Below are 72089 nucleotides of genomic sequence, written 5' to 3'. Positions count from 1 at the left end.
AGGCTCGGGAGAAATGTGCGAGGAAGTGCGACCATCGTAGTTAGAATGACCGATTTTAAAATCAACAGTACTTACTTGGATCCTAAGTTTTTTTCGGGAAGTTTTGAATAACCATGAACCCTTATCTATTTAAACACCTCGTTTGACTCGCAATTTGCAAGTGATACCCATTATTTCTTTTTTTCCTATATCGAGTCATGACTCACTTGGCGCGAAATTTGTGTTTGCCCTTATAACTTTGGACCTCTTGCTTGAGTAGTATTCTTCAAATTCATAAGAACGATATTTGGTTTTGTGAGCTTCCGTTATTAAACTTCATTCCTAAAGTTGTCTGTAGTTATGACCTTCAGTGTGACCAAATCTCCAGACCTGCTTTTCTTCAAAGGATGGAATATTCTTCTTGGAACTTTGGTTCACCCCTTTATCTTACAACCATGTTTGTTACAAGCTCTCTTTGGTAGAAGTGAAATTCTTTTAGCTCGGTTTCACTACATATATTGTTTCACCCTCAATGACTTTTCTTTCTTTAGCACCAAGTTAAGGCTATCATGTTCTCTTCTTCCTTAATGGATCTGAAAAGTTCCAATCACTTCGAGTTGCCCTCAACAAAACCGTTGAACCATTATCAGTGCTACTTCATGACATTTGTCTATATTTCTAAATTTTGACGCGACGGATCGTTTTAGGCCTTGACATGTTTCGATCAAAAACCGCTGTCCGAAATTTTTGCAAATTTTATCGGGCAGTTTGGTATGGGATTTAAGATTTCTAAAACTTTTATTCACCATAACTTTTTACTTTCGCATTTGCGTTACTCCTTTCCGTTCGTGGTACTGAGACCCCTTTGAGACCACATTATTGAGATTTATGGGAATTCGCACCTTCTTACCTTGCAATGAGCTCTTCCCACTCTTTTCTACCTTGTTGCGTGAATGTGGAAATTCGCAACTTCTTAATATCTTATCTTACAATGAGTCTTATCTACCTCGTTGCGCGAAATTGAAATTCGCACTTTTCTACTACCTTAACTTGCAATGAGTGGTTTCCACTCTTTACTACCTTATTTCGTGAATGTACTTGCCCATTTTGTTTTTCTCCAAGAACCTTGCATCTTGTTGTGCAACTGTCCCATGTCCTTTCTTGCGCAACTGCCTTCTTTCAATGCTACTGTGTGATCATTCCCTGAACCCTGCTTATAGGAAGAATCATAATTTTACAAGTACATCAGAATGGGTTTCACCCTGTTTTCATCACCCATCCCATGTTCTTTCGAGCTCTCATCAGAATTAAATTCTCAAGCTCTATGGGTTTTTCCTTGATACCCCTAAACTATTTAATTCTCTGAATGGACGAGTTAAGTTTAATAGGAACTTAGTCCTTGCTTTGTTTCGAACCAATTGTTAATGATGAGATTTGAAAATGTCGAGCCAGAAATGTTATTCTTGTTTCCTTGATAAAGTTGGAGCCTTCCCGATGAAAGACACTTTGTGGTGCTTCTTCGAATTGAAATCGGTCCATATCCAAGTTAAGACTGTTTGATTAAAATTTAAGTTCTTAATACATACCCTGAGTTCTTGATGCGACACGGCAAGGGAAGGCGAAAGCTTAAATCTTTTAAGATACACGTGGGAAATAAGTTCTACAGACAGACACGCGCTGAAATGATGCACCAACAAGAGGTGTAGGCATGACCAATAGAAAGAGACGAGAAATACGAACTGCTTATATCGAGCTGCTAGGAAATCGAATGTCGTGTTATAGAATTTCCCGAGTTTGTTCGAACGTAGAAATCGTACTAGGAGAACTTAAGTTAGTCGCTTACGATCTGCGAGTTATGGCGATGAGAGATGTCGACGTAATCCTAGGAATGGACGGGTTGACCGCTAACTTTGCGACGAATCGTTGTGACGAGAGGCGAATATCCCTACACGCCCCGAATATGGAACCCATCGTATACCACAGAATCTCGATGAACCGGCAAACCGCTATAATCTCTGCGCTACAAGCCACCGCGATGATAAAGAAAGGACGCCCCGCCTACCTTGTCTATCTCAACGGAGAGGAGAAGGAGGAAAGAAGGATTGAAGACGTTGCTGCCGTACGAGATTCTTCCCGACGTTTTCCCCGAAGCGTTACCAGGACCACCGCCAGATCGACAACTAGAATTCACGACCGATCTCGAACCAGGAGCCGCACCTGTGTCCTTAGGCACCATTGAACAAATTGACCCTAAAAAAAAAAAAAAAAAAAAAAAAAAACAACTACCCACTGCCGAAGAAAGACGACCTGTTGATCAACTCCGAGGAGCCGGCGTGTTTTCAAAGGTGGACTTAAAATCCGGATACCACCAGCTGAAGGTTCGCAAGGAGGATATACCAAAGACCGCTATTTGCACGAGATATGGTCACTATAAGTTCGTCGTGATGCTGTTCGGTCTAGCCAACGCCCCAACCGTATCTATGGACCTGATGAACCGAGTTTTTCCACCCGTACCTAGATATGTCCGTTTTAGTGTTCATAGATGATATCTTAGTCTACACGAAGGAGCACGCGGAGCACCTACGAATCGCACTGGAGACGCTAAGGAAGAAAAAGCTGACCACCGCACCAGTGTTAGTTGTACCAAAGCTTAGAGTGAACTACGTAGCTTACACCGACGCCTCGAAGGTCGGATTAGGATGCGTATTGATGCAGAACGACAAGGTGACCGCCTACGTGTCACGATAATTAAAACCGCACGAGTCGAACTACCCCACCCACGATTTAGAGTTAGCCACGGTAGTGCATGTCCTAAAGATTTGGAGGCACAGTCTCTACGAAGTTAGGTGTGAAATCTTTACGGACCATAAGAATTTGAAGTACTTTTCCGAGCAGAAGAACCTGAACATGCGACAACGGAGATGACTCGAGCTAGTGAAGGACTACGATTGTGGCATCGACTACCACCCCGGCAAGACAAACGTAGTAGCAAATGCTTTAAGCCGTAGAGACCATTCGCAACTCGCTGTTTTTCTAACCGAAGAGGAAGGCTTAGTACGAGAGTTGAGTAAGTTGCGGATAGAAGTAGTTAGAACACCCGAAACCGTAGAAGGCCGAATCGCCGCGTTAGTAATAGAACCTTATCTAAGGACGAGGATCATTGCAGCACAACGGCTAGACGTGAGATTGGAGGAGATTCGATGTCAAAGTAAGAAACGGTGAATCTGGAGGTTTTAGCGAGGCTTCCGACAACGCTCTCACCTTTGAAGGGAGACTGTGCGTGCCCAACGACGTGGAACTTAGGAACGAGATCATGAGCGAAACCCACAAAACCCCATACACTGCTCACCCCGGGAGCACAAAGATGTACCAGGGTCTGAAGAAGTCCTTTTGGTGGAACGGCATGAAGAGAGATGTCGCAACTTTCGTGGAGCGCTGCTTAGCCTGCCAACAGGTGAAAGCCTTACACCAACGACCGTACGGGAAACTACAACCGCTTGAGATACCCGAGTGGAAATGGGAGCACATCGCTATGGACTTCGTGACTGCATTACCAAAGACCCTTAAAGGGAACACCGCGATCTGGGTGATCATCGATCGACTTACCAATAGTGCGCATTTCATACCCATCCCCGTAACCCATGGATCGGATAGGTTAGCTCGGATCTACATCCACGAGATCGTGCGATTACATGGAGTCCCAGTGACAATTACGTCTGATCGTGACCCGAAGTTTACCTCAAAATTTTGGGTTAGTCTACAACGCGAGCTTGGAACACGCTTAAACTTTAGCACCGCTTTTCACCCACAGTCCGATGGACAATCCGAGAGGACGATACTAACTCTCAAGGATATGTTAGGAGCCGTGGTGCTCGACAGAGGCGGAAGTTGGGAGACCGCACTCCCTTTGATCGAGTTCGCCTACAACAACTTTCAAGCAACGATCGGCATGGCGCCATACGAAGCACTTTATGGTAGAAAGTGTAGATCTCCGCTCTACTGGGATGAAGTTGGCGAACGAAGAGCGCTTGGACTCGATGCAGTCGAAGAAATAGTCGAAATCGTTCGACAAATCCGCGCGAGAATGAAGGAAGCCAGGGACAGACAAAAGTCATACGACAACGTCCGACGGACCGACTTACAATTTCAAACCGATGATAAAGTTTTTCTCAAGGTATCCCTGTCGAAAGGGATAATACGTTTCGGTGTTAAGGGAAAGTTGAAGCCACGATTTATCGAACCTTAAGAAATCTTAGAAAGAGTAGGACCCGTTGCGTACCGATTGGCGCTACCCCAAGCCTTGGGAGCGTGCACAACGTTTTCCATGTGTCGCAGTTGCGGAAGTACGTGTTGATCCGAAGCATGTGTTTCGTTACGAGGATATTGCTGTAAGCCCGGATCTGAGCTACGAGGAGCAACCCCGGATAATCTTAGATCGAAAGGTCCAAACCTCGAGAAATAAAACCACTGCCTTCGTAAAAATACAATGGAGAAACCACGGGCCCGAGGAAGTCACGTGGGAGCTTGAGGATAAGATGATGGAACTATACCCGGAACTCTTTCCGTAAAGGTACCAAATTTCGGGACGAAATTTCTTTTAAGTGTGGTAGGATGTAACACCCCGAATTTTCGAACCCTAATTTTAGAGCCCTAGAATTTATTTTTGATGCCGTGGAAGATGTGAATTATTTGATAAGTGAATTTATTACATGAGTTTATTTGATTGAGAAGTTTGAAAAGTCAAATTTGTTGACTATTATGATGTGGCATATGTGATTAATTAATTTATGAGATGAATTATTTGATTAAGGGTGAGTGAGAATATTAGAGAAAATTTCCAAAAATACTAGCCACTATTATTTTGTGATTTTCGAAAATCACATGTAGAAGGAAAGGAGTTATTTTATTTGACTTCTTATTTGATTTCTTTCCATACCTAGAATTTAAATATTCTACCAAATCTTTCCATAGCTCAAAAGATTATGCCATATATTATTTTAGTTAATAAAGAAATCCAATTCCTTATATATCAAGCAAAGTACACGCCTCTTTTTAATTCCAAGATTTGGGAGAATTCTTTTATTTTATTTATTTTGCTCCGTGATATTTTATTCTACTCCGGAAAAATACCAAACGAAATCTTGGCTAATTAGAAGCCATAATTTTCGAAAATCCCATGCTTTGTGCCCTATTCTATTTTTGTTAATTCTTCTTCCCTACTCCATAATATTTATTTATTTAATTGTGGAGAATAGAATCTTACCAAATATTCTAAAGATCTTATTGGACTCTATAAATAAGAGCCAAGACCCCAACCCTAGTTCATTATTTTCGCCCCCCTCATATTTTCGTCCCCCTCTCTTCTTCTTCATACTCTCTCAATTTTCTTCCACTTTACTCCATAAATCCTTCATCTTTTGAGAAGAAATCGAAGTTTAATCCGAGGATATTGAAGAACCAAGTCTCTACCTTATTTCTACCGATTGATTTTCTCTAAAAAGGTATTTTTGCTTAAGAGTTATGTTGTTCTTCTTCTACCCCATCTTTTCTTTTTCTTCCAACCGATTTAATCGGTGTTCTTGAACCTTCATGCATATTAATTGAGTGAAAAGGGGATAAGAAGGGATATGGGAACATGTGTGTGTGTGCGTGTGTGTGCCGAGAGTGTGTGAGGTGTGTGTGCCGTGTGTGTGTGTTATGCGTGTGAGTGTGTGTTGTGTAGTGTGTGCTTGATGGCTAAATACTTTTGTATGACATATGATGATAGATCTAGGGTTGAGATGCTAAGAAATATATGTAAGCTAAGCGTGACTTGAAATTAGTAATTTATGATGAGTGTGACTTAGAATTATAAGTTATGAAGATTAAGGTGAATCGATGGGAAAGAGGGAAGTAACGAGACATGCATAAGTTAAGAGTCATAATTGAACCTAATTTGTGAATATGTGCCTATGTGAATTTAAAGGTGAAACCTCGGTTGCGAAGCCAGATAACGGAAAAAGCGAAACTACTTGAAATCTAAGCAGTCGAGGTGGGCTTTACTCTCAAAAACTCTCTTTTATTTAGTCAAAGATAATTATCGGAGCTATAAGGGTGGTTTAACTGTTATGCCATGCCTATGTCTGTTTTATTGTGAGATTGTGTGCCTGATGCCTAGTTTGTGAGTTCGTTCCATTGGGCTATAGGGCTATGGATATGATATACGAATTCGGGTCTGAGTATGGGCCGCAAACCCTACCAGGCTGTGTACACGAGGGGATCGGGAGCCGTCCTAGCTAGTCGGCCGGTCTCGTGGGCGAAAAGCGTGGCCACGCTTTCGTCGCACCATGGAAAGATTGCGATATGTGGATGTGGAATTTGATGAGGAAATGGGGAGTTATTTTGATTGGCCAATCTATGAAAATATTTGGTGATACTCGATGATATTTTATTTTGATAAATTGTAAAACTCGAGTTCACTTGGTAAGGGTGGCATAACTTGTAAAATGTTTTGGCAACGAGTTCACTGAGTATTTCAAAATACTCAGCCCTGCATGTGTTTTCCTTATGTGCAGGTTGAACGATGACGAGCGGTGGCGGGTGTTGAGCATGATAATTAATTAAGATGGATATCTGAAACATCAAGCGTAGTTGTGTCTTCATACATAGCTATTCTTTCTCTTGGTCGTTTTCCGCTGAGTTTGATACACTTATGCTTATTTCGGATAGGTTGCACTCTTCTTTCGAGTCAGAGGCTTTAGACTATCTTGTGGTTTTATCTTGGAAAACTATGTCATACTCTTGACATTGTTGAACGTCATTTATTACACCTTCCTTTTTATTCGAGTTTCGAGGTTAAGTTATTGCTTTAAACACTCTGATAGTTCTTTCAAATCTTTTGGTCAACACTCTTTAATTGAAACCCTAGCCTTCATTCATTTCTGTGAGTCCGTTTTGGTAGCAGTCGCCGCATTTATTGTACCCTAGGAAAGCGGGTTGTTACACTATTGCTTTCAGTTTTCAAAAGTTTTCAAAATCTTTCGGTTCTTCAGATAGTAATTGAGTTTTAGTAGAAGATAGACATTTTGTGTTTGTTTTCCCTGTGTTCGATATCCGGTACTAACCTTTAGCTATACTGTTGCTACTCTGTATACTTGCAGGTATTAATAGTGCTAAAAAATAGTGCATCAATAAAACTATTAGGAGTATATATAAGTGAGATCCATATTCAACTCTTTTTTTTAGTTTTTGGCGTTTTAAACCAAAACCTTTCCCCGAATTCTGGTTTTTCCCATGAACTATGAGATTTGTTTTTAAAACCACGAACTTTCATTTCATTAGGATTTTCCCCTGGCGAGTCAACGGCGAAACCCGGGTTGTCTACGTGTCAATTTAAATCCTATTTGTCATTAACGGCCAGGTCGCCCACTGCCGGGACATCCGCAGTCGGCACGCCCAAATCGAGGACGCCCAAAAGCAACCTCCTCACCTACCTGAGATAGAACGAAGACGCCTGATTTCGAAGTGAGCGGATGAACGAAGATGTCGGAATTCGATTTTAATTTAGGGTTTAATTGGCTATCCGAATTCGATTTTAGGTGAGTTGGGTAATGTTTAAATGTGATTGAGTCGTAAAACGACGTCGTTTTAGGGTCCTATATCCGACGTCCATGTCATTTTTTCGACAACTTCTCTACCAGAAATGTGTTATTCGGGTCGGATTGGGAAAATCCTAACGAAATGAAAGTTCGTAGTTTTAAAAATAAATTTCATAGTTCATGGGAAAAACCAGAATTCGGAAAAAGATTTTGGTTTAAAAAGTCAAAAACTTTTTTTTTTACATTTCTTAAAATTCATATCATAATTAAATAGGACTTCTATTCCTGAACGAAAGTGGTAACAAAAATCTATTCAAATTTTGGTATGCCAAAGCTCGACCATTTTGAATAATAACAAAAATCTATTCGAATTGTACATTTCCCCTTTGGATTTAATATTACCCTCGGGAAAAGGCATAAGCACATGTTATAAACGTTTTCCATGTGTTTTATATTATCTTTATCCAAATTGGAGTAGTTTTTTTCATGTCTAATTTAATACTACTACCCTTGGGAAAAGGCATAAGCACATGCTATAAACGTTTTCCATGTCGTACATTTGTGTAGGTAAACAGTACTCCTTCCTCCCAAGGCAAATGCCTAAACCCTGATGTCGCTTGATTTTAAAATATGTTAGTTTTATATGTTAATTGAAGAGAAAATATATATTTGTGAGAGAGAACTTTAAAAGAAAAATAAAAAAGAAATGTGGTATCTTTTTTGGGACAAAAAAAAAGAAGAAAATGTGACATCTACTTTGAGACAGAGAGAGTAATATTTTTAGCTCATTTACTAATATATTCTTATTCAACTTTTTGATTAATTCATTAGATTAATTCATCGTCAAAATAGATATAAAATAATTATAACTTTTTATTAGACATAAACTAAGAAATTACTAAAAAAAAAGCTTAATTTATACGCTGTCAGAAAATTTAAAAAATTATAAATTGAAAAAAAAAATCCAAAGGTAATGTGTAACTTGTCATAGTAATTAAGTGCACACATTCAAACTACTCATGTAGAGAGGTTTGACGAAGAATAATCCAATACTAAAAATCTATCTATAATGTTGTAAAGATTTTCAATTAAAAATTTATGAAAGTAATCTTATGTACTAATACATGCTTACTAATGAATTTATACCCCTTATAGGCACGAGCCACGTGGCAATGCGTTGCTCCTTTACGAGTTGGTTCTTTCATATTCAACTTTCAAACTTCTTGCTTATTCTTAACTTAATGCTTTGAATGTTCCATGGACAACTACTAATGACATATCCAACAATTTTGATTTAGGGTGCCTTGAATGTTGCATGGATAACTACTAATGACATATCCAACAATTTTGATTGGGGGTACGACTCATGTGACAAATAGTTCTATAACACGGAAAAAACTAACATTAGCACTCTAGAAGTATTCCCTCCCGTTCCATAAAATTATAGGCAATGAATATAATACGAGAATTAAGATAAAAATGTTAAAGTAAGACACGAGGAGAATGATATTAGCAAGTAAGAGAAAAGGGGAGAATGGTAGTTAAAATGTTGTTATTGGATCAATGACCTACATTATTAAATTGATATTTTCCAAAAATGAAATGCACATATTTTTATGGGACGGACGAAAATAGAAAATGCACATATTTTTATGGTACATAGGGAGTATTATATTTTGAAACATTGTTCGTTTTTAACGTTATACATTTAAACGTATAAAAAGAAAGATGCATAACTAAATTACTCCATTCGTCCCATAATAATTGTCATTCTTATTGTGGGCACAGGTTTTAAGAAATGTAAAGAAAACTTGGTTAGAAAAGTTAGTGGAATGTGAGACTCACTTTTTATATTGGTTTTATAATAAAGTGTGACTGATGTGAGTTAGTGGAATGTCAAACCTACTTACCACTTATAGTAAAAATGAAGTGTGACAATTATTATGGGATGGACCGAAATGGAGAACAATGACAATTATTGTGGGACGGAGGGAGCATCTTTTAATGTGCTAGTAATTTGATGAGGCTCGTTTCATGCATGTGTTCCATAGTAAAACTGCACCCAAATCCGTGAATTAATGACCCTTTTGAGCCAGGTGTGTGTAAATTTCGCCATAAACCAGAAGTTGCACAAATCAAGAGGGCGAAGGCAAAAGTCAAAGAAAGGAGGAGAAAAAGGCGGCAACAAGTTGATCAAGTTGATATTCCACCGGAGCTGGCCAGACTCTATAGTGGAAAGAAGATTAGAGACCCACTTAAAGGTTTGAAGGGCGGCAATGTCATTTCGGGGAGGTGGTACCCTAGGTATCAGAGCCCTACGCCTCCTTATATAAAGGGCCAACACACCAAGAGAAAGAGTTCCCCCATTTTCAATTTCTGCATCGTAGTTTAAAGGGGGTTTTCAACCATCTTCTTAGATTAGGTTAGGATCTCAACTCTCTTCCAAAGCTAAAACCAGAGTTCATTTCTTTTCCTTGTTCTTGATTTCTGCACACACACACTTGGTTCCATTTTGAATTAGCTGGCAGTTCTCGATTCGGTGTTGTTTCTCGCACAATTTTCATTTCATGTTCTGTATTCCATCCCGAGAAGGGGTGATGAAACAATTTACTGCTTTCTTACCTACTTTCCTAGCTTAGTTTCTTTGTAATAGACTCTGTTATGTTTTAATTCCAGTTTCTATTTTTGTTTTCCAGCTCTATGTCTTGTTTTATGTTTTATGCTTTAGATCTGTTTTCGCTTTCGTGTTTTATGTTGAGTCTTAGCTTAGATTCGATATTTTATGTTTGAGTCATCTTCGTATGCTTAGATCTAGGAGTGTATGTTTCGTCTCTGTATGAAAATGTCGTAGTTCTTGTTTTTACGTAGTCGTAGCTTAGATCTTAGGAATAATTTAAGTTTTATGTGTTTTCTGATATTTTGTCGTCTTTAACTTTCCAAATCTGTTCATTGTTCTATTTTCTAGGTTGATTTATTGAAGAAGATGAAGTTGTTAGAACGTTTTTACTTTACAGTGCTTTTTGCAGAGGACTGACAGTCCCCGTTTATTCTATTTGTCTATTTTTAGTAATGTCAGTCCAGTTGATCAGGTAGTTTAGCTTAGTTGTTCGGTTCAACCTTTTGTTCCAAGTCCAGTAGTTAAAACTTAACCCACCCTCTAGAAAGCGAGGCAGCAGTCAAGCCCCAAGCCGTGTCGCACAAACAAATGTCCCAATGCCTCATCTCTGTGGGATCGATCCTTACTTCCCTATACTAGTTAATAGTATTAGTGAGTTAAGGTTTTTGATCGTACTCCTTTCAGTTCCTCGTTTCTTCTCACTCGAGTCGGAGTCACTCAGCTTGATCAGCCTGAGCTTTTACCGGATCCACTCACTTGCATTTCCGCAGGTAATAGACAGAAATAGGCTGGCCATATCAGGTCGACGGTTCTACTTGAGCAGCTCACAACGATACACACATACGCTTTAAAGAGAAAGAAAAGAGAGCGCATCAAAAGGGGCGAGCATCATAATTGAAGTATTTAAATTGAATAATAGAATGGTGGGACCCTTGAGCAAGCTCTTGCGGAAAAGCATGGATGTGGGTATTGTGCTCTTGCGGAAGAGCAAGGAGTAAAAAATTAATAAAATTGGGTTTGGGCCCACATCCATGCTCTTTGGCAAGAGCATAGATGTGGTTACTCTTAGAGTAAGCTTATATTCAATTGGGGTTCAATTTAATTAGTAAAAAGCTAATTGGAGGAGCCCATATCCAAAACCTTCTATAGATCCCTGACTGGGCCCAATATGAACTTAATATAAATAGGAGAATAAAGGAAAGACAGAAACACAATTATTAGTACAGGAAATTTTCGCCCCCCTCTCTAATTAGTAGAGGAGTTCGAAAATTCTTCAGCTCTTCTCCGTGAGGAATTTTCTGTCTTCTTTATTCGGGTCCTAGTATTTTGATAAGATCAGCCCACCCTGATATCGAGATACAGTTCGGGAACCAGTCAGAAGATCCGTGGTCTAGTATTGAAGATCATCACGTGGAGAAGGCGCGAGCAATCGACGATTCTTTGGAGAATCAAATCGGTAACTCTAAACCATAGAATTCATGTTTAGGATTTACTTTCTTTAAGCATGAATTATTTGCGTTCTAGCAGTCAATTGTCTGTTTAACATGTGAATTGATTAATCGCATAATCAGTCAAATAGATCTGTATCTGATTTATTTGTTTTGTACAAGTCTTCCGCTGTGCAAGGGGCACCAAACCCTATCAATTGGTATCAGAGCCAATTTTTGGCTCTGATTATGTGGATTAATTTCATGTTATGTGAGTTGCTTGAATGCATGTTTTGACCATTGTATGGTCGGAGGAATTGTGTCGTCTTTTTGCGTGATTGTTGGAGACGTGCCATGAGGAATCTAATTCCTAATATTTGTAATCAAAATATAATAATTATGTGGTAATGATTACTTTGACTCCTAAGTTTATGAATACATGCATGAACGAAAACAAACCCCCTTTTTCTTTGCGTGATTTATGAATCCATACTTCGTCGGTTCGATCCGGAATTGAAGACACCGCAGCTGCGGCGGGAACGCCTCGGCGGCGACCGGAGTTCAGGCTGACCACGCCCTCGGGCTGGGCTATCTGGACTGGGCGCTGGCAGGAACGGCAGCGGCGATCAGCGGTGATCCGGTACAGGGGGCGATGACGCAGCAGCGTCGGAGATTGCCCCACAGCAGCCGCTGCGAAGCCGACGTCGCAGTAGCGACGACGACGCAGCAGCCATGGACGAAGAGGGTGTCCCGGGCTCGAACGTCGACGGAGATGGCTGGGTTGGGCACGATTGTGTGACAGCAGCGACGTCTCCGAGCAACGACAATTTTTTTGTTCGAGTGGGAGCCCGAAGGTGGGGTGCGTGCAGCGGTGACGAGAACGACGCAGCAGCGGCGTCGTCACGCAGGCAGCAGCGGCGAATTTCGAGTGGGAGAATGATGGCGCTAGATTAGGGTTTTCCCTATGTGCAACGAAAAATCGTCTCATCTCGTGACTTCGCTTTTCAAATTTAAATTAGGGATTCCTAACCCTTAGAATTATTTTTGGAAAGTATTCAAGATTAATTTGGAAATAAGATTTGAATATATCTTTTGTGAATTTTATATATTATATAAGATTTGATTTTGTATTAAATCATGGATTAATTATAGATTTTATCCTTATTTTATGGATTTGTATGGATTTAATTTCTAGATGAATCCTAGTTAAATTTGGATAATGACAATCTAATTTTTATCTATATTCTATGGATTTGTATGGATTTATTCCTAGACAAATCTTAGTTGGATTTAGATAATAAAAATATTTTTTTATTCTTATCCTATGAGTTTATATGAATTTATTCATAGATAAATTACAGATGGATTTGGATAGTGATAATATAATATTTTATTCTTATCTTATAGATTTGTATGGATTTGTTCCTAGATAAATCTTGGATAGATTTGAACAATTATAATATAATATTATCGTATTCTATGGATTTATATGGATTTAATCAAGATAAATCTTAGATGAATTAGGATAAACATTTATATTAATTTATTTTATCCTATGGATTTGAATAGATTTAATTCTATTAAGACAAATCTTAGATGGATTAAAATAAGTATTAATCCAAGTTATCCTTATCTTTTGGATTTATGCCCTAGATAGATTAGGATGTTAATGATATATAAGAAAATCCTTATTTAATTGGATTTAGATAAATTCATTTATCTAAGAAATCCTAAGTAATATTTGATATATTTTAGATGTCTATTCTAAATAGAATTAAGATTTGTATAAATCTTGGTTGATAGGATTTTATTTTTATCTTATGGATTATGATGGATTTATTTTTATCTAGTAATATCCTAGTACGATTTAAATAATGATAATCCTAGATCAACGTTATCTTGAATTGTAGGATTTGATTTTATCGAAATAAAATCTAGAATAATCCTAAGTGGATTTAAATAGTTGACTCTATCTTGATAAATCCTAAATGAATTTGGATAATTATTATCCAAGATAAAACTTAATTATTTAATTGATTCTCCCTTGACTAGATTAAATAATTTTCGATAATTATCATGTGCGTTTAAATGTCATGCATTAAATGGATTTATCTGTTTATTTGGTGTTTATCTATTTTAAGTGGATTATCTGCTTTATCTGCTTATGTGATAATTATGCAAAAACCATATAAAAATATCTAAGTGATGATTACAACAAGTGCGTTGTATACGGTCTCCATCGGTTGGTTTGCAAATTTATGAACCTAGTTTCTAATGTTATCACCACCCATGCTATAGGGACAATAATCCTAAGAAATAGCAAGTTCATAAGGGCAGACTTCTCAAATATAAATAGTATGAACTAGAAAGTAGTTTCTAATATTATCGCCACTCATGTTGTGGGGACAATAATCCTAAGAAATTACAAGTTTCAGAAGATCAGCCCACCCTGATATCGAGATATAGTTCGGGAACCAGTCAGAAGATCCGTGGTCTAGTATTGAAGATCATCACGTGGAGAAGGCGCGAGCAATCGACGATTCTTTGGAGAATCAAATCGGTAACCCTAAACCGTAGAAAACATGTTTAGGATTTATATTTTCTAAGCATGAATTATTTGCGTTCTAGCATGCAATTATCTGTTTAACACGTGAATTGATTAATCGCATAATTTGTCAAATAGATCCGTATCTGATTTATTTGTTTTTTACAAGTCTTCCGTTGTGCAAGGGGCACCAAACCCCAACATAATTGAGTTTATAAAAGAAAATGGTGATGTAAGAAAAAAATGAAAAAAATTAAAAGGGGAATAGAAACGTCTAAAATGCCCCAAAAATGATATAAAAAATTTTAGGAACTATTGATGCATTTTTTGACAAGATCAGAGACTATTAATGTAGTTCACTCTATTCATAAATATCATTTCAAGAAACACACCATCTTCACTTGCAATAGCAATTGAAGAATCAAAATCAACCTGGTAGGAAAAAACACGTTCTCTATGTATCTCTCTTCGTTTAAATAAAGTTCATCGATCAGAGAAAAAACTCTCTAAGCTAGGCAAAGTAGCAATCTTACTTGATATGTCCCATCAATTATCTTTTGACGTGTGGAATTGTATAAAAATCACCTTCCAACATGATATCCACGCAAAGTTTGGTAAATATGGTAAAATGCAATAAATATCATGAGTAATTTGGAATGAATCTCGTACTTCTAGGTAATTATATTATACTTTATCTGTCCCATAAAAAATGTCACATTTTCCTTTTTAGTTTGTCCCACAAAAGATGTCACATTTCCCTTTTCGGAAAAGGTTCTCTCTCACATGAATATAAAAATTATATTTTCTCTCTCCACTTAACACACAAAACAACCTAAAATCTCGTGTCATCTCACAAGTGTGACATCTTTTATGGGACGGAGGGAGTAATCTAATTTGGGCATAATATACACTAGTACATAGTAGGGGAGTGTTATATTGTTAATTCATAACTTAATTGTTAACTACACTTAAATAATAGTCATTAGATATTCAAATTAAGGGCTTAGATAATCAATCCCTAAATGTCATTACGATCAAGGAAAAATCTCAATAAGGCCATAAGATTAATTTCAAAAAATATCAATAGGGGTATTAATGTCAATTAACTACATGTTTAGTTATAACTAACTTTTAAAAGAAATCCCAAAACTTTAAATTCATATAACATATATCAAATTAAAGATAATTTCATATGGATTCCAACGATATCATACATATATATGTTCCGACGTCAAAATTTAAAAAAACATTGAAAATTTTTAATTTTTTCGTACAGCAGAAATGTCAACATACTATATAAAATATATCAATATAATACATGTAGAATGTCAATATAAGCAATGGGTTAACATTCTTAAAGCATTGTGTTGACATTCTCAAAGCATTGTGTTGATATTTTCGAAACACTATATTGACATTTTCATCCAAAACCCTAATTTGGAGTTTTTTTTTTATCTTTTTTTATTTTATTAATAAAAATAAAAATTACACGTGGCAAATTGTAGACCACGCGTTTTCTAAAATCCTATAGCCTTAAATTAGTTATAGTTACTAATTAAATGATGAGTTAGCAATTGATCACTCCCCGTACGTGGTATTACCTAAAAATATGAGATTTTCACGTTGATACTGAAACAAATTTACTACTCCCTCCGTCTCGCACAAGATGACACGTTTTCTTTTTTAGTTTGTCCCAACTAAGATGGCACATTTCCTTTTTTGGTAACTTTCTCTCTCCAATTAATACACTAAACCACTTTTTCACACTCCTATTAATATATCCATCTTTCTTTATCTCTCTACTTTAATACTCACACTCACCTTCTCTCTCTCCAATTAAACACTTCCAATAACTCCTAAAATCTCGTGCCGGCTAAGCAATGTGTCATCTTAGCCGGGACGGAGGGAGTATCATATTACATTTTCAATTTATTTATATGATGAGACTCAAATTTACTATCATATTACATTTTCAATTTATTTATATGATGAGACTGCTTTCCCTTTGTACTGATAGCTATATTGCACATAAATAAATAATTACTACAGTATATACTAATATAATTCTTGTTTAATTTTAATATACACATTAAGTGTATAATAATTATTAATTATGTAAAAATACAAAGATACTAGTTAATACTAACAAGATGATTTGAAAATTAGAAAATGATGATTAAATTTAAATAAAAATAAAACTACTAAAAATGGAAATTATTAGAAAGCAAAATACAGTAAATGATAAAAAAACATAAAAACTAGTACTAAAACTCTCTTGATACAAAACACGGTAGATAAAATTAGAAAATGACAATTAAATTAAAAAACATAAAACTACTATAATCAAAGAGATCACCAATCAAAAACTTAATCCTATAAAAAAAGTACTTCTCAATAAATTTTACATAGAAGATAGAGCTTCTCATTGCAAATATATACTTACATTTATTGTGTGTATATATATGGTTGAAAATTATTGTAAATAGGATGTAAAAAATTTTCCATAAATATCATATTATGTGTGTCCATCTAGCTGGAAGAGAATTTTTTATAAAATTCCACACGTCAAAATATGAATGATATGACATACTAAGTAAGATTGACATTTGGTATACCTAATTCATGGAATTTTTTCTCAATCAAAAGAGAACTAATAGTATCTTGCAAATTTTGGAAGTGATTACCTCTTTTAATATCTCGTACGAATATATTAAATTGACAATCAATGGCCATCAATTTTTTAAAATCCAGAAAGACAAAAGTGACAAATTTAAATACATTTTCCTTGAAAAAAAAAGAGAAGTTTATAGAAAGATTGAAGCAAATTATGCACCTAATCATCTCCATATTGGTTATCAAGTTCTTGAAGTATCAAATCAATTACTTCTTTAAGTACATTAATCTTAAATAATAGAGATGAACAGTACACTTGATCTCTCTTGAACTTCCATATTTAGAACAATAATGTCATGATTATTGAAAATTGAGATTACCATGTTTAGTTAAACATCATATCTGTCATCCCTCATTTCCCGTCATTGATTCTGGTCAAAATGACAAGACTCGTATCAATGATAATTTCTTAATTCATTTTTTTTCAAAACAAGACACAATTATATAATCTTTTCGTCTCATAAGAATATGCATTCATTCCTTTTTAATCCGTCTCACATTTTTTGATTTTGAAAACTCTTTTTTCTCATTACTCTAATGAGATGGGGCGAATTCCTACAAATAATACTTTAATTACTTTTTCTTTCTACATCTCGAGAAAAACTTCCCTAATCAAGGAATACCAAGTTGACAATCCTATTTGGTATGTCCAATCAATAAAATTGAGACAAATGGCAATATACATCTTCCTAATTCCAACTAGATATATAAACTATGTAAACAATATAAATATAACCACACACACTTAAATTATATGGAAATTTTATGTACACTCCGTGTATAATAAAACAATATATTTAATATTCGTATATTTTGATTTGTATCATCTTTTACAATTATTGTCTATCATCTACACGTAAATATAGAAAAATTATCAATCATTTTAAGATTTTAGGAATTTATTAGTTTCCTCAAATATATATAAATATATATATGATCAAGGTCTAACTAATTTTAAGTGTATAACTAGAGAATAAATCTCAGCCACATATCTTAATACTCCAAATTAATCCTATGGTTTAAACAAACTTTCAAATTTTTATGAGAAAATACTTGTCTAAGGGCATTTTTGGAATTCAATATTTCAACATGAATTAATCAAATTTATAATCATCCATCGTGAGTTTATCGTCAAAATCTTCCCAAATCATTCTCCAATCTGAACCAAATTTAGCTTAGGATTTATTCCAAAAATATGAAATTCCCGATCTGAATCAAATTCAAGCGCGATTTCTCAGATCTGAACCAAATTCAGCTTCGTTCTGATTGAATACTTCACTCTAGCCATGTTTTACTTCACTGAAATGGAAAAACAAAGCACTTTAAGCATGGATGACAGAGACTTCACTCTAACACTAGAATACTTCACTTTAACCATGTTTTACTTCACTGCAATCGAAAATCAAAGCACTACAAGCATAGATGATAAACACTTCACTCTAACCCTTGAATACTTCACTCTACTCATGTTTTACTTCACAATAAGCATTTTATAAATTCTTACAATATCCGGATCATAAACTACTAATTCGGCTGTAGGATTTTGTTCAGCTTCTTTCAATTCTGACTGAATGCATTCATCATCACCACCTATCCCCATTAACGCTTCTAATGCAGACGCAATTTGGGCATCCACATTGTCATCCTATTTTCATAACAAGAAAAGAATATCAAATATAAATACCACAATACAAATGTACTAGATATCTGTATTACCTTCAATTGTGTGTTTTGTAATCCTCCTTTAGTTAGATCAGCACAAAATTCTTTTGTCACCTGCATATAGTGATATGTATTTAATCATAAATACAAAAACTTAAAAGGTAGATATAAACAAGAAGTAAAAAAGTATTATAAATTAAAATACAGCATCATAGAAATTTTTTTAGTTCACCCTGAATCATATGTCAAGTTTTAAAACACAACAGACCAAAATCAAAATCTAATTGTTTGCATCATTACAACACTTCAACTTACATCTTTCTTTTCCAAGTTAATATCAGGAAAAATTGATGTGCCTTCAGCCACTAGTTTGCTCTTTTCATCATAGATTTCCATCATCTTTTCCATGAGATCAATCCACTCTGGATTATCCTCTTGATCGACTTCCATAGCATGTGTCATATTATCAATTGGATTTGACACAGCTTGTTCGACTCGAGCAACCTCGACACCCACCATTCTAAGGGCAGTTACTGCTACAACCTTGAAGCAATTGATGTCTTTGCTAGTTGCCGGAGCATTCTTTATACAGTTCATCATTTTTTTAATAGAAGCTGTAGCTTCCCTTATTGAACTTTTTATTTCATCATTTGAAGAAGCTTCCTCAGTTGTTGGCAAAGTATTCTCAGGAGCTTCATTAGTTGAAGGAGCTTCGGTTGTTGGAAGAGTTTTCACAGGAGCTTCATCATTTGGTGGGAGAGTATTCTCAGTGGTAGAAGGGACAGGGGCAGTGACAATGGTTGAATCATTATTGACATATAAAGCTTCAATGGAGACCGGGTCAATAATGCTTTCTATGCTTCCTCGGCCTATAACACCACCATTTTTGAATTCCAACTGACCTCTTTCCCTAAGAAGGGTGGTTGTCCAGTTCCGGACAGTGGGAAATCTTCGAACCACCATCCTCGTCCTGTAGACAACCCTATCAACATAGCATGCCTGCAAAAAGGTTCAAACATGGATTATAAGCTGGGACGACAAATACTTCACTCTAACACTGGAATACTTCACTCTAACCATGTTTTATTCACTGAAATGGAAAAACAAAGCACTACAATCATAGATGACAGACACTTCACTCTAACACTGGAATACTTCACTCTAACCATGTTTTGCTTCACTATAAGTTGTGCTTAAATTAGAAAACTCACCAATAAGAAAGTGATGGGTCCAGTGAATGGAGTGGATTTGTTCTTTTTTTTCCAGCTATCATGTGCTGTGATTAGCACATTCAAAACATAGTTGCACCAGTTGTACTTTCTCACATTGGAAATGTTGTCTATATAGTCCAATATTCTTCCATCACAAATCCCATTTGCAGATGGTGAGATCAGCACAGAGTCCAACAGTACAAGAAAAACTTTTTTAAACAACTCACCACCATCTACATCAGTATCAAGCTGGTCTTGCAAATCAGTTGCGTAGATTGAATTTCTGTCCTTCTTCAAAGCTTTTGCAATGTTCTGCATATCATCGTTTATGTAATACTTCTTTTCAATATTTATCTTCCACTCCCCTCTTGGCAATCCTAAGGTCGCATGCACATCCTCCTCAGTGATATGCAACGGCTCATCATCAATTAACTTGATTCTTGTGCAGTTGTCTAGATTAAAATTCTCCAGGAGTGAAAATGCCATTTCCGCAGGAATACTTCTGATCTTTAGATGGACAAGCTGCCCGAATCCCATCTCTTCCAGCGCAGCTAGTTGTCTTTTGTTCATCTTCTCTATGGCATCAACTAGATTTTTAATTCCTACCTTGACAACAAGTTTCGGTCTCCTGATTTTAATATTTTCAAAATCATCCGACACCATTTTTTTCTTTCCTTTAGCCTTATTCTGCTTCTTTGCAGCAGACTCTTCATTGTCATCATTTAAACCTTTTCTCTTTGAGCCTAGAAGAAATAATACAAAAAAAATTACTTCACTGTACTGTATCACAAACACTTCACTCTAATACTGGAATACTTCACTGAAATGGAATTACAGAGCACTACAATCATAGTTTACAGACACTTCACTCTAACACTGGAATACTTCACTCTAACCATGTTTTACTTCACTGAAATGTAATTACAGAGCACTACAATCATAGATGACAGACACTTCACTCTAACACTGGAATACTTCACTACAAGCATGTTTTACATCACTGAACTGGAAAAACAAAGCAATACAAGCATGCACAATACACTTCACTGTAAGCAAATATTGTAGTTCACTCTAACACTGGGATACTTCACTCTAGCCTTGTTTTACTTCACTCTAACCATGTTTTACTTTACTGAATGGAAAAACAGAGCAGTACAATCATAGATGACAGACACTTCACTATAACACTAGAATACTTCACTCTAACACTGGAATACTTCACTGAAATGGAAAAACAAAGAACTGCAAGCATAGATGACAGACACTTAACTCTAATTTGTGCCATATACATAATATATTTCATTAAGATACTAAATAATTAAATAACTCACATTGAGGTCTATCATGAATATACTTCGACCTCTTTTCAGAATAATCAGTAGTATTTTGTTTGGAAGGTTTATCCTCCCTATTCTTCATCCTTTTCTCTGCAACATTTGCAACATTTGCAACATCTGCTTCATTTGTAGTAGAAGCTGTAGTTTTTTGTTTGGAAGGTCTATCCTCCCGATTTTTCATCCTTCTCTCGGCATTAAGTGTTTCATCCTCCCGATTCTTCATTCTTTTCTCGACAACAATTGCTTCATTTGCTGAATCTTTATGACCTTTCATTTGTTCTATAGAAATACATAAAATTAGAATATTATTTCTTTTCATATGCATATAGAATCAAAAGACTGAAATTATTTCATGAAACCTTTAAGTATGTCGATTGGTACAATCTCAGCCGCAATTTCTGCCAACCTTTTTTCCACTGAAATATCAAGCATAATACAAAAAATTTTGCTTCATTGTAGATAACAAACACTTCACTCTAATCATGGACTACTTCACTCTAACCACGTTTTACTTCACTGAAATGGAAAAACAAAGCACTAGAAGCATAGATGACAGAAACTTCACTATAACACTAAAATACTTCACTATAACCATGTTTTACTTCACTGAATTGATAAAACAGAGCACTACAAGCATAGATGACATACACTTCACTCTAACACTGGACTACTTCACTCTAACCATGTTTTACTTCACTCTAACCATGTTTTACTTCACTGAAATGGAAAAACAAAGCACTACAAGAATAGATGACAACCACTTCACTATAGCACTAGAATAGTGTAATACTTTACAAACACTTCACTCTAATAATGTAATACTTCACTAAATGAAAAACAGAGTATGTATTTTTTAATGTAATACTTCACTAATAATGTAATACTAACGATCGGAGTCAACGGTTGTTGTTTTTCTTTTTTTCTCTCGATCAAAACCTACACAAAAAAAATAGAAGTAGTTAACTGTAGTGATTAACTGTAAGCAGATGTTCATATGTTTGAATTTGCAGAATTCTCAAAACTAACTTTTATTCTAAAACTAAATCTAAATTAGAATGAGAAATCTAAATCATAAACTAGTAGAACAACTTGCATGTTGAAAAATCTTTCTGATTTGGATTCATTGTTCGACTATGGATGAAGGCGACGGCGATTGCAGACGCGATGGATGAAAACGGCGGCGATTGCAGGAACGAGAAGACGGCGGCGATTGCAGGAACGAGAAGACGGCGGCGATTGCAGTTACGAGAAGACGGCGGCGATTGCAGGAACGAGAAGACGGCGGCGATGGATGGAGACGACGGGAAGAACAGTGAAGGCGGGATCGATTGATTTGCGTAATTAAAATTGTTAACCTAATTTTATTAGTGAAATGTCCATTATACCCCCGCCTGGTATGGTGAAGTAAATTTGTGTTAGAGTGAACTGATTTCTCCTTTAAATTCGAAAATCACATGTGTTAAAACTAGCCCTTGATTTTCTTAATCTTGTGGCTGTGATTTGTTCTCTAGTTATATACTTAAGGGGCATTTGCCACATATCACTACTCTATATATATATATATATATATAAATAATATAGATAAATAAAACTGTGACTATAACTTCAGTTTTGTTAGCTAAAACTATAAATTAAAATAACAATATGAATGATTATGTATGTATGCATTAAACTAACTATATTAATAATTATATAGTGTAGCTCTAATTTTATTTTATCATTGCATTGAAATTGTATGAATTATATTATAAAAAGAGTTAATAATAATAAGATGATCCAAAAATTAATTTTATTATTAATAATTCTCAATGTAGCATGAAAAACTTCATAAACAAAAATACAACAGATGATTATTGAATGATAAAGCATTAAATTAAAAAATTTAAAAACTAAAACTACTCTCAAATTATATATTAGTATATGCGTATATTCATCAATTATAGTATATAAAATGTGCATAAACTTTCCATATAAGTGAATAGTTAGTGGCTATATTTAAATTGTTTCCATAATTTATGTATCTAGTTGGAAATGGAGATATGTAGTATTTCCATTTGTCATAATTTTATTGATAGGACATACCAAATAGGATTGCCAACTTGGTATTCTTTGACTAGGGAATTTTTTCTCCTATATCTCTCTTGTTTTAATAATTTTGTACTAAAATATGTGTTGAACCCAAAGTGTATATTTTATGACAACATAGGGAGTACCAGCTTACTCAAATTAATTGTCAATAGTTGTTCCATAAAATAAAATCAAATTAGTCTATTAAGTGCGGGCAAAATACCTTGAGCTTTTTCCTTACATAGTCATTTTCTCTATCCCCATAAGACCTTAATATAAAAATATAATTCCATGACATTCAAACACCATAAATATAGAAAATTTCCATGACATTCAAAAGATTTATGAAGTGAGAATCCAAATAAGTGTGTTCGGGTGGGCCAACTGGGTTTTTTTTGTCACGTGTTATATTCTTCCCAAAAAAAATTTATGATCAATATATGTATATTTGTAATAATGACAGCATAAAATAACCGTCGAAGCTCATGAGCATAAAAGCATAATAAATAATAATATAAAAATATATATATTTATAATATTACTACTACTAGTCTATCATGAGCTGACCTAGGTAGTTTTGCATGTGGCGTTGCGTTTACTATTTGGTTATTTACTTTTATAAACGGTTACTCGCTTATTCATTTACTCACCATAATGGTGCTTTTAAAATAATGAACGAATGCAACTGTTTAGTGCCTAAATTATTTTTTGTGGTAATGCACCTCATTATTTGTCACGATTGTTTAAATATCGAGATGCAAACTTTTGAAGCTAATTATAACCTTGGAGTACAATGATTAATGAGAGGATCTCGATGTGACCAGCTACAAGGAATTATTTTTGTCATATAGTTATAATTTATCAATATGAATCCTAAGATAGTAGACTTCATAATAAATTATATCCATAATCATGTATAGTACTACAATGTTAGATTTCTAATCTGTGAGATTAGCATTAAATATGAAATAATTAATTGGGCATTGTGCACTCTCTTGAGCGTCACATTGTTTAGGATAAAATATTTTCTGTGTTTTTCCTAAATTTCTGAAAAATCACATGATTAGACTCTCAAAATCCATTTTTCACTTATATATGTCCTTTGTCCATGAATAGGAATCTCATTTTTTTTTGTTTCGATTCATCTGCGAATAGGAGTTTCGGTTCACTTTTACTATGAATGATATATGCCTCAAATTTCACTAATCCATTCCACTCACATTTCATTTAAAACTAAGGAGTATATATACGTGGAGCTCATATTTTATTAACTTCTTTTAACTCACCTTTCTTACCATTTCTTAAAATCTGCGTCAGATAGAAATGAGACTCCATTGTAATGAAGCATCTCCTAACTTACATAATAAGAAAACCACTACAACCAAAAAACTCGTTCATGATATTTTTTAATACAATTAAGTTGATTTGTGTTTCTAAATATACTACTCATGTTTCAAAATGTGTCTTTATTATTGGTATCTCAACTAAAATTAGACAACACAAATGGAAGCGTCCTAAAATAGCAAAAGATTAAGTTAAATTATCTTTAATTTAGAAATATTTTCTTTTATATCTTAAATTATTGTTATTTTTTAAAAAAATCAACACAAGTAATTGCATATCAATTTTTATTTCATAATTTACATAATAAGAAAACCGTTGGAGGGATTAAGATGGTCAACAAGTTGATTAAAACGGCAGTCGAATAAATTTTCTTGTTTAGGAATTAGGAATTACTCCTTCCGTCCGCCATTAGGAGTCTCATTCATGGGCGGCACGAATTTTAAGGAATGTTAAGAAAAGTGGGTGAAAAAAAGTTAGTGGAATAGAGGTCCCACTTGTATATATTAGTTTAAATGAAATGTGAGTGGAATGAGTTAGTGGAACGTGAGGACCCTATTATCATTTATGGTAAAAGTGAATCGGAACTCTTATTCGCGGACTGACTAAAATGAGAAAATGAGACTCTTATTCGCGGACGGAGGGAGTAGGATGATAGTTGATTATATAAATTAAATGAATAAAATAATAAGTTGCACCTAATGAACTGCGACCCACAGATGGATGCTGCTTTAGTTGAAGCACGTGCTGCAGCTGTAAGTCAATGCAGAGACTCACTAATATAATTAGGTGAAAAATGCTTCTGTGTTTTTATGGAAACTTCCACATTAAATTGGAGGAGTAGTTAACGAGTGGACTACAAAATATTCTAATATTTGAAATTTAATTTTAAAATTTCGATGGCGCAATAATTCTATTACTTGTACCAGATTTTTAATTTGTGTTTTGCCATTTCAAGATATCAATTTTGTTGAGATTAATTATAGTATACTTTAAGCAATCTTCCATTTTTTTGTGTATTGAACAAAAATGGTGAATGGAACTAATTAATAGCATGATGTAGTTAGTGCTTTCGGCGAATAACCCACAAATTCTTTTAGGTTTTGTCTGTATTAAATTTCAAACATAATGTTATGTAGTGGTGCTTGTAGTAGTAGGTGTCCGATTTTAATTATTTAGTTACTGCAATAATTTTTGTAATAACGTGGAAGTTAAGGATAACTTGCATTGTATAATGACATTTACACGATCTCGAGTAAAACAATAAATTCGCATTATTTAATGAATGGGCAGTGATAATAGTATATAATTGTACTAGTATCTTTAATTTTTAGATTTAATTAAATTTAATTAAATTTTTTTATTTGTTATTATTATGCAGTAATAAGAAAGAAATGATACAGAAATTTTATGTTAAGTTATAACATGATTTCAGGCTTGATTAGAATTAATTATACAAATTTAGTAAAAAATATTTTTTTCTAAATATATGCAAATATAATATTAAAATTTCATTTTTTTTATATAAAATTGTTGCAACATGACTAGTAGTATGTAGGAGTAATTTATTTTAAATTAATTTTAATGTAAAATGTTAAAAAAAAGTTCAATTATGCAAGTATAATTATATACATTTGTCATTGCTCTTAATTCTTATTTAATTTAGTTGGTATATAGTATCTAATATCAAATATAAAGATTTTATTTGATAATTTCCAATGTAAAATTCTTCAGTTACGCATATACATTGATATTATCCAAGCGTAGGAGTAATTTATAGATTCAACGTATAATTCTAATCGGTATTATTCATTTTGTGTAACACATGATAATCATATATAAGCCATCGTTGCGCATGTTATTTTTCAATTATTTTCCTAATTAAAAGTAGATCTGGTGATTTTCATTCCGTGATTTACGAAGTGTAATCTATTTTTAATTATTTTATTTTAGTTTCCATGAACTACATTTAGTTTTATTTTATTTTCTTCTCTTTTTAAATATTTGTATTTCTCCCACCCTTTCGCAACTGAACTTAGTCGCGTTCCACTAATTTTAAGTTTTTGATGCAATATTCTAACTTCTACGAATCCAATAATATCGTATAGTTTTAGTAAAAATATGCAAGCCGATAAAAAAAATATAACAAAATATAGATTAATATCGTAAATTAAATGAAAACACATTTTTGTTAAAGACAATTGGATGTGATCAAATTGAGAACCAGTTACGAGTTTAAATTACACACTAGTATTTTTTTAGTCTATCCTTGCAAAAAAGTAATTTACCTAAAATACTGATTTGCCGATTACAAAACACAATTTTTCTAGTAAAAATAATAATAGTAGCAATTTGAAAAAGATGAGCCAGCCAGACTCTGTCACGCCACCAGCTGTTCGTAGTTTGTAAAACATGTGATATTCTTGGGATTCATAGCAATTTATAAAATTTTAATTTTTCACCTAAATCATACACGTATTTAGTTATTATTTGTGAAGTACGTGCACGATCATTTTGAGGACTTTTATTAATTAGTTGAGATCTATATTAAATAAAATTTAAATATTTATATTGATCTCTAACTTAGTACTACATTGTAAATTGAACAGATTTGTGGCGAGTGGTAATATTTGTATCAATTTAAGAATGTCATATATCTATATATTTATTTTTATTATAAATGTTCGTATAGATATCTAATTCCATAAAACATAAACGTACGATTTAGGAGTGCTTTTACATTTATTTTTATTATAAATGTTCGTATAGATATCAAATTACATAATACATAAACGTACGATGTAGGAGTGCTTTAATTTTACTACTCAACCCTACTAATATAATGTCATTCATTCATAAACGTTAAGATTAGTAGGTTGGACCAATAATCTTAATACTACTTTATTTAGGGTGTACTTAATAATTTGTCCACAAAACAATTTATTCGTTTTTAATTTACATAACAATCTATACCCTAAAAGTGGCCCCAGTTATAATCATTTACTATTTTATCATACATTATGTGACAATGTGGCGTATCTTAATTTATTACGGAGCCGCCCCTAAAAATTTCGCAACCTTTACACACGCAAACAGAGTTGGAAATTTTATTCTTTTACAATAAAATATTAGTATTAATTAAAAATCATGTTTGTTTATGAATTTCGTTTGTGTTTCCTAATTCGTCCCTAACTAATATAGTAAACGTGGCTGCATACGCGCTACTCAAAAGTGTGTGAATTTCTTTTGTCGTATTAAAATTATTTTTACTAGGAAGTTTCTTACCTTTTCTTTTTCTATTTAATTAGTTTCGAAATGTGTACTAAATAGTTGCGTGGGCAACACTTTTGTATTATTCACAATATATTTTCGTCATTTAATTTGGGTTTGATCTACTTGACCAAAAACTGATTCTAGTCATGGCACTTATTTCCACCTACCATTCTCCCATAAACATAATATTCCACACACAACAATTTCAAAACAGCTGACATTGTTCACAATTTCATTATGAAGCCATAAATTGCAACCTACTTTTAAATCTAAAAAAGGCAATATTTTATTTATCAAGGTGATCCTAAACATGCCACTTTTGAGAAAATAGCCATGCAACTTGGATTTCCATACTCATGTTAAATTCATTTATTAATATGAATGAGATTAAAGAGTTAAAACAAGTTAATAAAAAGGGAATTACATAAATATTGTGTGTGAAATGCTTGACTGAATTATAAAAATAATATAATAATTAAAGTATGAACGCGAAAAATTTGAGGAAAGACCACGTGTTTAGTATTAGTATTTTGGAGGCATTTTCATGCAAATTGTGGAGAAGAAGAACACCGTCTCTCTCTCTCTCCTTTAAATTGTGAACCCAAATGCTCAAAACAAACTACTCAAATACAAACAATATCTTCTCTCTCATAACCGCTCTCTCTCTCTCTCTCTCTCCTTGAAGCGGCTGATTCAGATCTCGCGATTCGGTTGCGGCAATGGAGTTGCAGACTCAATCGCAGGAGGTCGACGCGCCGACTACCATCACCATCAAGGGGATTTTAGGGCTGTTGATGTCGAATACGGATGCCAAGGAGAACGGGAAGAGAGTCATTTCGCTGGGGATTGGGGATCCCACTGCCTACTCCTGCTTCCACGCTAGTAATGCTGCTCAGGAAGGTGTTGTCGAGGCTCTGCGCTCTGCCAAATTCAACGGCTACGCTCCCACCGCTGGCCTTCCCCAAACCAGAGAGTAATTTTCTTCTTCTTCCTCTTCCTACTTCTAATACTGCTGCTGCTAGCTTCTGCTTGTTTTTGTTTTTTCATCGTGAATTGAGATTTTAAAGTAGTAGATTTCTTCGATTTCGCTTTTATTTTGCATTTGGAGGTAAGGATCTAGATGATGAACTCGGAAATATTCAATTAGTCGGCGTATTTGAACTTAATGCAACCTAACGATGTGTTGATTGGCATGCAATTCGGTGGAATATTAAAATGCGCTTTGTGATTCGGTATTCCTTTGTTTCCGGATTGATGATTCTAGATGACTGATCGAATCTCATCATCTTCAACTTGCTTATAATTTGTATTTAATTTGCGCTCTACGTGTTTGCGAAAAGTCACTCTCTAATCTGATATATCCATCGCCTCTCCAAAACAGGGCAATCGCGTCGTATTTGTCACGGGATCTCCCCTACCAGCTAGCGGCGGAATCCGTGTATGTCACAGCCGGATGCACGCAAGCGATTGAGATAGCATTGTCCGTTTTGGCTCGCCCCGGTGCTAATATCCTGCTCCCGAGGCCGTGTTTTCCGATTTACGGGCTTTGCGCCTCGTTCAGAAATATTGAAGTCCGCTACTTCGATCTCCACCCCGAGAAGGGATGGGAGGTCGATCTCGACGCAGTGGCAGATTTGGCAGACCACAATACCGTTGCAATGGTGATCATCAACCCAGGGAATCCATGTGGAAACGTGTACTCACACCAGCACCTAAAGAAGGTTGATAGATATATATACATAACATACACTATTTGGTTTGTTTTAGTTGATCTGAGATTAGAGTTTGATCTAACTTATGAACTTGAATCAGATTGCTGAGACGGCGAAGAGGCTCGGTATAGTGGTGATAGCTGATGAGGTCTACGGCCATCTGGCTTTCGGGGCTAACCCTTTTGTTCCGATGGGAATATTCGGGTCTATAGCCCCGGTGTTGACGCTTGGATCTTTGTCCAAGAGATGGCTGGTTCCTGGTTGGCGCCTTGGTTGGTTGGTCATCAATGACCCTGATGGCAGCTTGATGAGCCCAAAAGTATGTTTTCTTTTTTAATAGTATATGGCATATGCCATACATTTACTAAACTAGATAATTAGGCCAAAGCCTTTCTGTGATTAAGAATGTGATTAATGATGTTAGTTTGGTCTAGATCTAGGATATTAATTTGGTCAGTAAATATTGAATGATTTATACCAAGTTACTGATTGGTGCATTTTTTCACAGTTTGTGGAACGCATCAAGAAATACTGTGACATTAACGGAGGTCCGGCTACATTCATACAGGCTGCGGTTCCTGATATTGTTGAGCAAACACAAGAAGTTTTCTTCAGGAAAACAATTAACATACTCAAGCAGACTTCTGATATCTGTTACCAAAAGATTGAAGACATCAATGGCATTACTTGTCCAACAAAGCCTAAAGGAGCAATGGCTTTCATGGTGAGTACTGTAGCACGGCTTGCTACACATTAAAATCCATATTCATCGTGTTCACTTTTCTGATTGCGTTTTGAACATTGTAGGTGAAGCTGAATCTCTCGGTGATGAAAGATATTAGTGATGATATCGACTTCTGTTTCAAGCTGGCCAAAGAGGAATCTGTTATCATTCTTCCAGGTATAGAGATTGTGTATAAATTCGTAGCAATAGTTAGCTAGATAGTGCGTAGAAAGTGAGCTCAAAGTGTTGCTCTTCGTGTTTTGCAGGGATCGCTGTGGGTCTGAAGAACTGGATCCGGATCACATTTGCAGTAGACGTACCTGCTCTCGAAGAAGCCATGGAGAGGCTCAAGTCTTTCTGTGAACGGCACTCGTACTAAGAAGAAGCTCGAAGGCGTAAAAATGGAAGGTTTCGTTGCGGTTGATGCAGTTGGGATATTCCACGAGCAGCCAGGCACAGGCGTTGATAATATTGCTCTCCTCGAGTAAATATTGTATCATCGCGTTTTGAAATAATGTATTGCATTTAATTCGTTTATTTGAATAAGTCCGTTTGAATTTATTATGTTCAATTTGTAATTTAGTCCGAAAAGATTGTCCGCAGCCAGTAAATAATGAATATTTATCGTCTCAATTTCATCCAATGGCACATTATATTGAAGTCATGCTAGCTTCTGGAAATTAAAGTGAAAATGGATAAAAACAGAGGATAATGTTTGAAACACTACAACTTATTTTCTTGAACATAAACATGACAATCACAAAGCAATAGGATCAAATTCTAGGCATAAGAAACTGGAATCCTCTGTGTTTCAGGGCCAGCAACCATGTCCTCCCACAGCAAATCCGAGAGCGCCATTGTCAATTCTCCCACATTACCTTGAAAAACATAACCAAACAAATTTTATAAAACATGTATTGTGTGTGTGTGTGTGAAAATTGAATGTGGTTTACCATCTCCAATAGGGTTGCCATCCCACATGATGATGGGCAGTATAGGGAGTGAGCTTCCAACATACATCATCTCGGCAGCCTTCTTGCCCTCGTCCGCGCTCACAGCTGCCAACCTCACGCCCTTCAGCCTCCCCTGCTCGACTAGCTGAGGCGCCAGCTGCAGGAGCCTCATGGCCGTGCAGCCACTCAAGATCTTGTCGAAGGTTGGCAGCACGAGCTCCCCATCACGGGTGATGAAGGCCACATTCATATTGGGCCCTTCCGCGATGTAGCCCCCCTCATCAACCCACACGGAGGAGTTGGCCCCCGCCTCCTCTGCCTCCATCTTGGCAAGCACATTGGGGAGGTAGTTCACATTCTTCATCGTGGCAAAGAGGGGCGATTTCATCGGGATACTCGAGGTTATCACCTTCACGCCCTCCCTGTACTGCTCGAACCCCCCGTCTATGACCACCGCATAGAAGGCAGACGAGGGGAGCCCAGTAGGGGAGAGCGAGAAGTTTCCCGGCCCCGCACTCAGCCAGTACCTGAGCGTGCCGTCCCTGCAGCCGGACGATGCAGCTAGTTGGATGAGAATGCTTCTAAGAGTGGCTTCAGGAAATGGAGACACAATCTTGGCCTTTGATGCTGATCTAAGGAACCGAGCAAGGTGCACATCCAACTCATAAAGGTAGCTGGAAAACAACCACTAAATAGTTTTAAAATCTTTGACATATTATTCAAATACTACTCCCTCCGTCCCGCTTAAGATGACATGTTTTCCTTTTTAGTTTGTCCCAACTAAGATGACACATTTCCTTTTTTGGTAACTTTCTCTCTCTAATTAATACACCCAACCACTTTTTCTCACTCCTATTAAAATATCCTTCTTTTTTTATCTCTCTACTTTAATACTTACACTCACCTTCTCTCTTTCCAATTAAACATTTTAACCAATAACTCCTAAAATCCAGTGTCGGCTAAGCAATGTATCATCTTAGCCGGAACGGAGGGAGTACCACATAACAACTTACTATCTTTTTCCTTTATGGGTAAATGAACATAATTTAAAGGTCACGCCATAAAGGACTCGAACCCGAGACCTTTGGCTTCAGACATTAACCTCTCCAGCACTCAGCCAACTACACAAAGTACATAATACTCCCCTTCGGTCCCCATTAAATGCCCCATATTTCCTTATTTGGACGGATCCCAATAATTATCTCATTTCACTTTTACTACTTTTAATAGATAGACTTTACATTCCACTAACACATTTCACTCATATTTTATTATAAAACTAATATTTATAAAAGTAGGACCCACAATCAACTAACCTTTTTCATCCACTTTTCACAAAGTCAAACAATATCTTATAACCCGTGCGGGTCAAATATGGTTACATTTAATGGGACCGGAGGGAGTAACTTTATCTTGATTTAATACGTTAATTGTGCTACTACCAAATAGTAGTAAGTGTTAAGTCAAGATAACTCTGAACTCATCTACTCTACCAAACGGAGCCTAAGTGTGCGTACCCGTCGTGTATGATAGCCGTGTCAAAGACACCGTGGCCTCGATGAACCATGTGATCGTCTATCGGGATGAGCATCATGGCTGGATCGAGAATGATGCCACCAAACACACTGGAATACATTGCAGGGTATGGCTTTGGCTTCCCTGACCATTTCTCTTGCAGCTTTGACACTAACTAAACCACAAAAACAAAATGAAAAATCAGACCATAAAACACCTACATTATACTATAACACATCCAAAATTTGAAATGTTGTAACCTCCTCCGACGACGAAAAGACCTCAACTTTAAACTCCGGAGCAATCACTGCATCAAATTAAACAACAAATCATTCATCAGTTAGTTACAATAATTTCAAGATGACAAGTAAGACACAAAAAGAATTCTAACAACAACCAGAATTGGATGCTGCCATATCACAGAAAATTATACAGTATATTTGGAAATAGAGTGTGACATGATGTTGTGCAGTTTTATTGGAAAGGTAGAGCTTTACGACAAAAGCGTGAGTCTTAATTAATTCAGTGAAGTTGCTAAACCGACGTGGTAAAAGCGCTAGAGACAGCAAACAAGACAAAACCGAACGGCTACACGGGACTTTAATGGAAATATTTGTCACCAATTTGGAATTTAAATTAATTAGTGTTGCAACACTTTTTTTGAGTGGGAGTGAAGTTGTTCACTCACTCTAAAAATTTTTATCGTAAGAGTGCACCACTATACTGTTCCATTAATATCGTCCGTCTGAGTTAGGTGTTTCGTTTAGTACTATGTGATTTAAGAATGGATGTTTAAATAATTATTAATTGGCTGAAAATAAAGTAAATGAGGGAGAAGAAAATAAAGTAAGAAATAATAATTGTATTACTACCTCCGTCCTCTAAATTTTGACACAGTTTAATATTTCGGTCCGTCCCTGAAAATTTGACACACTTCACTTTTTACCTTTTTGGTAGTGGACCCAACATTCCACTAACTCATTCCTACTCATCACATTTTATTATAAAACTAATACTTTAAAAGTAGGACCCACATCCCACCAACTTTCTCAACTCACTTTCCATTACATTTCTTAAAACCGTGCCGGGTCAAAGTGTGTCAAAATTTGTGGGACGAAGATAGTATATTTTATTGAAAAATAGAAATGACTCACTTTAGGCAGGATTCCAAAAAACAAATACTAGTACTATTAGTCAATTATGGTTGGACGGCGATAATATATTTAGTATTTACTCCATCTGTCCCACAAAATTTGTCATGTTTTGATTTGATACAGAATTTAATGGAAAGTTGAAAAAAATTAGTTGAATGTGGATCATATTTTTAGTTTTATAATAAAATATGAGTCAGAATGAGTTAGTGGAATGTGGAGTCTACTACCAAAATTGGTCTAAGTGACGCGCAACAAACTTTGCGCGAAGAAAATGAATATAATTGACAAACTTTTAAGGAAATGTTTTGGAGTTGATTGGATGTACTTAACAATATTATTTCTATGCATTTACTGTATAAATGTTGACTTATACTATCTCCGTCTATAAAAAATAATCTCATTTATGTATAGCACGAGTTTTAATAAAAAATTGGTAAAGCAAGAGAGATTGGAAAAAAAGTAGATAAAGTATTGGAGATAGGAGAAAAAGTGAGTAAAGTATGAGAGATAAACTTTCTATTTTTAGAAACGAGACTATTTTTTGTGGATATCCCAAAATGGCAAAATGAGACTATTTTTCGTGGACGGTGGGAGTAGTATTTCCGAAACTAAATACTTTTCCCGTCCGCCAATAGGCTCATTTTTCCTTTTTGGTACGCCCATGAATAGGAGTCCCGATTCATAATTACTATAAATAGTAAAGAGTTATTCACATTCTACTAACTCATTCCACTCACGTATTATTTTAAACTAATATATATATATGTGAGGTCCACATTCCACTATTTATCTATTTTTATTAATATTTCTTAAAACTCGTTTCGAAAATAAATGGAACTCCTATTCGCGGAGATATGGTAATTTACAGTATCAGCCTATCTTGCTAGGCAGTAGTACTCATGTATTGTCATTTTTAAAGTTGGTAGGTGTGGTTGGTGGACTATCCGTGAGTGCTTTTTGACGCAGTCAATAACTCAATGTATCGATAAATGAGTAACTTCATTAATTTTTTTATGTAGTTGATTTAACCAAGTTAACTTAAATCGGTGCAAGTTGCATCGACAAATGAGTAACTTAATTAAAAACTCTCTCCATCCTCCGGCAGTTGAGATGCTCAATATGGGTTGAAAAATTATACTCTCTCCATTCTATAGTAACGGAGGCATTTCTTTTCGGCTCGGAAATTAAGAAAAATTATGTTAGGTGAGGTAAGTAAAGGGTGCATAAAGTGGAAAATGGAAAAGGTGGAGAGATGAAGAGAGAAAAAAGTAAGAGAGAGGAAAATAGGTGTGGAAAAATAAGTTGACTTTTACTAAAAAGAGAAATGACTCTATTACTATGGAACGTACTAAAATGGTAAAACGACTCTATTACTATGAAACGGAGGGAGTATTAAGTTAAAGTAAAGAAATAATACAGTATGAAATGAAAAAGTAAAGTGATGAAGAGAGAAATGGTAAAGTAAGTGAGAAAAAATGTGTTGACTTTTATTAAAAACAAAAATGATTCCACTCCTATAGAACATAAAAAAAATGCCAAATGGCTCTACTACTGTAAAATAGAGGAAATACTGATACAATTATTTTGACCACATGGTATTCAAGCGGTATTTTTGTAAATTTAAAAGAGTGAACTATATAAATAGTTCATAATGTTTCAATAATAAGACATGGATAGTTTCTACTTTCTAAAGAATTTTTAAACTTAATCTGTTTTGCAAGTCTTGAAATTGTACAAATTTTAATATAAACTTGATAAAGTAGAAGAGATGAGGAGTAAAAATAATGAAATTAGTGTTAGTGGATTGTGGAGTTTATTTTCTAAAATTGAAAGTTTCTATTTTTGGTAACAGGTAAAGGAATGATTTTCTATTTTTAGGAATGGAGGGAGTAATTTTTTTTTGGGTACTTTTGATATTTTTCGGGTACCCGGAATCGGAACCGGAACCGACCGGGTAATTGAGGAACCGGGAACCGGTTCACCGGTTCCGGTTCCGGTACCGGTTATAATGTTTCTAAAAAGTTCCGGTTCCGGTTCTACCCGGAATCGACCGGTTCTTACTCGGAACCGAATAATAAATCAATTTTAGATTTTCAATTTTAAATTCTAATAATATTATGAATATCAAATATAAATATACTACATAACTTTCCCTAATAAATAATAATATTATAGGATCTTAATTTTACGGTAAGTTTAACTAAATTACTCTTATGTATTATCTTATTGGAATATTGGTTGTATACTAGTTAGTATTTTGTTGTGTTGATTTTATTTTTTAGGTGTTATATTTTTTAGGTATTAATTGAATTATTATTTTTAGGTATTGGATGATAAATATTATTATCTTGTTGATTTGTATTTTTGTGTGTTTATTTGAATTTGTAGGGATTAATTGCTATATTTCTAGATGTTGAATTATTTAAAAAAAAAAAAATCAAAAACTATAAATCGGATCCGGTTCGTAACCGGAATCGGCCGGTTCTTACCCGGTCGGTTCCGAACCGAAACCGGCCGGATCCGATTCCGGTTCCAATTCCGGGATTCATGAAAATTTATAACCGGGTACCCGGTCAAACCGGACCGGATAGAACCGGAACCGGCCGGTTAAGCAGCCCTAACCATGGAGGGTATCTATCAATCTATATGTATACCTTAAAACTGATAATTACTATTTCCTCCGTCTCGCAATAAAAGTCTCATTTGGTATGGACACGAGTTTTAAGAAATGTAAAGAATAGTTGGTTGAAAAAAGTTAGTGGAATTTAAGAACTTTTTTTTATATTGGTTTTATATTAGAATGTGTGTGAAGTGTGTTAGTGAAATGTGGGACATACTTACCATTTTTGATAAAAATGAAATATGACTCTTATTGTAGGACAAACTCAAATAGTAAATTGTGACTCTTTTTATGTATTGGAGGGAGTACTAAATTTAGTCCATCCAATTTTAAAATAAACGGCCAATATCATCATACAATGTCAACTAGCTGTTGTAATAATATCAATCAAGGTATACATAATGTCAACTAGTTGTTATAACAATGTCAGGATATTAATAAAAACTAAATTTTATTAGTTATAACTAACTTACAATATGTGTTGTTCGAGGTTTTAGTTGATAATTAGTACTTGTAATAAAACTGATGTATTAATTATTCATTATTTTTACGGAAGTTGGGATCGTGAAATTTAAAATACGAAAGAAATATAAACAACTTATTTCTTTAATTCCTCTGAACTTGCAAAAGTAAATTGGTATATTATTTGGGGCTTATCCAAATAATAAAGTCCATGTTCAACTAATTAAATTACAAGTATTGGGCTTTAACCAATTAAAAATTAAATACATGATTTGGGTCAATTTCTTTCCACTCTTGAGACCAATTAGAAAAAATAAGGAAAAAGATTTCCTCCTTAACCCATAGCTCTGGCGCCATTTCTTCTTTCACTACAAATATTTTTTCAACTTCCATGTTGATTCTTTATAATATTTCCTGCAACCAATTTCCAAAGCAGAGACTCTCAGTTTATGATAAAAATCCTAAAATATAAACTACAACTTGAAGAAAAAAGATTTAAACCCTAGTTTCATATCCTTTTTTAATATTTTGTTCAATGTTCAAACTAAAACTCGGCCCTTCAATTTCAAGATCTAATGGCCGAAAATAAGGCCACATGTATTTAATTAAAATGTTGAAATAAATTGAAAGGTCATTTTTGGTATACACATTTGAGTTTGTTATGGTAAGTTGATTGATTTTCTCCATCAAAAGATCACAACTGTTTTTCATTACGGAATTAAACGAATCTTTCTTCTCTCTCCAAACTTTCATCATTTCTTCTCCATTGAAGACAAACGCTGTTGAAGACATTCTCAAAACAATTTATTCAATTATTTTTTCTCGCTGGAAATCCTTCTTATTTTCCCAGTCTTGCATTGCTTTCGCTTTCTTCAACAATGGAAGAAGGTAATTTAATTTGTTCCTTTATTGATTATTAAACTGATTTGTTCACTTAAAAACCGATTTGTTGGAGTAATCGTTCATTGCAGTGTATCTTTTGTTTGGTTGTGTATTACAATTTCATGAGTAGTTTAAGATTGTCAATGTTTGATTGTATGGCACAAGTTTAATTTATTCCCCAAGAGTTTAGCAATCATTGGGGCTAGGGTGTAGTATGGATTAAGTAACACAATCTTCGCCCAAGTCCACGAGTTTCAGTCATTCCTCTAGGGTTTACATATCATCTCGGCTAGGGAGTAATTTTAATTGATAAACATAATGTACAACTATTTCTGTGTAATGTAGTTTATTTAATCAGTAATGGACGATGTGTGTACTGTAATGTATATATTTCTGAGTCGTTTTTGTTGTGATTTTATACAGTGTTGGTTGTACCTGAATATTCTCCAGAATTGAAGCCCGTCGTCGATCAAAAGTTCCAGTCACTAGATTTTGCATTCGCGAAAGTAGATGGATGAAGACTCTGTTAGCCAAGGCTGTCCATGGTCAGATTGATGACACTCTACCTACCAGGTCCATCGTTGATGATAGACAAACTGTTTCAAATCAAGGGATTTCGATGTTCTATGGTTTTCTTCGACGATTTGAGACGGACATTGATGTGCTTCGTGCATTCGTAGGTGGTGTTGAAGAACTTGGTAATTCTCTTCAAGCTGGAAATCCTACAGCGCCCGCCTCGGAAAAGAGGCGAATGATTAAAGAGTTTTATGGAATGGTAAGGCCTGAAGTAGTTGAGGTCCATCCCTCGGATGTTGTCAAGACAAAGGGTCACGCTAGCAGCTCTGCGAGCCGTCTGATTTCCAAGAGAGAAAAGGCTATAAAGAAGGCTAGTAGGCCTCTTAGATGGTGTAAGGCTTGCGATGAGATGGGCCATCACGACTTTAGAAATTGTCCAATGCTTAAAGAGATGGCGAAGGAGAATGAGCTGCGCAAGGACAAGAGGAAATGTTGATGTCTTTTGTAGCTTATAACATTATTGGTTTTGCTGTTCGGATTAGTTATAATATTCAATTCATTGACTTAGTCTTATTAGTCTTACCACTGTCAACAGTTTATACATATTAATATTACATTATTATTCTGTTTTTTTTACATTATTATCAAGAAGATCTTAACTTATTTATACATTATTTCGTTTCAGCTTTGTTTCTAATTACACATCTTTGCTTGATATTGTCATCAATTATATTAATCTTCACATGTAGTACATAAATATTCGGTTGTTTTACATTATTATTAATAAAGTTGTACATTATTGTTTACAAGCACTTAACTTACTGTACACAATTATTCCAGTATAGTTCATTATTATTCACATTCTATACATTATTCGGTTATTTACATCAATTATATTTGAGAGTTCATGATCGCATAAATTTATATACAAAATGTAATCAACTTGTTGTACATTATTATTAAAATGCACTTAACTTATTATACATTATTATATGTCTATATTACATTATTATACATTAACTTTACATTATTCGATAATTTATATCCATTATATGTTTTGAGTTAATGGTATAATAAACTAATACGAAAATATATTTCGGATTCCAACAAGTTCAGAACACTAGATATTGTTCGAAACAAACCAAGCACCAAGTCGTCTATTTCCCCTTCCAACATAAGTTATAAAAAAAAAAGAGAGTTCTAATGAATAAAAATTGCGTATCCATTCAGCATCCATACTATCACTCCAGCTCATAATCGTCGACCCACTTATTGAAGTTGAACTTTGGCGGCCTCTCTCTCCAAAATCTGGTCGCTGCAGTTTGGTTGATGCCACATCGGGAGTTATGTGGACAAGTACGCAGAGTCCTTGCAAACTTTATTCGCAACATTTCTAAGCTCTTTGTCCCCTTTGCACTTAGTCCGCAGTCCCAATGTTTCTCCCTTTCGCCAAAGTTGGTCTCCATATGGAGCATATACACCCCTGTGTCCATGTAGCCTATATTGTTCCTCCACGACATATTCACGACATGGTCTCCATATGACGCATCAGATACACCCTTGTACCCAGCTCTTCGTCGAAGAGAAAAGTCCAGAACGTGTCGAACAGACGTTGTTCTGCCCAATCAGGAGGTGTGTCGGCCATAAAGTCCAACCTGGTTGCTTCGCTGCTGTCCAAAATATACATCAGTACAAGATTAAAATGGACGATATCAATAATGTATCACATTAATCTATTGTAATGCATACTACTTGATTAATAATGTACAAAAGCAACCAAATAATGCACATATGAATAAAACATACACTCAATTAGAAGAATTATGTGAAATATATTGATATAGCTTAACACAAACACATAATGTACACCACTGCTTACAATAATGTGCAACTACTCCATTCATACAAATGGCAAAATGCAAGAGATTGCCTAATAATGTACAACAACAAGCAAATAATGCACAAATTCAAGGTAACTAATCGATGTACCTTAAACCAAAAACATTTGCGGGTATCGGGTATACCCGTTAGTCCCGAAATACCCGATAATTATATAAATATTTTATAATTTTTTATTTTTTATTTTAATACCTCCTGTTATATCTTTTATTAGTAATTTGTGTTAAGCTTGTTTTTATGATATTTTAGTTTCTGGAGCTTTTCTTAATCCTTTGTTAAGAAATGAGTATCTGTTCTGTGAATAATTTTTATGTTTTATAATATACTATGGTCTTGATGTATGAGCATATTTTAGTTTCTAATATAGTATATTGTATTATTATTAATTACATTTATGCCTAGACTTAAATATGTGATGCAGCCGCACTAATGCAACATGCTTAGTTGTACAGATGCTCATATGAACTTGTGGAATTTTGAAAGTGGGCAAATTATATAAAATAAACAAATAATAAAAACGAAGAAGATTTAAAAAAAAAAAAAACATGTTGCGGGTCGGGTACCCGCCGTGTCGGGTGCGGGATACCCGACTCAATGCGGGACGGGTATCGGAACTGGCATTTCGGCCGAAATCGGGTGCGGGTACCCGATTCGACACCCCTATATATATATATATAGGGGAGCACTAGGGCGCATCCTTAATTAGAGTGCTAACGTACATCCAACCACGTGCTGCCATGTGGCACGAAAAATGCAATATTGTATATATAAAAATGCAATACACATTTGTGAAGTTGTTCATGCATTTCCGCAGATTGCATTTTAGTTATAGGAAAATTGCATTTTTTATTGTTAAGTTTTGCATTTTCACATAAATTGCATTTTATATCGTTAAGTTTTGCATTTTCACATATATAAATGCAATCCGTATAGATATAAAATACAAATTAAACAGTCAATATCGAAAATGCAAAACTCAACAATAAAAAATGCAATCTGTCGAAATTCAATTATAACTTTTACAAATGCATATTGCATTTTTCTTCATATAATATTGCATTTTTCGTGCCAGGTGGCAGCACGTGATTGGATGTACGTTAGCACTTTAAAATTAGTTAGCATATTAGTACATCCCTATATATATATATATATATATATATATATATATAGGGATGTATTCATATCCTTCTTTGGTTTTATGTTCTATTCTCCTTTTTAATCTTGGCCATTCAATGTAAAGATCTTATGGCCCTAAATAATGCCACATATTATTAATTTAAATGAATACAATAATCGTGTAGGGTGTTTTAGGAAATCACATTAGAGTTAGTTATGGAAACTTGCTTGATTTTCTCTCCACAATATATTCCGTCGGTTTATTTCATGGAATTAGCAGAATATTTCTTCTCTCTCCAAAAAATTCTTTCTGTATCAAAACATCACAGACGTGTTAATCTGGAGGAAGTCGTGAATCTGAGTTCGTTCATCTTATTAGAAGAATAGAAAAACTTGCAGCCTTTGTGATTTTTCTTCTTATTCTCCAACAATGGAAGAAGGTAATTTAGGGACTTCACATGTTGATTATGAATCTGATTTCGTTCATCTTATTGATATTTTACGATTTTTGTGTTTATTCCAATATCATTTTTGACTGTAGTGTAGTGTAGTGTAGTGTAGTGTTGAAAAAGATAGAAGTTCGCGTTTATTAGTTGTCGTGTTTGACTGTATTGGGCGAGTGTAATATAATCCAATAGGGTTTAGCAGTCATTGGTGTTTAGGGTGTAGTATTTTGTTTAGTCGACGAGGTTCAGTTCTTTGTATAGGGTTTTGTTATTACCTCGGTCGCTGTGTGGTTTAATTCGACGTATGTAATGTTCAAATGTTAAAGTATAATGCATTCTTTCTTAAATTTAATGTATGGTTCATATCATATAATGAAACTAAATTCTAATACGATTATTGTTTTGATTTTATGTACAGGGTTTGTTATACCTGAATGTTCTCCACAATTGAAGCCTGTGATTGGTCAGAAGTTCCAATCCCTAGATTTTGCGTTTGCGTTTTATGATGTGTATGCCCGCGCTGTTGGGTTTGATACGCGAAAACAAGGTATGAGGAAGGCGACGGATGGTGTTACTACTTGGTATTATGTGGTATGCAATAGGGAGGGCTGCAAGAGGTCAAACGAGGAAGACGATGTGAATGCACGCTCTGGTTTTACTCTTAAACGCAGGTGGCTTTCCAAGCGATGTGGTTGTAAAGCTTCTATATCCTTCAAGTACTTTTCCGAAGCAGGAATACCGGGATATATTATTCACGAGTTCAACGAGGTTCACAACCATTGTATGGTGGAGTCGGAGCATCAGCAGTTTATGACACTTAACCGGAAGTTGGATGACGTACATCACAAATTCATTCTTGACTGTCCCAAGGCTAATATAGGCCCCACCCTTACCTTTAAGGTGTTGAAGGAAATCCTCGGTGGGTTTGATCTTGTCGGTTGCAATCTTGGGGATATCAGGAATACATCTCGCGACATCAAAGCATTCGCACACGGTTGTGACGTGCAGATGGTGTTGGACGACGTGTCGAAGAAGAAGGAGTTGTCGGATGCCTTCACATATCACTACGAAGTTAATGCTGCTAACCAGTTGGTTGCCCTTTTTTGGTGTGATGGTTTGATGAAGAGGAACTACCATATGTTTGGTGACATAGTGGCGTTTGACTCCACCTACAACACAAACAGGTATACATTATATTCTGTTTATTTGTACTTTACTGAGTGCATTATAAAGCCATAAAGGTGCATTACAACTTTATCGTTATGCATTATTCATTATTAATTATGCTAATGCTGCATTCCTGTGTGCATCGCAGGTATTGCATGATCTTCACACCTTTCACGGGGAAGGACAATCATGGTAAACCCGTAACATTTGCTGCTGGATTGGTCTGCAACGAGAAAACAGGGGCATTTGCCTGGTTGTTCAAACATTTCGTCGAATGCATGGGTGTAGCCCCCAAAATGCTTGTGACCGATCAAGACTTGGGCATGAGATCAGCTATTCAAGAGGTTCTTGTAGGAACTCGACACCGCTGGTGCATGTGGCATATAATGCACAAGTTGGCTTCCAAGGTTCCATGCAGGTTGCTTAGGGACGAAGATTTCAAGAAGGAATTCAATGCATGCGTTTGGTCGGACTTGCTTGAACCCGACGAATTTGAAGAGGAGTGGAATGGAGTGATTGAGCGTTATGAGCTGGAAGACGTTGATTGGTTGAACACATTGTACGAGTATAGACAGATGTGGATACCGGCATACTTCAGAGATTTCCCACTCGGTTCGATGATTAGGACTACGTCCATATCAGAATCTGAAAACAGTTTCTACAAAAATTTTATGAAGCCCAGAGCGAACCTTGCCGAATTATACTTGTATTTCAACAATGCTCTGGACTTTCAGCGGAATGCTAGAACAAAGCTGGACTACAACGATGCTACTTCCGTGCCCATACTGGCCACTAAGTTGGGTTTCGAGAAACATGCTGCGACGATTTACACAGACAGTATGTTCAGGAAGATACAAGAAGAAATTGTTGATGGGAATGACAGATGCCGTGTGCTTGGTTTTTCATCAACAGATACGATTGACACCTACAAGCTTGGGGATAGCCGACGGAATTCGTATTCCGTGACACACGACAAGACTGACCACTCATACTCGTGCGACTGCAAATTGTTCGGTAGGCAGGGCTATTTGTGTTGCCACATTTTTTTTCTATTCAGGAACAATGAAGTGTCAAAAATTCCAGAGATGTACTGCAACAACCGATGGATGAAGACTCCCTTAGCCAAGGCCGTACATGGACTTGATGTCACCGTAGATACAAGGTCCACCGTAGAGACAAGGTCCACCGTTGAGGATAGGCAGACTGTTACAAATCAAGGAATATTGCTGTTCTACGGTTTTATTCGACGTTTTGAGAGTGACATTGAAGTGCTTCGTGGTTTCGTAAGTGGTTTGGAAGAACTTGATAATTCTCTTCAAGCTGGAACTCCTCCAACCTCGGCGTTTAAAAAGAGGCGCATGATTGAAGAATTTTACGGAATGCCAAGGCCTGAAGTTGTAGAGGTCCATCCTCCGGATGTTGTAAAGACGAAGGGTCATGCTAGCAGCTCCGCGAGCCGACTGGTTTCAAAGAGAGAAAAGGCTATAAAGGAGACAGCTAGACCTCTTAGACGTTGTAAGGCGTGTGATGAGTTGGGCCATCACGACTCTAGAAACTGTCCAATGCTTAAAGAGATGGAGAAGGAGAAAGCGCTCAGTAAAGGCAAGAGGAAAGCTTGATGTGTTTTGTAACGAATAAAATACTTTTTCGCCTCGGTTTTGTTCTTATTATTTGTAGCGCTGTCGTCAATTTTTTCGTAACAACTCCGTGGAGTTGCGATGTTTACTGTTCGTTATTGACTTACAACTTTGCATTAATAAGGATATTATATGCATCACTCCCTCAATTCATTCCATTAGTTGATTTTCTTGGTTTTGTGCATAAACGCTGTTATAGGCTTGCATTAGTAAGGATGTTCTATGCATCACTCTGTCGTTTTGTTCCATTAGTCGAGTTCGTTGATAATGTGCATTCTCGATAAATATCCTTGCATTAAATATGAATGTTCTATGCATCACTCCGTTTAGTTAATCCTTTACCACATTTCTTTGTTTGTGTGCATTATCGGATTAAATCCTTGCATTAAATAAGTTTATTCTATGCATCCATCCGTTTATTTAATCCATTAATCCATGACTTTGTTTATGTGCGTTATCGTATCTTAGACTTGCATTAAACACGCCATACTGCGCAGCACTCTCGTTTTTTTATTAAATCACAATTTACTGTCCATTATCGACTTACAACCTTGCATTAGTAAGGATGTTCTATGCATCACTCTGTCGTTTTGTTCCATTAGTCTAGTTCGATGATAATGTGCATTAATGATAGATATCCTTGCATTATTTTGTATGTTCTATGCATCACTCCGATTATGTGCGTTATCGTTTTTTAGACTTGCATTAAACACGCCATATTGCGCAGCACTCTCGTTTATTTATTCCATTACTCCATTAATCTGTTAATATGCATTATCGTTTCATAGCATTACATTAATAGTGCTATGTTGTGCATTACTCTCGGTTATTTCATCCATTGCTGATTAAGCAACTATTAGTCCTACGATTGTTAATGGATAACTTAATCCTATATCACCGCACTACATCACACAATAGTACCAAAATATGCATCAGTTATCAAAACAAGTGTATGGTTCAAAGCATTCGTCATTTGACCAAATCAAAATAAGTTACCCCAAACTAACTCTCTTCAACTTAAAATCCAGCCCAAACTCGTCGACCCACTTATCGAAATTGAACTTTGGCGGCTTCTCTTTCCAGATGTTGGTGTCGCGCTCAGAATTGTGTGTAGAAGACAGCAGTGCGTTTGCTACCTTAATTCGGTACATTTCCAGATTTTTTGTCCCGTTGCCGGTGAATCCACACTGCCAATCTTTGTCCTTTCCGCTGAAATAAGTCTCCATGTGCCGCATGATGTACACCCCCGTCTCCACAGATGGATCGTTTCTCCTCCAAGTCATAGCCACCACATGTGTCTTACATTTTCGGACCTCGGCTGCCTTTTGATTAGCCTTCAACTTCACCAGCGCTTCTGCGAAAAATTGTTTTTGCAACAAATTCCCACAAAAAAATGCGTTAGAAACACAAATAATGCACAGTTATCCGAATGTAATGCAACTTAATGGAATACCCTCAAACACGCACCAGAAGGGAGGGTGTTTTCCCATATTTTGCCTTGAAAGATTTGTGGGAGTCAGCCAATGTGTGGTCGATGATGTTCATGTTGCCATCCGGCAGATCAAAACACACCACATACTGATGTGTAGAACCCCAAACCGGGAAGAAAAACTGTACAAATGAAATTAGGTTAACGTATGTACATCAGATGGGTTAAGCGTAATAGAATTTACCATGTCAAAGTTCTCCCATTTAAAGATTCCCGTTCCAAGTACATCATCGAACAACCGAGTTCAGAATGTCTCCCTCAACTGGTCCTCTGACCATTCAGCCGGGGTATCAATCACGGTGTGTCTCTACAGTGTAATGTGGTAAACAAGTTAATTATTTATAATTGCAATACTAATTACCAACCAGGGCACAAGGTATTTCACTAACGCATGGTTTTGTCGAGAAGAAGACCCTAGCAACTGTTTCCGGAGCTTTGAGCTTCTCCATGTTATTCAAGTGGGCGCTCCAAGTGTCTACAATGGCTGGGCTAATGCGCTTGAACGGCGCCAGCGACGCGAATTCAATATGCATTGTCGTGATACAGTCGTCTACGTAGACAACCGTCTCCCTACACATTAATAAAGTGTGCATAAGTAACCCATTTCACATGAAATAGTCGAGCAAAACTAAAAAACTTACTTATTCACTTCCGCTGTGCTCAGCACCCAATAGTATAGCGACTTGTCCGGATAGTTTGGCTTTGCCGTTAGTGTAATCGCCCGGTTGTGGAATGGAGAACGGGCAGCCAGACTGGCTGTCTTGAAACGGGATGATGCCAGCTTCCCGGGATCCTGCAATAATAGGTGACAGGGTTAATACAGTTCATCCATAACCCCACTTTTTAAATACAACATACCTCAAAATCACCATCTGGAGTATCCAAGCACGACACAACAACACCCTTTCCCTTTCCAGGCACAACCTGTGGAGCAACACCCTTTCCCTTTCCGCCACCCACCTTTCCAGCACCCTCCTTTCCAGCAAGAACTTTAGGTTCTTTGGGTTTTACCCCCACACCAATCTCAATACCCTTTGCAGCATCTGGGACAATTTTCTATATGGACAACAGTAAGGTTCCATTTAATGCATAATAAGTACTGTATACTTCAACAAAAAACCTAAATAATGCGCACTAACAACACCATGTAATGCATTAAACACACCATGTTGTTATGGTTAATTCAGCCTATATAATGCAACCAATGAATACTTTTAATGAATGAACAGTTGAATTCAATGCACGCAACCTGTCAAATAATGCACAACATTATTTTTATAATATTTATTAAAGGAATTACTTTTGTATTGGCAGCCCGTTTTCCCTTCAACTCCTTACGACCTACAGCCTTATCAGATGGAATCTCACTGCGTTCCAGGATTTGTTTTCCCTTTACCTTCTTTGTTTTGCCTTTATCTCCGCAGCCTCCTTCACTATCACCTCTAACCTCAGCCTGCTGTAAACAATGGACTCACAGTTAAGTATTTTGTAACATGAAAGATTAGTACACATTCAATGATGTAATTTTCCTACCCCATGGCTGATTTCAACACCACCTGCGGCTGTCCCAGATGCCGCTCCAGATCCAACAACCAAATTAGGCTTGTCTCCTGACAAAAGTAAATAATGCGTGAATTATGATTTAATAAAGCAAAAACCTCTGTTTACAAAGCGTTGTAAACTTTACAAAAAACAGAAACACCATCATGCTCACCTCCAACACCATCAGCTCCGGTCTCCTCGGCATTAGTGTTTTCCTCTTCCCTAGAAGAACCCTCTGCCCGTTGTTCTTTCTGCGTAGCAAAAGGGTCCGGACAATCAAATCCATCCAAGACGAACGTTGGCCTATCAAATCCCCGGCTTATTGTTTTCTTTTTGTCGTATGCCTGCATCATCTTCTCCATTTCAGCAATCCACTCGGGACTGTACTCTTCCTCGTGTTCCCTCGCTTGTGTTAGTGTTGTCACGATGTCCTCATCTTCCACAGGTTTTCATCTTCCATCCCTAACAACTTCAACCCAATCTGACTCCCCAATCGGAAGCACCCATCTTCAAGCAGTTCAATAGGTATCTGCTTAAAATCGTCGACCCACCTCGAAATAGCGTGTCCCATCAAAGAACTCGAAGCGACAAAACGATCTCTGAGTCTCTTCGCCTTGTTCCTGCTGGGGGTTCCACTCACTCCCCTTTCCATAGCGTCCACCCTCCTTGCTTCCTCATCAGTATGATACTGATGTTTGTCAATGCGGCCCTCTAACCTCCCCGTTCCGAACTGATCAACCTCTGCATCTTCCCTTTGCTTGAGGGTCTCCGCTGTCCAACCTTTTATAGTGGGCCAAGCACGCTCGACTTGCCTCCGTATGTGAACTACACGGTCCACGTACGCACACTGACACAAAAACAATTCACAGTAAAGGCTATTTTAATGTAACATATTGGGTTCATTAATGCAGCAAAAAGTAATGCATGTACTGTAACATATAATGCAATGCCACAATTACCTACCAAAAGAAAATGGATTGGCCCGGTGAAGTATGCAGTATCCCCCCTGGCCCAGCCCGGATAAGTGACTTCCACCACGGATAAGACGTAACCGCACCAATTCATGTCACTGATAGCCTCTACATCATCGATAAAGTGTAGTATCTTTGGCTTGCAATTGCCATCTGAAGGAGTCTCCATCAAGGCATTCTCCAGTAAGAACATGAATAGACGCTTGAAGACCGGACCACCATCAGTTTCTTCCTTAATCATATTTGCAACATCTGTCGCGTTCAGCTTGTACCGAGACTTTTTACACCACGCAGCAACCATATCGTTGAACTCGAAGTTTGATTGATATTCTTCTTTGCGTGCAATCTGAATCCGCCCTCTCGGGAAGCCCAATGTAAGGTGGACATCCTCCTCATCTAGTGTTAGGCGGTCGCCACCAGATAATGGAATCTCGCACCGAGCCAGATTTAACGACTTCAACACCCGGTAAGCTAGGTAACCTGGGTACTCCCTGATGTTGAACTCTAGGACAGCGCCGAAACCCAGTTCGATCACGGCTTCCTTCTGACGGGGAGTCAGGTTTTGTATACACGATATGAACTCGGTTGGGTTTTGACGAAGGTGGTCGGCTTTCTTCCCCCTGGGTTTCTTTTTCTCCAATTCTTCATTGCGTGAACTTGTTGCAGCCTCTTCCTCGGCTAACCTTTTCCGCAGTTTCTCAGCGAATCCTAATGGAATAACATCGTCTGCGGCTTTGTCAAACTCAGTCCGGCGGTGCTTGGAACCTGCCCAGAACAGGTAAAAACATGTTTTAGATCAAACAATCTATGCGTTGAAGTAAGTAATGCACGCCATGTATTTGTCAATGCACAGAACTGAAGCTGTAATTCACAAAACACAAACATTCCAGCATATGATTTGCTAAAGGGATGGATGCCACAAATTCATGCCAAGCTGCCACATAACAAAATTGCCAAAATACCCTATGCGATTAAGTAAGTAATGCATGTCATCTTTTTACCAATGCACAGAACTGAAGATATAATGCATAAACCCAAGCATACCAATACATCACTTGCAAAAGGGATGCATCCAACAACTACATGCCACATCACCACAGAACATAAATTCCATCTACTCTATGCGTTTAAGTAAGTAATGCAAGCCATCTATTTTGTAATGGACAAAACTCAAGATGTAATGCACAAACATGAATAATAATCCACAAAAATGATTGAATGATGCATAACCTTCATTCTGTTCTGGCTGGCTTTTGCAAAGGCGTTGTCTTTTAGTCATTGTATATCTGCGCGACGATAGGGAAAAAATCGGTGACTTTTCACCCTTAAATCCGTGCGGTTTCACCCAAAAAGTGCTGAAAAGTGTAAAAAATGCCCGAAAAAACAAGAATACAATAAATAGAATGCTCACAATACCAAAGTCTCCAACAAAACAACAACGTCTTTTTTGCATTACACCTACGGCAAAACCCAGATCCAAAGCAGAGAAGTAATTGTTATATCAAGGATGAACAAAACCCTATCCCTACCAACCGCAATTTCAACTTTCCCAACAAGATCGAGCCAAAGAATTTTGTGCATTATTTCGATTACAAACTAAGAATCGATGTTTCAGAGTGTTTGTGACTTCAATCGATGTTTAGGACTGTTTGTGCCTACCAAACAAAAAAAACAGAACCAAACCTCGATTTTGGGAGGAGATGTTTCGACTTCCGACGACGAACAGCGCGTAGTGTTTAAAAGTAGGGAATCGTCCAGCGACGTAGATTCCACGGCGGGAATGGTGCACCAACGGAGCGTTCGCGGCGGCCGGCGTTTGTAGAACTTGATTCTAATTCACGGATCAGCGGCTAGGGTTTTGTGGATTTAGGAGAGAATATTTGAGAAATAGTGTTGATGGGATGGAGTGAGAGAGAGGGGAGTTGAGAGGTCGATGAAAATGCCGCGTTAATTTCGGACCTGCCGTTTTGAAACCGATTATGTAGTATGTTGTTTTACTGCTTTACCCTTTTAATGCACGAAAATGGACAAATAATGCAATACGGGATCAGATTGTCACTTTTAATCTACTCCATCCATTCCATCAATCTAATGGTTGATATTAAGAAGAGGAAAGACACTTAGGGTGTAATAGGACCTTAATGCTTCCCTATATATATATATATATATTGGGCTGTATAAGTGGTGTCGCGGTGTCACTTTAAGAGGGGTTGTCATTTTAACACAAACATATATATATATATATATATAGGGGTGCATTATAATGATAACCCCAATTTGTGTGATAACCCTATAACTAAATCTCCACCACACATTTTTAAAATATGTGGTCTAGATTTAATCTAACAAAACTATCATTTTATCAAATAAAACTATCATTTTCGGATATATTAAGGGCAAAATTGTCATTTCAATTTTAAAATTGGTGGGAAAAAAGAAAACGCTCTGAATTCATCTCAGACTCAAACACTCTGAATCGAATTTGAAACCCTACGAATCGAAGGAAACACTCAAACACTCTGAATCGCATTTGAAACCCTACGAATCGAAGGAAAAATCATCACAATTCTGGAATATGTCGAAGGAAATCATAGTTTTTTCATCGAAGAAAGGTTGGATGAAGTTTATTACTTATTTCACTTTTGATTTTGATCGATTTATCATTTTGCTGATGATTTTCTCGATTATTTTTTGATTCTGTAGTTTTTTAGTGTAGATATTTCTTATATTTATACAATATCGTTCATGCATAACAATATATGCTGCTGGTGTGTGTTTTGCTTTGTTTATGTGTGTTTTGCTGTGTGTGTTGCTATGTGTTTGCATGATCTGTTTAAATGTAGATAAAATGATAGTTTCTGATAAAATGATAGTTTCAGATTATAAAATGATAGTTTCATGGGATATATGGAATAAAATGATAGTTTCTGAATGAAAAAATGATAGTTTCATGGGATAAAATGATACTTTATGTTTGTTTGTGTGTGTGTCCTGATGCTACTGCTGCTATGTTTTTGTGTGTGTTGTTGTGTGTGTCTCTGTGTTTTTGTAGTGTAGAAATTGTGCCTTTGCTTGATAAAATGATACTTTGGGTGCATAAAATGATAGTTTCTGAAAATGATAAAATGATACTTTGTAAATAGTGTTTTGTTCTACTTAAGTGACAAGTTATTCCCTCTCTGCTTTTTTAAACTCATTGAAATATAGAAAATGATAGTTTCAGAAGAAAAAATGATAATTGCCCTTGATAAAATGATAGTTTCAGATTATAAAATGATAGTTTCATGGGATATGGAATAAAATGATAGTTTCATGGGATAAAATGATAGTTTCTGAATGAAAAAATGATAGTTTCATGGGATAAAATGATACTTTATGTTTGTTTGTGTGTGTGTCCTGATGCTACTGCTGCTGTGTTTTTGTGTGTGTTGTTGTGTGTGTCTCTGTGTTTTTGTATGTAGAAATTGTGCCTTTGCTTGATAAAATGATACTTTGGGTGCATAAAATGATAGTTTCTGAAAATGATAAAATGATACTTTGTAAATAGTGTTTTGTTCTACTTAAGTGACAAGTTATTCCCTCTCTGCTTTTTTAAACTCATTGAAATATAGAAAATGATAGTTTCAGAAGAAAAAATGATAATTGCCCTTGATAAAATGATAGTTTCAGATTATAAAATGATAGTTTCATGGGATATGGAATAAAATGATAGTTTCATGGGATAAAATGATAGTTTCTGAATGAAAAAATGATAGTTTCATGGGATAAAATGATACTTTATGTTTGTTTGTGTGTGTGTCCTGATGCTACTGCTGCTGTGTTTTTGTGTGTGTTGTTGTGTGTGTCTCTGTGTTTTTGTATGTAGAAATTGTGCCTTTGCTTGATAAAATGATACTTTGGGTGCATAAAATGATAGTTTCTGAAAATGATAAAATGATACTTTGTAAATAGTGTTTTGTTCTACTTAAGTGACAAGTTATTCCCTCTCTGCTTTTTTAAACTCATTGAAATATAGAAAATGATAGTTTCAGAAGAAAAAATGATAATTGCCCTTGATAAAATGATAGTTTCAGATTATAAAATGATAGTTTCATGGGATATGGAATAAAATGATAGTTTCATGGGATAAATTGATAGTTTCTGAATGAAAAAATGATAGTTTCATGGGATAAAATGATACTTTATGTTTGTTTGTGTGTGTGTCCTGATGCTACTGCTGCTGTGTTTTTGTGTGTGTTGTTGTGTGTGTCTCTGTGTTTTTGTATGTAGAAATTGTGCCTTTGCTTGATAAAATGATACTTTGGGTGCATAAAATGATAGTTTCTGAAAATGATAAAATGATACTTTGTAAATAGTGTTTTGTTCTACTTAAGTGACAAGTTATTCCCTCTCTGCTTTTTTAAACTCATTGAAATATAGAAAATGATAGTTTCAGAAGAAAAAATGATAATTGCCCTTGATAAAATGATAGTTTCAGATTATAAAATGATAGTTTCATGGGATATGGAATAAAATGATAGTTTCATGGGATAAAATGATAGTTTCTGAATGAAAAAATGATAGTTTCATGGGATAAAATGATACTTTATGTTTGTTTGTGTGTGTGTCCTGATGCTACTGCTGCTGTGTTTTTGTGTGTGTTGTTGTGTGTGTCTCTGTGTTTTTGTATGTAGAAATTGTGCCTTTGCTTGATAAAATGATACTTTGGGTGCATAAAATGATAGTTTCTGAAAATGATAAAATGATACTTTGTAAATAGTGTTTTGTTCTACTTAAGTGACAAGTTATTCCCTCTCTGCTTTTTTAAACTCATTGAAATATAGAAAATGATAGTTTCAGAAGAAAAAATGATAATTGCCCTTGATAAAATGATAGTTTCAGATTATAAAATGATAGTTTCATGGGATATGGAATAAAATGATAGTTTCATGGGATAAAATGATAGTTTCTGAATGAAAAAATGATAGTTTCATGGGATAAAATGATACTTTATGTTTGTTTGTGTGTGTGTCCTGATGCTACTGCTGCTGTGTTTTTGTGTGTGTTGTTGTGTGTGTCTCTGTGTTTTTGTATGTAGAAATTGTGCCTTTGCTTGATAAAATGATACTTTGGGTGCATAAAATGATAGTTTCTGAAAATGATAAAATGATACTTTGTAAATAGTGTTTTGTTCTACTTAAGTGACAAGTTATTCCCTCTCTGCTTTTTTAAACTCATTGAAATATAGAAAATGATAGTTTCAGAAGAAAAAATGATAATTGCCCTTGATAAAATGATAGTTTCAGATTATAAAATGATAGTTTCATGGGATATGGAATAAAATGATAGTTTCATGGGATAAAATGATAGTTTCTGAATGAAAAAATGATAGTTTCATGGGATAAAATGATACTTTATGTTTGTTTGTGTGTGTGTCCTGATGCTACTGCTGCTGTGTTTTTGTGTGTGTTGTTGTGTGTGTCTCTGTGTTTTTGTATGTAGAAATTGTGCCTTTGCTTGATAAAATGATACTTTGGGTGCATAAAATGATAGTTTCTGAAAATGATAAAATGATACTTTGTAAATAGTGTTTTGTTCTCTATAAGTGACAAGTTATTCCCTCTCTGCTTTTTTAAACTCATTGAAATATAGAAAATGATAGTTTCAGAAGATAAAATGATAATACCCTTGATAAAATGATAGTTTCAGATTATAAAATGATACTTTGACTTTATATAATGACATAAACTGTTTAACACACTGAAATCTTTTGTTTATTAGGAAAGAACATTCGTGATGATGATGATGATGATCAACGTAGAACATTAGCAGAAGAAGTAGAACATATAAGAAATAAGAAGAAAAGAAAGAATGACGATACAACTAATGGTAAGACAGCATCAAAGAAGAGCAAGAAAAAAGTTGTTCAAGATATTACAGTCATTAGGATAGCAACTTTGGCAGGAAGAAGGAATACTGACTTCTTCGTTGACATGCTTGAATCTCTAAACGAGAATCAAAGAAGAGCTGTTAGAGAGATTGGGTTTGGCGCACTCCTAAACTTCAATATAAGAAGTTTCCCAAGAGCATTAGCGTATTATCTAATCAACAACTTTAACAGTAAAACTTCATCAATTGAGTTGAACAGTGGGGAATCACTGTTTTTAGATGATGAAGATGTTCACATAACTCTTGGGTTTCCGATTGGATCTTTACCTATCAATAAAAGCAAATTTCAGAAAAATACCCACATCAAAACTGAAATTGCTAAATTCTGTAAAGGTAGAGAGAAAAAAATGGTGCCAAAGTATGTTGTAGAGCAGATGGAGAGAGACAAAGAAGGTGGTGAGTTCTTTAAATGGACTTTTATGGTTCTCATGGAGTATGCCTTGATTAACACTCCTGCTGATGGAAATTTGAGGCCAAAAATTTTAGATTACATAGCTGATGTTGAGAAGATCAAAGATTACAATTGGTGTGGCTATGTCATATCCAGATTGCATGAAACACAAAAGAGGTGGAAAAAAGACACAGCAAAGATATTTACCGGGCCAGTTATCTTTGTAGTGGTAAGAATATATTTGTTTTCCATTGTCTATGAATCTATTTACAGAAAAACTAATATTTAGTTTTTGTTTAATGTAGGCTTGTTACGTGGACAGGATTCTCTTTGAAAAAAAAATGGTGCCAAGATGTTACCCAACAATGAAAGGATGGACTGCGGAACTGTTGAAAGATAGACAAAGAGCAGAAATGGAGAATTCAACATTTGGTCTGGGTCATATGTATGACCGATATAAAAAGCAGCCACATGAAGAAGATGAATCTCAAGATGTAGAAGTTTTGAAGACAAATGATCATCATGATCATGATGAAGTGGGGACAACCAATGAATGGGAGAATTTCATAAATGAATGGAAGGGAGCTGCAAAGGATGTTAAAGCCTCAATGTTGAAGATGGTTGATGTCCTTGAAGCAGCGCCGGATAAACTCAGGAATCTCAATAGCTTTAAGATAATCTGTGATACAACGAGAAATGCAATGGGATTGAGAGAGGAAGGTGTGAAGCATGTTATAGAAAGTCAGGATACAATGACACAGGCTATAAACAATGATGAAACTGATGATCCTGAATGGATTGATATCATGATTGAGTTAACTAAAGCTGCTGAGAGGACATATATATTGAAAAATAAGAATGAGTTCCCTACCTTCACTCTGATACCTGAATGTGATGACAGTCCTAATGAGAATCAAGAATTTAATCAGGAAAAGGAAAAAGATGATGAGGTGGAAAACGAGCAAGAGAAACAGAATGAAAGCGAAAAGGAAAAGGCTAATAAAGCAGCTGTAAAAGAAAAGGAAAAAGTTTCAGAGAAAGAAGTTCAGAATGAAGAATATGAGGTAACTTTTAAAAATGATAGTTTAAGTACATAAAATGATTGTTTATATGTTTAAATTGATATATGTTTGATGATGTTTTTTGGTAGTTCTGTTTTATTTGAAAACTGATACTTTTGAATCAAAAAATGATAGTTTAAGCGGATAAAATGATACTTTTGCATGATAAAATGATAAAATGATACTTTTGCCTGATAAAATGATAGAAATTGTGTTTTTGCATGATAAAATGATAAAATGATACTTTTTCCTGAAAAAAATAATAGAAATTGTGCTTTTGCATAATAAAATGATAAAATGATACTTTTGCATCATAAAATGATACTTTTGCATCATAAAATAGTATCCCTTCTGTCAATAACAATTTATATTTTTTTTAAATGAAAGCATGACAGAGTTGATAACATAATATCCACTGTCATCAAGGATATAAATGTTGAAAAAGGAGATGATGAAGTTTTAAAACAGAGAGAAGAAAATTTGAATAAGGACAAAGGGAAGAAGATGGTTTGTCAAGATCAAGATCCTCCAGTCGAAAAGGAGAAGGAGAAAGTGGTTAGAACAACAAAGAAAATTGTTGAAGCAATGTGCTCTCCCTACAATGTCAGAGCAGTAAATCTGAAAGGAAAGCTGAATAAAGAAGAGAGAGAAATAATGTACTGGTTGATGAAAGATGAAGAAAGTGAACAGTAAGTTTTGAATTACATAATTATATTCTTATTCAGTTCTTTTAACTAACATTAAATATGAATTTGAAATCAGTTATGAGGTAGTTTATGAGAACGACAAGATCACATTGTTCAAGATTGACTTCCACAGCCTTGCTCCACATTCATACGTCAGGATCAACATCATAGATGCATGGGTTGTGTTCCTCAACTACAATGAAAAATTCAAATCAAAGGCATCACCGAGTCGTCTTTTCATCAACACCACACCTACGGTACAGTAAACGAGTAAATAAATAATAGTATTACATTAAAAGTTAAAATATATTTACAAAAATGTAAACATGACAGATTTACAACATTACTGCAAGGAGATCTGGTTGGACTGAAGCAGAGAGTCGAGAAAGATTTTGCTCAAACTTGAATGAATTTGTGTCACAGATTGAAAATTTCAAATGGGAAAATTATGACCTGGTAAGTCATAATTAGATATACATTACAGAACAAGGGTGCGTTATAATGGTAACCCATATTTATGTGATAAGCTAATAACCCTATCATTTTATGGGTCAAAAGTATCATTTTTACTAAAAATGATATTTTTCGTCCATAAAATGATATTCTGTTCTACAAAATGATACTTTTCATCCATAAAATGAGGGTTATTAGGTTATCACAATAAATATGGGTTATGATATGATCACATCCCTTACAGAACAACATACCTATATTTTTGAAAATGACATTTATATATAATGTTTTGAAAATTAGATATTCTTTCCAATCTGGGCGTACGAACATTATTATATCATCTGCTTCAATCTCAAAATGCAAATGATGGATGTGATTGACAATTCTCTGGTTAGTCAAGATTTACTTGAGAAGAAATATGAAGATGCACCAAGTACTCTGGTATGTTTAGTTAAATGCATTCAGTATTTATTAGTTAAAATGCATTGACTATAATTCAGTATGGAACATAATATAATTTTTAATCAACCTCATGTATGTTTTGTGTTATTTGAATAGAGAAATTTCTTCCGAACTTATCTTGGAAATGGACTCAATCCATCAATGGGAAGAACTGTCAAACTGTCAAAAACCAGATACATGAATATGCCATGGCAGAACGATACAAATAAAGTTGACTGTGGAATTTATGTGATGCGCCATTTGGAGACTTACATGGGTGGTCCTGTTCGTAACTGGAATTCGGGTTTAACGAAGAAGGGAACAGAGTCTTTCATAAAACTCCGTGCCAGATATACTGAAGCATTGCTTATTGGAGATACTAACAAGAAGGCTTTTGAGACACTTACAATGATAAAGAAGAAGTTTGAGAATGACAGCAAAAAAGAAGAAATTGATGTTGAAAAGATGATTAGAGAATTTAAACCCCCTGTATACTAACTTCTATGACTTGATAATAGCGTTTTGTAATAGTGGTTTCGAATATAATCACCCAAATTATCATTTTATCTGCTACAAGTATGATTTTGTCATTATATCGTTTTATCAGTCAGAAGTATCATTTTATCATTTTATCTGCTGAAAGTATCATTTTATCAACTGCGAGTATCATTTTATAATTTTATAAGTCAGAAGTATCATTTTATCAGCTTATATATCATTTTGTGAGATTAAAACATCATTTTATCCGTTGATAGTATCATTTTATCAGCTTATATGTCATTTTTTCCAGCTTATACATCATTTTATAAGGTTATTGTCATTTTATTTGCTGCGAGTATCATTTTTTCAGGTTAAAGTATCATTTTATCAGTTTATAAACAAAAGAATGATGTTATCAGCCAAAGTATCATTTTATCAGTCAGAAGTATCATTTTATCATTTTATCTGCTGAAAGTATCATTTTATCAACTGCGAGTATCATTTTATAATTTTATAAGCCAAAAGTATCATTTTATCAGCTTATATATCATTTTTTATGTCATTTTTTCAGGTTAAAGTATCATTTTATCAGTTTATAAACAAAAGAATGATGTTATCAGCTAAAGTATCATTTTATCAGTCAGAAGTATCATTTTATCAACTGCGAGTATCATTTTATCAACTGCGAGTATCATTTTATCAGCTTATATATCATTTTTGATGTCATTTTTTCAGGTTAAAGTATCATTTTATCAGTTTATAAACAAAAGAATGAGTTTATCAGCCAAAATGTCATTTTATACACCTAAAATACCTAAACTATATCAAATGGCTTCAATCTGTCTTCTCATTGACTCTACCACAATTTCTTGAATCATGACGACCCATCTCATGACATTTACCACACCGTCGTAGAGGCTTATTTGCTTTCCTTATTGCACTCTGCCTCTTTGCTACTTTGCCACTAGCTGATCCTTTGGTACTAACAACGTCTGGAGGATGTACATCAATTACATCAGGTACTGCCATTCCATAAAAATCCTCAACCATCTTCTTCTTTTCAATGACTGAAGGTGCTGCACAATTTCCAAATATATGTTGTTCCAAATCATCAAGACCAACACTTAACAAAGACAAATGATCAATACTTCCTACAGACTTTTGGACTAATCGATAAAAGTTGGAGAACAACTTTTTCTTAACTTCCTGCTTTTCATCCAAATCTGCAAGATAAAAGATAACATTATTACAATAAGTACTATCATTTCTCTGACTGAAAAATAGAATTTTTACAAATAAGGTTAAAAATGGAACACACGTTCAAATGGTTGTTGTTCCTAAGATGGTAGACCATGTGCTGCCTTTAGTAAAGAGCTCTTCAACCACCTTCGACCAAAATATTTCTCAGGAATGAGATTAGCAGACTTATTCTTCAACAAACAAAATATATGACAGCATAACAAACCAATTCTGGAAAACTTCTTGCAACTACAGTCGAATGTGTCTTTCTTACAATCATACTTAACATCCAATGTTCTACCATATTGGTCCTTGACCTGATGCATCTTGATGTTATCCTCAACAGTAGTTATAGAAACAATCTCACATACCATACTTATTTCCTGTTGTACATGTTTGAAAATAGAATCAGTGTAGATTGTAGATGCATGCTTCTCAATAGGCAATTGGGTTGACAAATCAGGAATAGTTGAGTAATCCAAGTAGTTCAATCGTGAATTGGCATTCCTTTGATCTCCCACAGCATAATTAAAGAAATTGATGAACTGTACAAGATTTGCACGTGGCTTTGTGTAGTTTTTAAAAAAGCTATTCTCCGATTCAGACATCGATGTAGTCCTAAGAAGCGACCCCATGGGAAAATCTCGAAAATAAGCAGGAACCCAGAATTCTCTATCTTCAAACATTGATCCAAACCAGTGCACGTCTTCTAATCCATACCGTTCCATTATATCATTCCATATTATATCAAACTCATCAGGCTCTAACAAATCAGACCAAACACATGCATTCAACTCTTTTTTGAAATCTTCATTACCAAGTAAAGATTTGGGCAACTTATCTGACACCTTAACCATGATATGCCACATACACCATCGGTGCCTTGTTTGTAAAAGTACTTGTTGAACAGCAAGTTTGATCCCCCAATCTTGATCAGTGATAATCAATTTGGGTGCTACCCCCATGCATCGAACAAAACAGCCAAACAACCAAGAATAGGATTCTCTACCTTCACTTGATAACAAGCCAGCTCCAAATGTAACTGGTCTAGAATGGTTATCTTTTCCAGTGAATGGAGCAAAAATCATGCAATACCTTCAGAATATAACATAAAAATGAATTATATTTATCAGCTATGAGTATCATTTTATCAGCTATGAGTATCATTTTATCAGCCAGAAGTATCATTTTATCAGCAATGAGTATCATTTTATCAGCCAAAAGTATCATTTTATCAGCAATGAGTATCATTTTATCATTTTATCATGCAAAAGTATCATTTTATTAGTAAGAAGTATCATTTTATCTACTGCAAGTATCATTTTATCAGCCAAAAGTATCATTTTATTAGTAAGAAGATCATTTTATCAGCAATGAGTATCATTTTATCAGCCAAAAGTATCATTTTATCTGCAATGAGTATCATTTTATCAGCCAAAAGTATCATTTTATCAGCAATGAGTATCATTTTATCAGCTATTGACAGAAGGGATACTATTTTATGATGCAAAAGTATCATTTTATGATGCAAAAGTATCATTTTATCATTTTATTATGCAAAAGCACAATTTCTATCATTTTATCATGCAAAAGTATCATTTTATTAGTAAGAACTATCATTTTATCTACTGCAAGTATCATTTTATCAGCAATGAGTATCATATTATCAGATATGAGTATCATTTTATCAGATATGAGTATCATTTTATCAGCAAAAAGTATCATTTTATGTCTATTAGCAACAAAAGTAATATACCTGTTAGTGTTGTATGTTGAATCAAATGAAATTACATCTCCAAACATATGATAATTTCGTCTTGAAATAGCATCAGCCCAAAAGAGTCTAGTTAACTTTCCATGAGATCCTATCTCAATTTCATAATAGAAGGCATCAGATGATTCCTTTTGAGAACGCATATAATCAAAAATCATTTGAGCATCTGAACCATCAATATTGGACATAATATCACGATAACCATTTCTAATATCAATAATATCACATCCAACATTTTCAGGTCCACCCATTATCTCCTTCAAAAGTTTGAATGTGAGAGTGGGACCAATATTACACCTGCCACAATCCTCCATAAACCTCCGATGAATAGGATCCAGATTGCGATTGGCCATCATAAAATGCCTATGCTCATCCGCAACCATTAAGTGATTATGATACTCAACAAACTGATAAACCTCATATCCTCTGCTCTTGCCATCTGAATAATATCTCAAATTGAGCTTAGCAAGACATTCACACCTAAATGACCGACACCTACGCTTCTTAAAAGACACTTCAGTTGATTGGGATGCATGACCAGGTATAAAATTCTTAGAGCCTTGTCTGTTGCAAGCCAAATACTGCCACTTAGTAATACCTTGAACTGATTTGTTACCCATTTTACGAATGCCAAAACCAACTGAACGAGCATAATGTTCATAGAAACCAACTGCTTCTACTAATGTATTGAATTTCATACCAATCATTGGCTTCAAAGCATCATCACAAACAGGAATGTACATACCTACAAATCAGTAAAAGTATCATTTTATCATAGTATCATTTTATCATAATATCATTTTATGCACTAAAAGTATCATTTTATGCAGTAAAAATATCATGTTATGCAATAAACCTATCATCACAAACAGGAATGTAAATACCTACAAATCAGTAATAGAATCATTTTATCATAGTATCATTTTATCATAGTATCATTTTATCCGACAAAACTATCATGTTATGCAGTAAACCTATCATCACAAACAGGAATGTACATACCTACAAATCAGTAATAGTATCATTTTATCATAGTATCATTTTATCATAATATCATTTTATCCGACAAAACTATCATGTTATGCAGTAAACCTAACATTTATAAGCCAAAAGTATCATTTTAACACATAATCGACAATACATAATATAATCAAATAAGAATTTCAGTACATCAGAAACATAAACCAATCAACAACTAATATTAATCTAAAATCAAATTCAATACATGAATATGAACACAATCAATAAGCTAAATAATAGATAATGATTGTTACCTTCGTTATTTGCTACAGATTCCATCGAAGCAAATTTTCACAGCAATTGAAGAGGTAATCAATGAAAATAAGAACGCAAAATTGAAAACATCTTCCCGATCACAATTATGGAAACAAAATCTGAAGACTATGGAAAATGAATCAAATCTGGAGCCTATGGAAACAAAATAAGCGAGAAGTATGGAAACAAAATCGCAGAGAAGAGGAGAGAATCAAATTGAGTGATCTGGATCAAAATGGAAACAAAATCACAGAGAAGAGGAGAGAATCGAAAATCGCTGAGAAGAAACAGATGAGAAGAGCGTGAAATCTGGAGTGAATCTGGAGCGAAATTCAAAAATTAAATAAGCGAAATGACATATTTACCCTCCGCGCCTATTTTTATTAAGTAAATCTAAGTTTGAATCTCAACCACAAGATTATAAAATATGTGTGGTCCAGATTTAGTTATAGAGTTATCATGTGATTTGAGGGTTATGATATGATCGCATCTCTCTATATATATATATATATAGGGATGTATTCAGGTCAGAACGCCAAGTATAAGTAAAACTCAAAACACTTGCAGTCCATTGGATCTTATGATCTTACGGTTAGATTAATGCCACGTGTCATCTAATGATGTAGAATTTTAGACTAATAATGTAGCTCGGATAATAATGTAGCATTTTAGTTTAATAATGTACAGTTTTAGTCTTACAATGTACATTTCTAGTCTAATAATATACATCGTCTAATAATGTAGATTTTTAGTATGATAATGTAACTAATCACAACCATCTAATCTAATGATCCAAGGGCTGTGATTAGTGCTGTGTTTTACACTAAGATGCTGTAAGGACCCTAACACACCCCTATATATATATATATATATATATATATATATATATATATAGGGTCCTATTCTAATGCTTATAGCACCCTAATCTAAAATCAAGACTAAATCTCCACCCTTAGATTTTAAAATGAGTGGATGAGATTAAAGCTCACAAATCTCAATAAATAGTAGACAAAATATCAACAAAAGGGTAATATCGTCATTATGTTATCATATGATAATTTTCGTGAGTGTTTTTTTATATCAATATTGTGTATTACAAATATCAACAATATGACATTAGAATATCAACACAAGGACAAGAAAATATCAACACATTTTTATTGAGATTGGACATGCATAATATTGAGATTTTGCCTACAATATATTGAGATTTTTTGTTGCATTTGTTGATAAAAGCTGCTTATCAACATGTACGAAAATTGAAATATAATTTATCAAATTTCATCACCCGAACATCGTCGGAACATATGCAATTGAGATATCGTTGGAATCCTTATTAAATTATCTTTAATTTGATATATTTTTTGTGAAAAAATAATTTAAATTGAGAGAGTTATGTAAATTTAAAGATTTGAGATGATTTTGAGGAGAGAGAAAGTAGTTAGTTATAATTACTACATATAGGATTTGACATTAATACCCTTTTAATTTAATTAATAATTATTTAAATTTAAAATATATTACACTTGACATTATATCAACTACAAGATCTTCTAATCTAATGATTAAAAATTGGTCTCAATTTTGGATTGATAATTAGTTAGCAATTGATATATAGGGATGTATTCAGATTAATGCAAAGAAAACTGTTAAAAAGGAAAACTAATTCCATCCATTGATTAGGTGTGATCTGATGGTAATATGATTGCCACTTGGTATTAAATAAATTAATTAAAAAATCAAAAAGGTTATGGATGGAATAACAAAAAAACGTCAGTTATGCCAACCCATGATTCACGGTCTTTTATTTTTCTGGAAGACCTAAACCCACACCGTCAAACCTAAACCCACACCGTCAAAATTCTTCTTCTATGCGCCGCCGATTCTGAAGAAGAAAATTACTGTTATTGCTACATAAAATTCGAACAATTGTATTTGTTCATCACCTTCGTGAGTTTTAGTAATATCATCTGGTGTTATCAACGATGGAAGAAGGTAATTTATTTTTTGAAGCATGGTTTGTGAATAGTTATTAGATTCATCGAATTGCTTGGATTTTTTCTGAATTCCATCAGCCGAATGTTTGGAGACCACCATAATTGGTTTGGCTTTGAATAAATCTCTTATGTGTCATGTTTCTACCGTTTTTGTTTGGTATTGCCTAGCACGTAGTTTTCAATGTATTTTTATGTTTGCCTCATGTATAATCTTTTTCCCTAGGGTTTAGAACTCCATGGGGCTAGGTTGTAGTACCCACTGATTAATGAAAACTTCATTAAGGGTAGGGAGATAAATCCATTCCCTAAGGGTTTATCAATCCATTTGACTATGGCATAGTACCAACAGTTTCATGTAATTTATGTTTTTACTTTTGTGTTTGTGGTTTCATACAAGATTTGATGTACAGATACAGTATGTTAATGTATGAATCACACACGTTAATGTAATGATTAATGTAATAGAGCATGATATATGGATATAGCAATTGAATGTATATGCCCTTCTTAGTAATGTACGAAAACAATGTTTTAATGTAACAGAGCACTTATTTTTCCATAAATTTTTATTGAATCCATCCCCTTTGGATTTAGCAATCCATGAGGCTAGGTTGTATTACTCACTGATTAATGAAAACTTCACTATGGGCTCCCCTAGGGTTTAACAATCCCTTTAGCTAGGGCATATTACCAACACTATTATGTAATTTATGTTTTCATTATTCCGTTTTTGGTTTCATACAAATATTGATGTACGAGCATGGTATTTTAATGTATGAATCCCATATGCTAATGTAAGTAAATGAATTAATAATGTAATAGAACATGATGTAGAGATATTTATACATCGTGTAACAATGTAGATGTTATGCAGTCATGTACATTATGCTTGTATAATGTATATAATTTAACATGATATATTTGTTTTTGTTTACAGTTTTGGTTATATCCGAATGTACTCAAGAGTTGATGTCGGTTGTTGATACATGAAGGCAAGGACTGAATAAGCTGGACAATGTTGCTACATGGCATTAAAGATATGAATGTAGAGATATTGGTTTTTATACACGAATACCGTATTGTAATGTATGAACTCTACACACTAATGTACAGATATGAATGAATAATGTAATAATAGAACATTATGTACATATATAGCTACATGATGTATACATAAAGGATGTTTGAAGTCATGTACAAGTATGCATGTCTAATGTGGCATTGTTTTAAATCAATTCCCTGAAGGGTTTAACAATCTATGGGGCTAGGGTATAGTACCGACTCACTAATAAAACCTTGCCCAAGGGAAGGGAGTTAGAGTCATTCCATAGGGTTTAGCCATTCATGGGGCTAGGACATATTACCAATTCATACATCAAAATTCATTTTTGAATTGTCGTCTTAGGATTCGTATTGAATGTAATGTACGATTATGGTAGTTTAATGTATGTTCCTCATTCCCATTAATGTATATTATAATGGGTTTAATGAGTTGCGGAAGTTAAATCCATTTCTCAAAGGGGGTTTGCAATTCATGAGGCTAAGTTTTAGTAATGTAATGTATATTTTTGTTACTAAATAATGTACAAATGCAGTAGTTTAATGTATATTTTTCGATCAATTTGGTTTCAATCATTTTGGTAATGTATATAGTTATGGTTTTAATGTAACAATTAACCTGAATAATGTAACTTAATAAGCGTAAGTATACAACAAAGACTACTACACCAAACAATAAATAATTGAACTCTACGAGAACGACTCTAACTCCTTGCATTTACTGAACGTTGTGCTATTGGATTGGTACTACACCCTAGCCACATGTGCTACTAAACCCTAGGGGATTGGATATAACTCCTGCCCCTCATGCAACGAATTATAATCTACATTACTCAGTAGGTGACATATACATTAAAATACTATTTAGCCACATAGCATACTACAACACAATAATAATGTAGCACATCTTTGAATATCTTTAAAGCCAGTCGTTCGGCTAACGCAACGTGCATGGTATCGTCAAAGTCATCCTCTTAATCGATTCTTGCACCCGTTGAACCTATTCAGAAACACATACAATGCAGTATCAGTTAATGTATATCTATGGCTAAATAATGTAATAAAACATGATGTACAGATCTAACTACATGATGTAACATAACATGATGTACTTCTGAGACTATATAATGCACGAAAATAATGTAATTACATAACCCCTTAATGTAGCATTTTTATGAAAATAATGAACAAAAATAATGTACAATGACAGCACCAATAATGTACAGATTTTGGTATACAATAATGTACATTTTTGAATGAATAATGTACTAAAAATATGATGTAGAGAACTACCTACATGATGTAGCACGAGACTATGCCTAAAATCAGCAGCTATTCATGTACTAATCAATATATTAGGATCCACAAAACTCAAAAATTGTACAGATCAGAATGAGAATTGCATAGCAACAAAAAATTACAAAAGCTTGAATTTAGAGCACAAATAGCCCTCTCAATTAGTGACAAACCCTCTTGAACATAAACTACAATACAAATCAAAATTGATATAATATAATGTACATGAACAATGAATTACTGGTTCTAGAAGTTTAGAATAAACTAAAATTTGAGGAAAATTTTTTGGTTTTTGGCTTTACCTTTCATGCCGTCGTCGGAGATGTAGAGAATCAACCGATTCGACGTCGTCTAAACTGATTCTTCATCATCTACACCGTGAGAAACGCATCGTGATGGGGACTGATTCGCCGTCGACTACGACTTTAGAAATGCGTCGAGAGGAGGAGAGAAGGTGGAGTGAAGCAACGGTTAGGGTTCCTGAGGAATAACGATTAATGAGGGAGGAGAGAAGGTGGAAGGAATGGTGAGAGAGAGAGTGGGAGGGGGTTGTATCATCGCTGAAATAAAATCCCAGAAATCACGTACCTGCAGTTTTTAAAATGAACCGCCTCATTATTTGATGACTAATTTGCCCTTTAATGTAGGTAAACACTAACATAATGTACCGGCTAATAATTAATCTAAGCCATCAGATTAATATATCATGTGGATTATATTAGTTCTATGTTTTATACTAAGGGGTGATAAGGAGATTAGGGTGCCACCACCCCTTAAAATGACACCATACCACCATTTCTAGCCAATCATTTGTACACGTGGACGAATAATAAGCTGCCATGTGGCAAAAAAAAATCTGGAAAAAGACGGGCAGCAATATGTTGGTCTTTATACGACAATTTTTCTTGAACAGCAATATTCAACAATCTATAGATTGCTGTGTAGTGTTTGTAATATTGTTGTGTAGCGTTTATAATATTGCTGTATAAGCGGTGTCACGGTGTCATTTTAAGAGGGGTTGTCATTTTAACACAAACCTATATATATATATATATCTATATAGAGTCCCATTATCCACAAATCCACTCTTAAAGACCGAACCACCGAACCCTACCAAATTAGGGCTTTTAGATCTAGTTTTTTATGGATGAGATTCACAAATTTATAAATTATTTTCTTCTTCATCACCAGTCTATTTTAATTCATCCGAAGGTAAATAAGTCATACTAACACGTTACAAAGATTTAACTTCGTTCCAGAATATATTACTTCATTCCAGTAGGTTTTTACTTCATTTCGGTAGGTTTTTACTTCATTCCAGTACGTAAATGTGGTTTCGCCGTTGCGTGCCGTTCTTTCTCTCTACAATATCTATCACCAACGCCATGGCGCTAATATGGTTTAATAAACACATGGAATAATGTAATAAATTATTGGAATGAAGTATGTGTAGAAGCATTTGAAGTCCTACAGGAATGAAGTAAAAATCTTATCCAATGAAGTAATAACGTTTCTGAATGAAGTAATAAACTCACTTGAATAAATTGCATTTTTAAATGTTAATCAAGCAAAAACCCACGTCAATGAATTTGAATGAAGCATATGTTGAATCATTTCAAAACCTATTGGAAGCAAGTAAAAACATGTTGTAGTTTCAAGGTATTAGGTACAGAATGAAGTAATAAATCTATATAATGAAGTAAAATGGGCTAGTAATGAAGCAGAAAAATTTTTCACAGCAGCACATCTCATCAAAAAAACTAGATCTAATGGCCCAGATTTGGTCTCTATAGGGATGTACTAAGATGAAAACCCTCTTTATTGTAATACCATACCACCATTTTAGGCCATTGGATCTAAAAATCGTGTGCTTGTCATGCTGCCACGTGTAAAAACACGGAGGGGTAAAATAGGAAATTTCTAATTTTACGTTACCAGTTTGCAGTGCTGTTCATTGAATATTGCAGTCTTACCACAACAATATTGCAGTTTACCACGATTGCAATATCTAATACAGTAGATTGCAATATCTAATACAGTAGACTGCAAACCCGTACTTTTTCACGAAACATAATCCTAGGCGTCCATAAATGAGATCTAACGGACTATATTGGTGGTATGGTGTTATCCTATCTATGTTGGCACCATAGTGCACCCATATATATATATACATATATATACATATATATATATACATATATATATATATATATAGGGTTTTGATCTATGAAGATCAGATTTAAATTCAGAAACGCAGAACACGGTTTTAGGTCATAGTTAGTTTATTTTTAGGTCATGCTAACAAAGCATGACCTAAAATGATCTTAACATGACATAAACCCAAATCTTATAATATGACCTAAAACTACTTAATTATGACCTTTCGTGTTTTGGGTTAATTATTGACCATTAGATCATCTAATCCTAGGGCCAAGATTTAGGCTGCATTTCTGGATTTAAATGCATTCTTGTTTTGATCATCTCCCTATATATATATATATATATACATATATATATATATATATAGGAAAATGATCAATACAAAAATGCATCTCAATACAAAATCCAGACCATGAGATTTTTCAATCTAATGGTCAATAATTAAAGAAAAACATAGTGGGTCATTATAAATCAGTTTTAGGTCATATTATAAAATTTGGGTTTGAGGTCATGTTAAAATCATTTTATGTCATGCTTATTATAATGACATAAAAATAAGCTTGCGATGACCTAAAAATGACATATGTATGCTTGTTTCTGTATTTTTGTATTAAGAATGAGTTTTACATAGATCAAAACTCTCTCTCTATATATATATATATAGGGTCTTGTTAGGATGAGATTTTTGGTCATAATTGAGAAATGAGATGCAATCTCAGCCACTAATTCACAAGATTAACTTAATGTCAATAACTATCACATTATGTCAACACGGCGGTATAATTGTCTTTTCATTAAATTGTATTTGAAATCATTTTCTAATCTTCAAATCTTCAAATCTTTAACATTCAAATCTTCAAATCTTCAAATCTTCAACATTCAATTCTTCAAATCTTCAAATCTTCAACACTCAAATCTTCAAATCTTCAAATCTTCAAATCCTCAAATCTTCGACATTCACATCTTCAAATCTTCAACATTCAATAAAATAACACTTATTAAAATGTCAACAACTAAAAAATAACACTTATAATTCACATATCAATACCGAAAATATCGAATGTCAACAACTCGTATTAAAATGTCAACAACTAACAAATAATACTTACAATTCACATATCAATACCGATAATATCGAATGTCAACAACTCGTATTAAAATGTCAACTACGATGTCAACAACAAATGTTATTTATGTCAACTACGATGTCAACAACAAATGTTATTTATGTCAACTACGATGTCAAAAAAAAACTTTATTTATGTCAACTATTATGTCGACAACAAACTTTATTTATGTCAACAACAATATTTTACAAATAATTAATGTCAACAACAAATATTTTCATGTTAACGACATATTATTTTTGTGTCAATACCGAGAATATCAAATGTCAACGACTCGTATTAAGATGTCAACAACTAAAAAATACTGGCATAGTGCAAAGAATTGAGCAATGCCAAGCATCGAATCACAATAAACTGTGAATAATTCAAAATTTATGAATAGCAATCTGCAAATTGAGTAATGCCACTCCAAAATCATAACAAAAACAAAAAAATATTCGAATTCTTAATAAAATTAAAGAGAGGGAGCCTAATTGTTCCGAAATACACAGAATTCGCATTCCCCCCACCCTCCCCACCATCGATTTGGAGCAGAGACCTCCACGATCTCCTCCACCTCCGATTCCCCCCCCCCCCTCCCTCAGCACCGCCCCGATCCGCGCCACGTACTCCCCCACCCACCCCGGCGCCTCCGATCTCGCCTCCTCGACGCACCTCTTCGGCGAAGAGGACGGCGAAGTCGAATTCGAATTCGAATTCGAGCTCCTCCGCCGATCCGCCGCATCGCTCCAGAATTCCACCCACCGCACCGCCCTACCACCGCCCCTGTCGAGGCTCCTCCGATTGTTCATATTCAAATTCAATTTCTCGATCTCTAACGATTGGTTAATAGTAATTGAGATCTGATCGTGAAACAAGCTCGATTCGCGATCGAAGAAATCGAAGAGGTCGAATCGTTCGGTTGTAGGCGGTGGTGATGCGGCGGAGGGAATCGCAGGTGGGGGTTTTGCAGGGGATTCTGGCGTAGAAGGCGGAGGCGTGGGAGCTGAAGAGCCGGAGGCTGGCAGGGGCTGCATTGTGTGAACAACATCAAAATATTTTACCAATTCTACCCTTTCATATTAAATTAATGTAAAAATATTTATTGTGTGGCAAAATCTGGACCACTCATTTAATAAAAATGAGTGGCTGATATTGCACCTCATTTATGCTAATTGAGAAATGAGATGCAATATCAGCCACTCATTTTTATTAAATGAGTGGTCCAGATTTTTCCACATGGAAAATATCTTTATATAAATTAATTATGAAAGGGAAAAATGGTAATATCATGGTATATTTTATTCAATAAATATATTTTTAAAATTTTTAAAATTTTAATTTTTTATTAATTTTTATTAATTTTTTTTATTTTTCAACCACATATACAATTCATGTCAACTACACACATATAATGTCAACTATGTGTACAATCCATGTCAACCACACACACAATTCATGTCAACTACACACATATAATGTCAACTATGTGTACAATCCATGCCAACTATATATATAATTCATGTTAACTACACAATATAATGTCAACTACATGTACAATTCATGTCAAATAGTATTTATTGAATAATGTTGTTGACATTTGACGTGTAGTTTACATGAAATATGTAGTTGACAAAAAAAATGATTTTTTCTTAAAAATACAAAAAATTTTAAAAAAATTTTTAAAAAATTTAAAAAAATAAAAAAATTACAATTATGCCCCCGTGTTGACATAAACTACATGCTGTTGACATTTCACAAATATTCTGGATGAGTGGCTGAGATTGCATCTCAATTCTCAATTAGGTTCATAAATCTCAACCTAACAAGACCCTATATTTATATATATTTATCAGATTATTTAGACAAAAGCTATCATGCTCAAAACTTGAATTAAAACATGCTTTTGATTAATTGAAACCTAAAACATGTTTGGGGCGCCCGTTTGCGGCCCATCCCAGAGTTGTGAGCGCACAAGCCTGACCCTAACTCTTTTTTTAAAGAAAAATTCAATTTTCCCCATTAATACTATGCGATTATGGTCCAAAACGTTCACTTTTTGGACCTTTACCCTATTCTTAATTGTTTCTTTAATTTTTTAGGAATTATTATTTTTGAATTTTTAGGATTTGTAATTTTTAATTCCCAAAGAACAATGACTTTCCCGTGTTATAATTGTTCAATTTTTTCAATTTTACGACTAAAACGATTTGTAGTTGTAATTAGTGC

The 72089-nt window shown here is 34.9% G+C and overlaps 4 protein-coding genes and 1 long non-coding RNA gene across 5 annotated transcripts; 3 read left to right on the top strand and 2 right to left on the bottom strand.

Moving 5' to 3' along the window:
• Nucleotides 1-5309: 5309 nt before the first annotated feature.
• LOC148928481 (uncharacterized) lies at nt 5310-6804 on the top strand. Its single transcript, XR_016137538.1, has 2 exons — nt 5310-5480; nt 6534-6804. It is a non-coding gene; the product is annotated as an uncharacterized LOC148928481 (long non-coding RNA).
• Nucleotides 6805-28319: 21515 nt separating this feature from the next.
• TAT7 (Tyrosine transaminase family protein) lies at nt 28320-30778 on the top strand. Its single transcript, XM_048091781.2, has 6 exons — nt 28320-28682; nt 29091-29430; nt 29522-29740; nt 29930-30145; nt 30229-30322; nt 30412-30778. The coding sequence occupies exons 1-6, from the start codon at nt 28429-28431 to the stop codon at nt 30522-30524; spliced, it is 1236 nt and encodes a 411-aa protein (XP_047947738.1). The 5' UTR covers nt 28320-28428; the 3' UTR covers nt 30525-30778.
• A 79-nt stretch (nt 30779-30857) lies between these two features.
• Nucleotides 30858-33111, bottom strand: LOC125193858 (D-amino-acid transaminase, chloroplastic). The gene is made up of 5 exons (XM_048091782.2): nt 33011-33111; nt 32874-32920; nt 32616-32788; nt 31099-31772; nt 30858-31023 (listed from the first exon to the last, which is right to left on the bottom strand). The coding sequence occupies exons 1-5, from the start codon at nt 33027-33029 to the stop codon at nt 30926-30928; spliced, it is 1011 nt and encodes a 336-aa protein (XP_047947739.1). The 5' UTR covers nt 33030-33111; the 3' UTR covers nt 30858-30925.
• Nucleotides 33112-42137: 9026 nt separating this feature from the next.
• On the top strand, nt 42138-44494 carry LOC125195011 (protein FAR1-RELATED SEQUENCE 5-like). Its single transcript, XM_048093218.2, has 2 exons — nt 42138-42892; nt 43024-44494. The coding sequence occupies exons 1-2, from the start codon at nt 42258-42260 to the stop codon at nt 44492-44494; spliced, it is 2106 nt and encodes a 701-aa protein (XP_047949175.2). The 5' UTR covers nt 42138-42257.
• A 14797-nt stretch (nt 44495-59291) lies between these two features.
• Nucleotides 59292-62421, bottom strand: LOC148928480 (protein FAR1-RELATED SEQUENCE 5-like). Its single transcript, XM_089056693.1, has 2 exons — nt 60950-62421; nt 59292-60288 (listed from the first exon to the last, which is right to left on the bottom strand). The coding sequence occupies exons 1-2, from the start codon at nt 61708-61710 to the stop codon at nt 59292-59294; spliced, it is 1758 nt and encodes a 585-aa protein (XP_088912819.1). The 5' UTR covers nt 61711-62421.
• Nucleotides 62422-72089: the final 9668 nt, after the last annotated feature.

The sequence above is a fragment of the Salvia hispanica genome, chromosome 4, assembly GCF_029641045.1.
Source record: "Salvia hispanica isolate PSC_SH4W2 chromosome 4, Shi_PSC_v1, whole genome shotgun sequence".
Lineage (NCBI taxonomy): Eukaryota > Viridiplantae > Streptophyta > Magnoliopsida > Lamiales > Lamiaceae > Salvia > Salvia hispanica.
Note: the sequence above shows the minus strand (reverse complement) of the source record. Positions and strands in the feature narration are given on the sequence as shown.

Bases quoted from the DNA above. Each gene is read 5' to 3' on its own strand.
- TAT7 (XM_048091781.2), top strand. From the start codon at position 28,429: ATGGAGTTGCAGACTCAATCGCAGGAGGTCGACGCGCCGACTACCATC. The intron at 29,741-29,929 runs GTATGTTTTCTT...ATTTTTTCACAG, and splicing joins GCAGCTTGATGAGCCCAAAA to TTTGTGGAACGCATCAAGAA. The intron at 30,146-30,228 runs GTGAGTACTGTA...TGAACATTGTAG, and splicing joins AAGGAGCAATGGCTTTCATG to GTGAAGCTGAATCTCTCGGT.
- LOC125193858 (XM_048091782.2), bottom strand. The intron at 32,789-32,873 runs GTTACAACATTT...TTTGTGGTTTAG, and splicing joins TCTTTTCGTCGTCGGAGGAG to TTAGTGTCAAAGCTGCAAGA. The intron at 31,024-31,098 runs GTAAACCACATT...ATGTTTTTCAAG, and splicing joins TGGCAACCCTATTGGAGATG to GTAATGTGGGAGAATTGACA.
- LOC125195011 (XM_048093218.2), top strand. From the start codon at position 42,258: ATGAGGAAGGCGACGGATGGTGTTACTACTTGGTATTATGTGGTATGC. The intron at 42,893-43,023 runs GTATACATTATA...TGTGCATCGCAG, and splicing joins TCCACCTACAACACAAACAG to GTATTGCATGATCTTCACAC.
- LOC148928480 (XM_089056693.1), bottom strand. From the start codon at position 61,710: ATGTACATTCCTGTTTGTGATGATGCTTTGAAGCCAATGATTGGTATG. The intron at 60,289-60,949 runs GTATATTACTTT...TATATTCTGAAG, and splicing joins TCAACATACAACACTAACAG to GTATTGCATGATTTTTGCTC.